The following is a 72,089-nucleotide window of genomic DNA, read 5'->3' as shown; positions in this document are numbered from 1 at the left end:
TGGATAAGCTGCTGCTGAAAAGAGTTCACACATCACACAGACAACTGATTACTGAGAAATATCTATCTCACGTACTATAAAAAGAAGCACAATGCTTCATATAGGGGATTAACATTGCTTTTGGGAGTATTACAAAGCGAGCGCTTGTGTTCAGGCCACCACATAAACACAACACCCACGTACCGGTGACCGAACCACCGGAGTGACTGGAATTAGTAAGGGGGCTGATGCGAATTTAATTTGCTCCGAATGTCAGTTGAAGATCATTTAATTGTCGCGGGTGAAGCAACCCATCAGCACCTTTTATCCCTCAGTGCTAAACCAGTAGCATCATGTGTTGGTTGTGTTAGGACAACACAGGATTGTGACTATGAAATAATCATCAAGCTTCAGAATAATGCATCCAGAAATTGCATTATTAAAGCTACAGCAAAGAACTTTTATTAAGTGTTGGTTTTGGCGGCCCCTCTGGACAAATGCAGTAGTGCTTCCTCGCACCAGATTCCCTCCATAAAACCTCTTATTTTAGTCTCACAGTCTCCTGGTTCTGGTTCTCCCGTTGCCCCCCTTCCCCTCCAGCAGGCCCAGCAATACGGCCTGGGTCTCCGGCAGCGTGGGGTCGGTGTGGGGTCGGCTCCTGCACCCGAGGAGAAACCACCGCTGCCGGTTTGCGAAGCTCTCCACCTCCGAGTCAGAGCTCCAACCGGCCCGGGGCGGACGGACCCACATCGGGTTCGTTGCCGGATCTGGGTCTGACCCCCGCAGGCCGGCTGGAGTCTGAGCTGAAGGAGAGTCTGATAAACATGTGTGCCGCGGATCGTTTCACAGGAAATGGACCAAAAGACCGGCATTGAGAGAAGAAATAGAAAATATAAAGAGACCGCTTTCTCGCTGGTGGTGTTGTTTACTCATGTAGGTCTTATAGAAGCATCAAGCAGGGTGTAGACCAGCAGTCCTCAACCTTTTTGTGCACGAAAATATTTCCACGGATCGGCCTTCACATTGTGCGCGATGAATATGACGTAATAAAATGATACGACCGGCATAAAGACAATCATAAAGTGCATAAAAATACAACTCACCATTACGCCTAATTAGTGGGAGGCCGGTCCCATCTCGGGGTGACGGGAGACAACGACACCTGACGTTTGTTGTCCAGTGAGTCTCCTCCGTAACTTAGACCTCTATGTCCAGTCTATTTGGGGACATAACCCTCCCGATGTCTTCGGGTCAAAATGACCCGTGTACGAGTGTATATGTATGTGTGTTGATGGGTCATTTTGACCCGAAGACAACGGGAGGAACCTGCATATAAAGACAGGGTGTTGAAATGGAAGCCGGGTTTTCAGAGCTTTTTTTGCGATCTCAGGATATTCTGCCTTGATTTTAATCCAGAACACCGGCAGTTAAAAAGTAAAATTGTGTTAAGAGGTTCAGACGCATAATCAACCTAGATAATCAATCAGGATTTATTTTTTTCATTCATTCCTTCCACGTGGCTTGGTACCAAGGGACCCACGGACCGGTACCGCTGGTTGGGGACCGCTGGTGTAGACGGCAACACAAACCTCACAAACTGTACTTTTCAATACACTGATTGCTCATCCTGTAATGAATCATGCAGTAGATGTCGGGAAAAGAATGAGGGAGAATAATCTGAATGGATATCTTCATTATGTGTATTTTGAACCTTGCCTCTCTCCTTACGTTCCCTTCTTGTGGGCGCCTGCAGCTTCCTGTGTACCTGCGACACCGTGCACATCCAAGTGTGATGCTTCTCATGTCACACATATAATGAAAGTCGCGTACACATCACGGGCGTCTTATTTAGGAGTTATAATGTACGTGCTTTGATGCTTTGGAGGTTGATTTAGCCGTGACCGTCGGGCAGAGTCCATCAATGGAATCATGCTCTGATGCAGCCGGGAAATCATTCATCCAACCGATGTGGGAAACGTTGAACATGTGTGATGAAAAAGAGCATGTATGAACAATGTACTCAAACCTGTGATTGCACATGCTGGCTCACTGTCACGCTCACTAATTAGCCATTTCACCGTTTGCTTCATCGGCAGAAAATCAATTTTGCTATTTTTTCTTTTCTTTTTGCAATGAAGTTAATTAAAGTTTCTTCTTTTCTTCTTCTTGTATTTATTCCTTATTTTTTGACAGTAGCATAGATTACAAAACATACATCCGCCCGGGGGGCAATATTCTTTTTTCCAAATCTGGTAACTTTGTACATTTTGAGAGCGGTAGTGTAAAAAAAGAAGATGTGTCGATGAGGCTTATTAAGCTAAAGCAACGTTACAGGGTCGTTCATTCAATAGCTCCACAAAACCAGGTAATTTTCACTTTTAAAAAGCAAAAATAGCAGAAATCTATTAATTCAATCTATTCATTGTGAATGTTTCTGGAGTCATTTATGAAAGTAGACTACATGTTTCAGAGTTTTTAACAAATTGTGCTGTGTTGAGCAAATAATTGTTAAAATAAACTTTTCCTGCGGAAAGTATATGTATATATCCATCTACCCATATATATATATATATATATATATATATATATATATATATATGGATGGATGGATACAGTAAATGGAGAGAGATAGCTAGATAGTTAGATAGACAGGTTTAATAAGGGCTGGAGCGCTGCAATGTTGTATATTTGATATTTATTAAGAGTGCCAGTACTCTTCCTATCCCGGCTGGATATGGATAGCATGAACTTAACACTTTAAAACCACCCTGACATTGTCTACTGTACCGCATGTGTTGTGTCTCGGTAATTGAACAAATAATTGGAAGGAGTCGGCTGCTGTGTGCTGACGTGCGTGGACGGAGGTAAACATCAGCGGCGGGGACAACAGCAGCAGCGAGAGTGCTTTGACAAGGATCTGACAGCGGATGGATAAAACATCGCAGTGCTCCAGCCCTTCATTATTAAACCTGTCAGCTGATGCCTCTATGCACTGTTATGTATGTTGATAGCCGGCACATTACGTCGCCGGCTGCGTGCCGCCTCTGAAAGAAAAAAAAGTAAAGCGTTTCCTCTCTCATCTGCTTTGCTCACCGTCATTTAATTAGCGGGGATGCGGCGGCAGCCCCCCTAACCCATTACCTCTCCCGTCCCACAACCGGCCATCATTTGTAACAACAGCAAAATATTATTGCCGTGCACAGAACTGGAGCCAAATATATCTGCACAGGGACACAGGAACAATGGCACGGCGGATGGCAAGCAGCCAGCGCGCCTCGTGAGCACTTCGGGCAGGAAGCTATTATTCATCCGCTATTGGAGCCGTTTGCATTATTACACTGTAGCAACACCAGGTAGTCACTTATGCAGGTATACTTAAAAGGAAAAGCATTTAACCTGTTCCACATGCATCTTTTATGAGCTCCTGTATTACAGGATGAGAGGAATGTTTACTTAGAACTTTGTTCATCTTACATTTAATTCATGCAATTTTTAAAGCATCCATCAAATGATCCCCCCTCCGCAGGGAGGACGGCTGTGGTGTCAGGCGGCAAAACCTCTTTTAAACATCTCCGGGTGATGTCTGGAATAGGGTTTCATGACAATACCGCTCTCACTTCGGGGACGCGAGTGAAAGAAGGTCAGGTGGCGGCACTGCTCTGTTTCCTCCGATAATCTAAACCGATCCTCTGAAAGGCTAATGCATGGCATCTGATTTGCATGTAAATTATCGTGAAGTCTCTGGTGATCCTGGATTCTCCATCTGATTTAGTAGCGATGGAGCGGCAGGGGAGGAGCTGGATGTACAGTGTGTGTGTGTGTGTGTGTGTGTGTGTGTGTGTGTGTGTGTGTTTGTGTGTGTGTCGGCGGGGGTCGATTTTTTTCTTTTCTTTTTTTTCCACTTTGGCAACTAGATAAGCGTTTTAATCATGTATCAGATTTCTTGGCCCTCTCTACCTCCACTCGTGGAGCGAGAGCCTCCCATTCGATCAGGATTCTTTTCATTTTCCTTTCTTTGGCTCAGCTCTCTCTCTCTCAACAACAATAATACAATTCAGGTTAGATACAAAAAAAGATAACCTGTACCGGCTTTGCAGGAGCGTGACTCATAAATGCAGGTTGTGTTTAGCTTTTAGCAGAACACACACACACACACACACACACACGGACGTTGGCAAATTGTTGTTGTTTTCTTTTGTTTGAGGCCACATTAATGCATCATATTTTCTACTGTTCATATGTTTTGAATGTCAGATTTCAATCTGCAAAGAAACCAGTAAGTATAGTTTTCTGATACATATTATGAGGAAGTCAAAAGTATGTAATTGAGAAAAATAAAAATAAAGCAGAAGTTTAACCTAAAATGTACAGTACTTGAATAAATGTACTGGTTAGTTTCCGTCACTGCATTAGTTACTTCTGCATATATATTGTTAGCATTTCTTGATATTGATCAATAACATTGATATTAAGTCTGTGTAAATGAACCTGGCTTATTTAATAATTCATAAGGGTCAAGATTTAGTAGGATCCATATATTTTGGAAGATGGTGCAGATGCCTGTTGCTGTTGTTGACCCATGTACAAATTATCATAATGCAATTTTTTGAGATATTCCCCCCAAAATATGTTTTCGCTCGTTTCCGCACGGCTCACTCGAGGAGTGCATCCTAGTCGGTGTAATAAGAGGTACGATGGAGCCGGTCCTGGGGAAATGATGAGTAAGATTGCATGAATCATTGTGCAATTGGCTGCCACACTGGTTGTAATCAACTGGGAGACGCTGAGTTGTTCACTGCAGAACTGGGAGAAGGAACTGGAAGCTCTTATGCAAATGATCTACTTCTATTTCCGTTTTGAGGTCCAGTAATTGCAGAACGATTCCTGTTTGGAAAAACATTTTCTCACTACTCATGTTCATTTATGAGGCAGAGAGTATTCACATCCCTCCACTTTTACCCAGATTTCTGATGTGTTGTATAAGTTTGACACGCCGAAGACGCTGTCAGCTATTTCATAAAGCTTCCCTTTACACAGATGCTCTGAGTGGATTTGGCTTTCTATATTTCTTGGGCTTTTATTGTGAAAGGTAAGCATGGAAGGGGAGATCTGCTGCTTTCTTGGTTTGGATTTTTTTGGAGCTTCGCTGTTTTGGATACGTCCGTTCGGCACAACGTGATTGGTCGATGCTTTTATGGTGCAAAATATGTCGCTTTCTCACAGCTTTATAAAAAACATATGAAAAAATTGCCTTCTAAAGACACACACAGATATACGTATATTTGATGGTGAGCTGTTTTTGCAACTTCAAGTAGCACGTTTTCCTTCATAAACGTGTCTGAGAACAAATTAAATGCCACTTATATCTCAAACATTGGCATTTCTGACAATCTATAATTACACTTTAAGGAAGAAAAAAAAAATACATTGAGCCAGCGACCACCTTCTTTAGGGTTTGGTCGGAAAATGTCAGCATCATGAAACACAGCCGTTCAAAGCGAGAAACGGGGATACATCTACACAACTACCGGGCTGCACATTAACGCGGTCAATGGCGTTGTGAAAGTTCATCCTAAAAGTTACCTTTTGCCTCTTTTTCAAATACAAAACCCCCCCCCAATAATACACTTCCTTATACACCAAAATGTTGCATCAATTCGTGAGATATTAAAAGCTTCACAGTCCTAATGAACATCAGGCCATGTGAGACGTGACGAAGCCATAAGCCTGTGAATAAAGAACGCAGAGCAGAGACAGATGGATAGATAGAAGGGATATTTCATACCATTGGGGTCCATAGCACAAGGACACAGGGATAACTTTATGAATGCACATGCATTCTGTGCATAAACATCCATATGGTTAATGCTCTTTCACCGATGCCATGAAAAACACTGTGTTCTACCCGTGGCACGTGTAGTTCAGTCATTAAAGCGACACCTTACTATCCTTTAATGGGCCGCGGACCCGGGGCAACCTGACACATATCCAAATGATAATGAATAGAGAGGGCCATCCATCTCCTGCAGGAGCAGCAGTTACATCTCCAAAAGTGCTGATCGGCTTGTTTCTCAAATGATGCACGGTTAATGGACGCCACATAATGGCTTTCTTAGCGCGTCCATTCATTCCGGTAAGTAGTTTAATATATCACCGCGTTTGCTTTCGATTTCCTGTTAGCGGAGCCTCGTTTATGTTTATTTAAATATTGAGGATCTTTCAACCAGAGGGATACATAAGTGGAGGACGTTGGGACGGCGAGAGCACGTCGACAATTTGGTCCGCTGGCTTTCATTAACTGACGAGATCAATTATTTTCTATTTTAATCATACATGCCTAACACACTAGTCCGACTGCAACGGCAGAGTGAAATATAAACTGTGTTTTCATGAAGAGAATGAAGTTTAAATTCAAATCAAAATCACAGCCAACGAGTAATACGTAAATACAGAGAACTTAAATGTTTACCATGGCTGATTTGTTCGTTAGCTGCCAGTAGCTTGGTCGTATTAGCCGTGTATTAATCCTGTAATTAATCGCCGTATTCTTCCCCATGCAATGTGCTTCGTGTTAAACAAAAAGTTCCTCTGGTCCCTTGAGAGCCGCATGAACTAATGTTTTATTTTTGTCCCGTGGACTCTTCAGACCATTGATTTATGCAATTTATTTTGTAATGAGTCAATTAAATGTAGATTACAAAAGGGCTATCTAGTTTAATTAATCTATAATGGATAGTTGTCCCACGTCATTTGAAACTTTGTCCCCCCCCCCCCGACTGTATTGAATGGACTCAGACGTCACGGACACCTTGCTGTAAAAGTGTTTCCTTGGGAACAAAAGATCACCACCGAGGGGAACATTTAACCCAAAAAACAGGACAGTTCTGCTCATTAAAAGTAACTGAAGCACATGCTCGATTATTCATTTGATATCTTGTCTCAATGCTGACACCAATTAACACGAGAGCGACTGTAACACAAGCCAGCGCGATATATTGTAATATATTTATCTTAAAGGGACAGTACCAGGTTTTTTTGAAAAGGGGTTTATGTGAGGTACTTATCCATAGTCAGTGTATTTGATATAGTAGACCGCCATCAATAGTACGTAATACACTCTGCTGTTTTGTTGTATATATGGAGCATCTTTCATTCCTGTTATTTGTGTGTCTTGCTACTGTGACAAACACATTTCCCCTTGGGGATGAATAAAGTATATCTATCTATCTATCTATCTATCTATCTATATATCTATCTACACTGACTGTATAGTACCTCATAGAACCATCCCTTTAAGATAGGGATTTGTAGTTTTGACCTGCCTACTTACGGGTCTACACAACAATACACACTTCAGATGACGTTAAGCATTGTGATGCACTCCAGTAGAGAAAACGTGACAATAAGCAGCAGTAGCACCACTTCATGTGATATACAATCTGAAAGTTTGACAATTTAGTTTGACAATTTAGCACAACTTAACATCCTCTTCAAGTCTCTTTTCTGCAGAGTTGAATGCCTCCACATTGTTTGCACGGTCAGGCTGTGTGGAGAGGAATATTTCAGCATGAACCACAACCTCACAAGGAGGGGGAAGCTGCAGCGTAATTGGCAGAAAAGTCACATCGTTTCGCTTGCTTTTCTTTTTTCGTTGTCAAGTGTCGGCATTTGTTAATGTTACTGCTCAGAAAAGAAGTTACTCCATTTTGCTGCAGCTGAACAGTTCAAGGCCGGTTGCACAGGAGTAAACAGAGAAATAAACATTGCGCGCACGAACCTAGTCTCATTGAATAAAACACAAATAAAAGACAGAATAAAAGCAAGTAGCATTGATTGTGTTCAAATCCATATTTTCTTTTTCTCCCAACAAATACTTTTCCATGAGTTGTGTGTATTTGGAAATGTCTTAACTTTGATTTTACAGTCTTTAAAAGTGCTTTATTTAACGTTCAGTCATATTCATCCATAATGTCATTCATTGGTAGGAAACCAGGCATTAGCTGCATTTGCACTCTCATGAAAACATTTCACAATTAGCTGGGTTGACGTGACCCTGAGCATCACTTAAAGATTCAACAATTCAAAATAACCAGGAGTACTCTGTGCTTCCTGCCAGCTCTCCATTATCTTGCTCTCTAAAAATGGAAATGGAGAGCTACTGCTGACTGTATTATTATTTTTTTGACGGATGCCCTTTTAGTTTATTGAAGTTTTCCATGACAGGAAACACACGGGGTGGTCAGCAATCACTACCTCTTTCTTGGGTCAGTTCCCTTCTAGATTCAATACTCTGACAGAATGTGGATGCACGCAAAAAGGAGACGGGTGCTCTTGACGAGGCCCCCCTCCTGCGTTATTACCATGTCAATACTCGTGCTCTTTGTTAAACAAAAACCCTCTTTGGTAATAAATATTGAGGCATAGTGCTTGCTTTTTACTAGTAGTTTGTACAGATGTATTTATTTATTTATATAAATAAATATATATATATATATATATATATATATATATAACATATTTATATAAAGACGTCTACATAAATATATATATTTATTTAAAAATATATATATGTTTTATAAAGCTACAAATTGGAGGAAAAACACATTTTTTTCCTTTTTTGTGGTTTTGTGTCTCTTTAACTTCCTTTGCCTGCTCATCTGATGTAGAACCTCATTTTTAAGGCAATTGCTAAGTAAAAGAAAGAGATATTTCCCTCTTGATTAGCGATTGGGTTGGTTGGCAAATCAGCTGAGTTAAAGAAAATAAAACATCTAAATGAACTGTGTAGACTAGCTTGTTATTGACAGTGACGCCATGAAGAGTCCCAGGATGTTGATATCATTGGTCACATGACGCCATGAAGAGTCCCAGGATGTTGATATCATTGGTCACATGGCGCCATGAAGAGTCCCAGGATGTTGACATCATTGGTCACATGGCACTATGAAGAGTCCCAGGATGTTGATATCATTGGTCACATGGCGCCATGAAGAGTCCCAAGATGTTGATATCATTGGTCACATGGCGCTATGAAGAGTCCCAGGATGTTTATCATTGGTCACATGGTGCCATGAAGAGTCCCAAGATGTTGATATCATTGGTCACATGGCGCCATGAAGAGTCCCAGGATGTTGACATCATTGGTCACATGGCGCCATGAAGAGTCCCAGGATGTTGATATCATTGGTCACATGGCGCCGTGAAGAGTCCCAGGATGTTGATACCATTGGTCACATGGCGCCGTGAAGAGTCCCAGGATGTTGATATCATTGGTCACATGGCGCCATGAAGAGTCCCAGGATGTTGACATTGTTGGTCACATGGCGCCATGAAGAGTCCCAGGATGTTGATATCATTGGTCACATGGCGCCGTGAAGAGTCCCAGGATGTTGATATCATTGGTTACATGGCGCCATGAAGAGTCCCAGGATGTTGACATCCTTGGTCACATGGCGCCATGAAGAGTCCCAAGATGTTGATACCATTGGTCACATGGCGCCGTGAAGAGTCCCAGGATGTTGATATCATTGGTCACATGGCGCCATGAAGAGTCCCAGGATGTTAACATCATTGGTCACATGGCGCCATGAAGAGTCCCAGGATGTTGACATTGTTGGTCACATGGCGCCATGAAGAGTCCCAGGATGTTGATATCATTGGTCACATGGCGCCGTGAAGAGTCCCAGTATGTTGATATCATTGGTTACATGGCGCCATGAAGAGTCCCAGGATGTTGACATCCTTGGTCACATGGCGCCATGAAGAGTCCCAAGATGTTGATATCATTGGTCACATGGCGCCATGAAGAGTCCCAGGATGTTGATATCATTGGTCACATGGCGCCATGAAGAGTCCCAGGATGTTGACATCATTGGTCACATGGCGCCATGAAGAGTCCCAGGATGTTGATATCATTGGTCACATGGCGCCATGAAGAGTCCCAGGATGTTGACATCATTGGTCACATGGCGCCATGAAGAGTCCCAGGATGTTGATATCATTGGTCACATGGCACTATGAAGAGTCCCAGGATGTTTATCCTTGGTCACATGGCGCCATGAAGAGTCCCAGGATGTTGACATCATTGGTCACATGGTGATATATAAGATGCATACAGCGGGCTGAACCCAAACCCTCTGCAGACACACAAGATGATTGGCAAGGGCAACGGGAAAGAGAACCCCCGCTCCTCATGTAAAATGACCAATCATTCATAATGCATAAACCCTTGACAAGCTATTTTATTTTTAGACACTCCTGAAATCTCTGAAGTGTGAGCTTTTTTACTGTACCGAGCAAACAGTGAGCGCCACGTGCCATTTATTACACTCCTAACTCACGAGGATGTGACAACTGAGCCAATAAACACCTGTGCATTCATTTGTCAGCGAGTCGTTGTGTTGACTTAATGCGGCTGTAATTATATTCTAACTGCAATGTTTCACTGCTGTAAAATATGTCTTGTCAGATTAATACATGAATGGTTATATATTTGGGTTTTTATGCAATGGGAATTTGTTGTTTCCTGTTCCTTACTTTTGCTATTGCAATGATCCAGCGTTGTTTTAAAATGTGAGAGCAAATACATGTATCAATCATTAATGAGCATCTGTGAAGGTTTTACTGCGCATGAGGAGACGTTCTCCAACTCCGCCTTTTTACATCATCCATCATCCAATCATTAAACGGCATTGAACCTCCGTCTTCCCTGACCTCTCGCCGCCGGTTGTAAATCTGTGCTGATGATGATGATGATGATGATAATGATGATGAGGGTCCACCAGGAGTCAAGGACCTGCAGATCAGAGACCGACAATTAAATCATTAATAAAGTCAGATGGCGCGCTAGTGTGTGGGCAATGTTCAGTTATATATATATACATACATATATATATGTATACTGTATGTACAAAAACATATCCGCCAATATAGTATTTTCTATTTGGGATGTTCCCCTTCAATGTTGTCTGTATGCATTAATGCAATATTATTTCTGATTCTAATATCCTAATTCAACAACATGTTAAACTTTGCGACAATATTAAAAGGCAATCTGGAAAAAAAAACATTTGATATAGGGCGCTTTGAAACCTCAGTACGCTTGTGGTTGAATTAAAGGAAGGATTATGGGTTTGGTTTGAAATATTTGGCCCAAGACAACCATCTTTAACCGTATTCGAGTGCTTTAATCGCCCAAACATTCACATTAATATATGCATCGTGTCTTAAAAACAACTGTTTTTTGCAAAGGTGACTAAAAACTAATGATTTTGGTTTTCAGGGAACATGTTGCTGAAACGTTCAACATCAATATGTTGGTACGTTCAATAAATAATGTCATTATATTGAATACAATTGGCATTGTGCTTCTTCCATAACGTACTTATAGTACACTTCTACTTCTGTAGCCGAGGGTTCGCCGATACTTTATAATAGTAATCAAATAATAACACGAGGCTTCCTAGTCTGCACAAGAGGACAACCACTTTATTTATTTGTACACACTCCTAAAACATTTCTTCCTTTTTATCCTTCACAATAAAAGCCCCAGACACGTACACCCAGAACACTGCTTCCTAGAGAGCTGTTAAAGTAATATAATAGCTTACACTTCTTTCGGAGCAGCTGCTATTTATTGTGTATTTATTATGTATTTTCCTGAGCAGTATGTTCATACACATAATGTATGTCTACAATCTAGCGTCGGCTTCATCTTTCACTATTGCACATTGCAATGGTGCGTATGGTAATTAGCCAAAAAACTTGCTTCAACTCCACTCCTTGAAAAAGTCGTCAGGATCGGAGTAGACCTTTTCCAGCGTCTCTCCCTGTGAGATTGGACTCCGTCTGACTGCCCCGTCTCCTCGGCCTCTGGAGGGCCGGCGCCAGAGAATCCGTGGAAAAAGAAGCGCTTTAGTTTCCATTAGTTTGAAATCCCCCCCTGATGATATCACCGGCAGGTAAGTTTAGGAACGGCTCACGGCTCACCTCTTGCGACATAGACAGAGAAACTATTCTTTCAAGAGAATTAGTGAAGGCTGATACGTGGAGATTAAATATACAACGCCTGACGGCATCTGCTGTTAAGCCGTTATCGACAGTTAAGGTTTAACCCAAGAGCAGCTTAATAGCGGAGGAAATAGAATAATCACCTATAAACACATTAGTGCCCCCGTATATTCCTCTCTCTAATGGATCCAGACAGCTTGGATGAGGATAGATACGCCAATCAACCCCGACTGACTCAGTGATTGATGACTGTCATTTTTCTTTCCTCACGGGTGAATCTACCTGAGGGGTCTCACCAAGTCACCGCTTCATACTACAAGAGTCGAGTCTATAGCATTGCTTTTACTTTCGTCATTTTTAGATATTTACTGTGAGGATCAGACTACAACTGTGTTTTTCCCCTCTCTAAAATACCAAAGAAAAACATTTATTAAAATGTTTTTTCCTGACCAAATATACAAAAACAAATAGGGCACACTCGACTATGATTTATCAGAGCTTTTATTTTTAGCCACAGGGTTTTGCACAGCAAGTAATCATTAAAAGCCGAATTGTGTTTGCTTCGTTTGCTAATCAGGACTTCATATAAAACCGAAATATTTTCGGAGCAGACATAAGTGTGTCTGTAGTTTAGTCAGTTTGTATATCATCACATTTCTATATAGTTGTTTTCCAATCCTGTATTGTAAATAGCTCTGGTGCAGCCTGAAAATGCTTGATCAGGTATTTATTTCTTCCATTTTTCATCCCTTATTGGAGAACATAAATCAAGGGAAGTATTTGTATTCTATCTTTTACTTTATATATTGACAACGAGACATGAATCAATACCGTATTGACATTGCATACCCTTCTTGGAATAAGAAAAAAAATAATGACATCTTTGGCCACCTGCTTTACGAGGCTCTCCAGCTGAGGAAATAGGTCGATGTTGGAGTTCGAATAAGCCCCTCCCACCATTTTACCTCGAAAATGCCATTTCCTAGAATGCATATTAATGAGGCCAAAAGGGGTAAAAATCCATCAGTCACCGGCGCCGACCTGGATTCAATGCACTTGTGCATAGAGGTTGATGGAGCAGCAGATATAGTCGCCACTTCCGATGCAAAATGATGACATTTACAAACGATTTAAGAGCTTTTATTCTTTGTTGGGCAGTTTTCTCTCGCTGCATATGCGGTTAACGAATCACATCGCACTCAGGTTTGATCATTCCGTGCAGATGGAGGAGGAGATGCATCAAACTTTAGCTGATCAAGGTCCATCGCTCTAGAAATAAGGACGAGGTGGCCGTCCGTGCACGCGTCTGTTTCAGAGAACGACACACTGGACACGGTCATCTGGACAACTAGGACATGCAAGGGACTTTTTTTTTTTCAGCCAAGGTCATGTGTGATAAGCCGTATATGATGGATTGCACTAGTTAGAAGAACAACTCCTCTGCAATTCCCCCCCGTCAGTAGGCCTGTGCAGAGTCTCCACTGCGAGGCAGAGCTTATGGGATTACAGTCAGAGTTCAGTGGCAGCTAATCAGAAACAACCAACAGATACTCTTAATATCCCACTGTGCTCGTTAAAACATTGTTGGGAACTGCCACCGCAAACGTGGATTAAGCAGTGAGTGGGTTCAAAGTTCGGAGACAATGCCTTCAAATAGTTTTCTTTTTTTTGGTTCATCTTTTCATTTGAATATTTTGACTGTGATCAAACTGACAGACAATTCGAACATTTACGGGAAAAGAGCGGAGAGAGGAAAATTGTAGTAATAATACTTTGTGTCACAGTCTTCAAATGAGACTTCCCGTGACCCCCCCTGACAACGACTGCACTGACAAGGGAATAAACCGGCATGCTGTTTGAAACAATGCGGCCCCAGTCCCTTCGTGCCCCGAAACAAAGCACTGATTTGTTTATTTTGCAGCAAACTATGAGGAAAAAAAAAAACAGTGCTTATTGTGTGCAGTGCAGCTTGTGACAGACTGATAATTGCAGGTTGTTGGCCGATGGAGGACAAATTATTATTATCAATATTCTGATGAACAAACTGAATGCATTGCAAAGCAAGGCATTCTTAGCAATTGAACAGTTGTATATGTGTTGCGCAATATCAACCTCCAGTTGCAGCAAATAGCAATTGTTGGACATTTAAAGAAAGAGAAGGTGAAAAAGAAAAGTGTGCAAAACACAAAAGCATGTTGTTGCACTCGTCTTGACTCAGTGTTATGCAATGCAGGGTTTGACATCGAACTAAACAATGCCGAACAAAGCTGTGGGTGTCAGTGGGTTCAGCAGGGCGAGCAACACTTTCACATTAGCACTCAGAAATTGAGTTATAAAGAAAGAGAACTATAGTGTTCTCCTGCAGCGTGTCGAAACTCTGACTAAACACCGAGTTGATACCGCAGTCAATGAAGACAAGAGTCGTAGTAAGTATCACCATTTACTGCCACTCTGTTCCCCTCAATCATGCTGGGGAAAACAGCAAACAAAGACAATAAAAACATTCAGTCTACATTCTTAAACATTGCATTTCACAAAGTAGTAAATATGAAGTGCAAATATGTACATGCTAGAACTCACGGCGTTGCCTCTAAGATGCTTCCTAGTGGATGTGAATGGGTTGCTTTCTGGAGCGTGCGGTCCTCTGTTGCTTTACTACCACTGACAAATGTTATTGAACCGGAAGTACTGCGGACACGATTTCACTGGAAGTACCGGAAATGATTAAACCGCAAATGATTGCAGCGGAAGTCCCACCCGGAAGTGATTCAACTTGAAGTAATCTCATAACATGGCACGAACTATGTCTTGAAATAAACAACCATTAATTAAACAAAAACTAAATAGAAAATGCCGTAAAGCTAACACAAGAATAATTAGCCATGATGACCATTTTTGACCCCGGTCCCCCAAGAAGAAATCACAAGTTCTAGCATCTAAAATGTGGGTTTTAGGAAACAAAAAACTATTAAGATAAAATAATCCTTTATTAGTCCCGCAGTGGGGAAACAAGGTTGAGTTTAGGACTCTTGCCCAAAAATCTTCTTATTTCTTTCCTATTTTATGAACAAAATATGAATCAATTGTTTGGGAAACTAATAAGGGAATATATATATACATATATATATGTATATATATATATATATATATACATATATATATACATATATATGTATATATATATATATATATATATGTGTATATATATATATATGTATGTATATATATACATAAAGGGCACTTATTTGTAACTGAAAAATAGAAAAGGATAATTGTGAATGGAACCCGCTGCATGCAGGGTATGTGGGAATTGAACCAACGACTAAAAAATTACTGGTTGCTCTGTTTTCCACCTGTGCCATGTCGCCCACTGATTATTTTTTTTTTCATAATTATAGATTTTTGATGGTGTAGCAGATTATGTAACATGGTGATAGCTGTTCACTGTTAGCGTGAGAGTATATCACGCGGCCTATGACTCCCAAGGGGTTGGGTAGCTTGTTGTTGATTTATGCATCAGTATATTCATATATAAATATATAAAAACCTGGTTCTGCCCCCTTATTAATCTGTGCACTTAAATATGTTAAAAAGAAGAAAAAAAACCAAGGAGGTGATTGCTGGCAGGTCACTCGACAGTCACATAAATTGTCCCTGCTCTCTTTCCCAAAAGGTCTACAAAAGGTCCACGCTGAATTATTGAAAAGAGCTCAGCGGTCTGCACGGTACAGAACCCGGGCGGAGAAGAACAAAATAATCATTAGTGCTCTCGCATTAGTAATTTGTCCCCTCAATTTAAAAAAACGTGTGCCCTTGATTTAATAGCATATTGTGTTTGCCGCTGGACCGCCGCTTTCAAGCTCAGCCTCTCACTCCCTCGCAGTCCAAACAAAGCCGCGACACCATCCCCGTAATTAGAGAATAATATATACAGTAGCCACACCGTTAGCTAGGCGGCCTCCGCACGCGGGGAAGCGCCCGAAACGTCCACATTCAAGCTCCGAGACAAAAGCGACAATCGCCGTGGCTTCAGCTGGCCGAGGCACACGCAGACCTCTCCGAATTGCAAAGCGACATTTCCCGTAGCTTATACATAAACAGTTTTTTTTACCGCCACTGAATGAGGGACGCCGGCAAATAATAGCCCAGGGTTCAACGTAATGTTACATCGGACGGTGCGGCCTGATGGGACAATGGATATGTGACTGTTTAGTTCAACACAATTAGGGTCCAGGTATGAATGCGTACTACGAGGTGATATTAAAAACCTTTTGTCTTGACGCAATGCATGACTGTCTCTTTGTCTAGCCGACAGTCGGGCACATGAGCCACGGTCTGATATCCACACGGGGATCAGGAACTTTTTTGCAAAACTTTCTAAAATAATACCGATTTAAAAAAAGACAAATCCTGCCCAGACCCCAAGACCACATCCCCGATGAGTACCAACGGGAACCCGAATGATCCGAGTGGCCGGCGGCCTCCCCGAGGGTCCCAGGATCAGCCCCTTTTTGATCATCACCCACCTGTACAACAGGAGGCAGCGATGACTGCTGATCTATTGATCGTCTTTCGCCTTCATCCAAACTGATCATTACAAAACTTCAGCGAAAGCTTTCGGTTCATCGTAGGCGTGTTACCCAGAAGCCTGCAGGCAACCTGAGATGGGAAATAAAAAAACAGACACAGTGGACCTAAGTGGGTCAATATCGTCTTGAAAACAGAACACAGTTCTCAAACTATCCGTCAGCAGACATTTGTTTCCTTTCTTTTTCTATTTCCTGGAAAAAATTTAAATATATTTTTCACAGATGCTCTGTCTGATATGTAGGATAGGACGATGATGGCCACAACGATTTAATATTCAATAATTAAAATATAGAAACTGATAATGGTGATGTGAACATATTTGTAAGATTTGGTAATGGAAAGTGAAAGGGGCTAAACTCAACATAGGAAATATGTGTTTATATATGTATGTATTTATTTAAAGATCAAAAGGAGCACCAATTGTTCATTTATTTTTTTCACAATGAAACATTCTCGACTCTTTAGCATGAAGCTCATTAAAATAATATTACAGAAAGATACATTTATCAGACAATTTAGAGCTTTTGATTAGTTGAAACAGACTTTTCTATGTATTATTATTATTCATGAACATTTTAAGAATTCCCTTAATCTACTGATGGATTAGTTAGTTTATCATTGAAGAAATAACCAGTAAAAAAAAGAAAAGAGGCTTAAATTAATTTATAATGAAGGGAAATGAAGTCTCTTAAAACATTATCATTTGTCTCAGGAATTGCAAAACAGTTAACAAGACATAACAAAGTAATGATGACAAATTCATACACCTTGGCATCCGCTTCAGGTGCATGGCCTCTACTTCTTTGATGTGTTTTGTATTGTGTAGAATGTAATTGTTTTTGAGATGTTCAATTTTTCACTATGCAGCCGCTATCACCTACATTCTGCAGCACCACGGAAACTGCGACACAAGTTTTAAATTTTTTCTCTGGACTAGAATAACCTCTCATGTATAATGCAAAGTTGTCACTGCAGATGCAAAAAAGTTGTATAATTCATCAACTATGCTGAATTAAAATGTGAGTCCCAAGTAGTTATTCTCCAGCACTGAAAAAAATAAAAAATGATAATTATTTATCTGCAAAAGTGTCAGACATGATGTCAGTTGCTTGGGCGCAGTGTGACAAACATGTCTGCACAACAGAAGAGTTTTACTTTATTTTCTGGAGATGGTGAAAAACCTTCACCTTTATGTTTGTTTCGGAAGAAAATAAACTGTCCAGAACAGTGAGGTGCAATATGCTGTTGGCTATAATGTTATGTTCTTATTCACAGCAATACACAGAGATGTGGCTGTGGTCTAATATAATGCTATGCATATACTGCACAAGGCAGACATCTTGGCTGACACGAATGAAGACCAACGGTAGTGAATGCACATATAAATGTAAAATACCACAGGGGTAAATAAGGTAAAGCGGTGTACACTATGAAGCTTTTCATATCCAGTCTTTACATGTTGGTATGTCCTTGTGCAGTAAACATCACTCAAACTAAAGAACTGGGACTTGAGCTCACCGTCGGTTCTACCAAAGTACTCCAACCTGCATCGATTTCATAGTTGACTCAACTGTGTATATTTGTCCTCTGCAAAAATGCAAAGAAAAGCCAGTAGCCATCAATGGCCTCCATGAATGAGGCATGAATGTGACACAACGGACAAGTGGCTTGGATTTTTGTATCACCATTTCCAGTTGCAGGATCAAAGGTAAACTAGATCAGTGTTACACCGGGCTGTCACCTGCAAACACACTCATTGGATTAATTTTATATTTGGCATATGTCTAATTATTTCTGTCACTTTGATTTAAAGTGTAAGTAAGCTAATTCATGCTCAGGCTCTAGAAACTCTTTGACAATCATTTTTTATGTTTTTGTTGCATGTTTTTAGCCTTAAGCTAAATATGATGCTAGATATGATGCTTTTATTTTGAAGGCGGCTCGCCAACTTCAAAAGGAAGTTTCATTTCGCACAGATTTAATGTAAAAGGTAGGGAAAATATGGTCGTTTAAAAGCAACTAGAGACGGTAAAGGTATTAGCAACCCGCCACACACACACACACACACGCACACACACACACACACACATGGTTAGTTAATGTGGTAACAACTGTGTATATTTTAAGGGAATTAGCTCAAGCGTTGACTCAATGTGTGTATGCTACATTAATGCTAACGATAAAACACATCATTGTCGTTGTGTGCCTTTGTATATAACTCTTAAGTTGGTTTTATAATTCAGCAATACACGTATAATCACCAGTCAAGTGCAGACCATCTTTTAGAGGTATATGCTACATCAAGTAGCTCAGTAATGTAGCAAATGTGAAATTCTTACATCGTTAGTTGCACAGCCCAGGTGTGACATGGGATGTACCTGATTTTGCTCACCCTATTTTTCAGTGAGTCATCAACAGCATTAGAGTGCAACCCACCCCTTTGGGAGTGTGCTTTTTGCTTGCTCACTCTGATTTCTGGCGCTTGTACATAACAGACAATGGGCTTCACCACTCAAGCCAATATTCCACATTTGTATCAGCTATTGAAGGCAGTTCACAACATTTCAAAAACGTATTTCATCAGCCAGTGCACTGCATGTTCACACATAACTCAAAGGTGTGGAGATGCCAATCGGACTTTCTTTTCTCCATCTGGTGCTGTGCTGAGTGCTGTGGAACAACCTGTACTGCAACTCGAATTAATTTGATCTGCAAGTTCTGCACGTTTTCCTCAACCAACCAATGCAGCAATTCCAGGTAGGTCGTGCCCCTTTGTCTTGCATCTGCAGCTGTCTGTGCTCCCCTTAAGACACAAGTGTTTATTAAACCTCGTCAGTAGTTCCGGTGTGATGAAAGCATACAATGAAAGCTTTGAAGGATTAGCATATAGTTTATTTTCTTTAGATAAATGTTGCTACTAGAGAAAGATTTCAAAAATTGTCATTTGTCATAATAGTTCGAACACAAAGTAGATTTATGCCGAAAAGAGGACTGCCAGTTTTAAATTGTAAGAAAGATGAAGCATTTTTTAATGTCCTTGACAGAATGACAGAATCCGAAATTAATGCATTTACTTGTTTAGAATTGACTTAACATTGCAAATAAGTTACACCTTTCCTGAGAGTGTAACGTGGCTGCCTATTTCAACAAGATTCCTGGTCATCTTCAAGTTTATGCAACTGAAAATAGCAATGCAAATGTCTTGGTTTGACTCGTCACTTTATGTTGTCTCAACTAAGATTTAGGTTTGTATAACTGAAATGTCTTGGTATCACTAAAACAATGTGTTGGTTCAACTTAAAATAATAAGTTGGGGTGACGAAAGTGAAGCTGACAAAATGGTCAATCATCCTTATATATTAAGTGGAAGGAACTAAGATGTATGTTCAAACAACTGAAGGTTATTAGCTGGCGTAACTCAACATTTTGATGCCGTTAAACCAGCTTGTAGGTAAATAAGATAAAGCCTCACTTTCCCTTTGTGAGGAGGAATGGTTTCATCTGCTCTGGAAAGTTTTGTTCATCTCAGTTTTAACAGCCTCATCCATACTGATTCCAATTGCGCAGCATATCAATTGACGAATGGTGTGCTTTTAAAGAACATTTCCTTGAGCCACTTTTCCGCATAATTTAACGGTGTCTATTCATTTGAATCAATGTTATACCTGTTGCAATAATGCATCCTTATTGTAAGTCAATGCTTGACTTTCACGTGTGAGCTAACGTTGGATCAAGATAGATTTGTCTGTTTCACTGTCGGGTAAACACTTTTTTTCAAACTACATGGCAGTGAACTTTACAGTGTGATTGTGAAGGTTTGTGAGAACATCATCAGCTGATTACTGCTCGTAATCAGAGCACGGTGCATGTGAATGTTCTCCTTGTATTACTGATCCATTCCTTGTGGAAGATATTGAAACGCTAACATCCCAGTTCTCATCTTAATTACACTTCCGTGTAACGTCTACGCATCAGCCGTCGTCTAATGACATGTTTTTTCAATTTATGCCCGATTTTGGCAGCAATGCTTTTTTTTGGGTTGTCATTTTCGCATCGGATGTAAATTAATTTCAGTCCTCCTCTGATGTCTGCTACAGTTCTGCCTTTGTAATCATCGAGTTCTCAAGGGTTTGTTTTTAACTCCACGTTACGATGACACGAATACATTTTCGAAAATAACTTTCCCAGACTGTGCATCATTATGACGATCCCGTGCTCACACAGCAGGCACAATACCACCACCAAATTGCCCCTGAGTATTGGCTGTTCTGTCAAATATCCTGCAACGAAGAAGAAGTAAAAAAAAAGGAGTCACGTAGCACAGGCTTAAACCCATTGCCTAAAGAGTATCCTCACTCGGAATACCCCTGAGCCAACAAAGCATCTGGTGGAGGAGCGAAATCCTTCCAGCAGGCACTGTCAGTGCAGGTCCCTGTGGGCCATGTGGGAACCAGTGATAGACGTCCACACCTTTAAAGCACCTGGGTACTTTCTGTCGTTAATCACAAAGTCACCCACAATTCCCAAAACAAAACCGCCAAAAAATGGAAACAAACTCAGCAAAGTAAAACAACTGGACTCCAGCATTCTGTGATTTCAGTTAAATATGGTGTGCCCGTGGAGAGAAACAGTATTAATACCCGCGGAGAAAGTACAAAATAGAAATGAAGTACTTTTGTTGAGTCAAAGCTATTATGGTTTTCTTTTCTTTTTGGTTAAATTTAGTAAAAAGATTCGATTCAGTTCCTAAGATCTTCCGCAATTCAGAGATGACGCAACCGCACGTCGACAACGTCACTCTGATACAGTGCATTATATACGTATTTAAATGAAATACATCTTCTGCCGTCTTCTACAGTATCTGCCGCCTTGAATGTCCCTGAAAATGCTGGAAGATTAAAAAGATTAAAAACCAGACAGATGTCTCTTTTGTCAGCATTTGTTTTAAAACTTTATCAGCGGTGGCCACGAATCTAAAAGCAGTGTCGAGGTTTGAATATATTTTTACACATGAGCAGTCACTACAATGATCTTTTTTTTTCTTCTTCTCTGCTAGATAACAGCCAGCCACCGCAGCAGGTAACAATACACCCAAACTTGTCTCCGGCGTTGTCAGAGGAGCCCACTGTATGAGAACAGCAATGTTCGATACGTCACAATTTGATTTCTCTGAGTATGGCAAGTTTCAAAGAGAAATACAGAGACAGAGAAGAATGTTGGCAGCCTGCAGCAGAGAAATGTGAAACCTCCTCCTTAATGGGGGAGGAAAGATCGACAGTTACTGTGTCACCACTTGTCAGAAAGAGGAGTGGAGATATACTGTGGAGCTTGAGTTGCTCTGAAAGTAGTTTTACATGGTACCTTCTGCTAGCTGTCGGAGGAATGCTTGGGGGGGAAAGGGTGAGTTCAATAAAGGATGCAGACTGTCGGCCACAGCGACTGATAAAGTGAAGAAACCGAGCTGCAGTGGGTGTCAGACCAAATTAATTATTTCTCAGCAGGACTTCTTTTTTTTCAGCGACAGTACAGATTATGGACCAGAGTCACAATTATACATGATCCAAAGGCGTTGAGGTATTTCAAGTGAGCTACATGTAACAGTAGTATCAAGACAGGTGAAGTGACCAATTCCCTATTTGCTCAAATGTATTGAAAAGTTGATTTTAAATGTAAAAAAATAAACATAGTAACAGTGCTTGATAACCCTGCTGATTTTAAAGAAGTATTCTTAAATTTAAAATGTATTTGTTGTTGTTATTCAGCCTTTCTATTGGCCCACAAATGTGGATATTTCAGCTCTACATGGTGGTTTATTCACGCATGCTCAGGAGATCGATTGATGTTGTGTTTGCTGCTTGTTTGCGCGTCCTCAAAGCAGTTATTGCATGTTTAACATGTATTTTATTATTATTATTGCCTCACAATGGAAATGCACAACTGTTTAATATCACTACAAACCACAAGCATCTTTTATACATTTAGTCCACTCTGGGTTTGATTGATACCGCAGCATCTCTTCTCAATACACTTGACAGGAGACACTACTTGCACATAGAAAACATTCTACTTGACTTCTATGATGACAGCAAATGTGAATGTGGGGGGAAAGGGATGTGTGTGCAAAGCCAAAATAAAACTGTGAAGAAAAACAATGTCACAGCATGACAATCTGTTCAACATTCCATCTGTAGCTACGTTTTCTTTTGCATTGTGTTGCATCAGTGTCGCCGCTGTAGCAAGCTAGCTAGCGCTGCTGCCTACTAGCGCTGCTGCTGCTACCGGTCGCTGCTGCCCGCGTCCCCTCTGCCCAAGTCGGGTGTCAAGCCTGGTCCCGCTACCCACGGTGGTTTTCAGGGAGCTAGCGGAAGTTAGCGGGGAGGGCAAGCAGGAGCCCCAGCTGGCTACAACGGGGAGCTAACGGGGACACTGACCGAAGTTAGTAGCTGCTCGTAACCCGACTTTAACGGTATATTCATAATCCATGTTTAGTGTTGGCTTATACAGGATATCTCCTATGAGGCGAATGGTATCTTCTCAAAAGACTGTTTGTCACCATGCACCAATGGTTTGCATTTGAAGACACAACTATTAGCATTTGGGATTGTTTAACAGTGAAACGCCGTAATTATATAACACACACAACCATGTTTTTTTTGGACATTTCCATTGCTGTATCATACTGTAGTAATTTATGAAAGCAACTGTGGTGATGAGATAATCATCTGTGTGCTTCCTCTGGCAGAGGGGTCAAAGTTGTCAGGGAAGAAAAAGTGGAGATTTTAGAGGTTGGACTGAAGGTCATTGTCATTGAAATGCCTCGCTTTGTGTCCCCTTTAAAAGAATACTCCACATCGAAAATCGTCCTTTGTATATCAATGACTCACTCCTGTTACCTTGACATTGTTAATAATAATACAAAAAAATGTCCCCTCACATGCCTCCACTGTGAGCTAGGAATAAAATACACATTTGTATAAAAAATTTAAGCTACTACAAAAGTACCTTTCATGCGAAATTGAATTAAGGTGTCAGTGAAAATGCATATATCTGGGACGTATTGAGCATACGACTGGATAAATGAGCGCCTCGGTTTATACTACATGGTTTGTAAATGGACGTCTTAATGCAGCCTTGTTGTTGCTAAACACGGCCTCCGTTTACTTCCATTCATTTTCTCCGTCTTTGAATTTCTTTGTTAACCGTGGAGGCGTGCATGAAAAAAAAGAATCTCCTAATAATTCAAGGTAACACGAGGCGAGTAATTGATATTCAAATGATCATTTTGTGGGTGAAGTATTCATTTAAGTAATGGTAGGTTATCAAGGTTTATTCAGTTGAAAAGCTGCCGTCCTTCAGGCAACACGGCTTGTGGAGAATGAGTTTATTTAGAAAATAATTACTTGTAAAACAGGACTGAGAGTTGTGATTTGCAGTCCAAATAGGTTTTTCCACCTATGAATGGTGTGAATTGTTAAGAGACAAAAACAAATCTACATGTCAACATTTCAGAAGCAAATGAGTCTCTGCAGATTTGTTTCTTTTCTTCGAAAGCCAGGTGGTAAAATAGGATATGCCACTACTTCTTTTAACCCCGTGCTTGTCTTTGTTTTCCACAAAATACCACAGCAATAGGCCACAGAATCCATAATCATTTCATTTCATGTACTGTAACTTCTACAAATTGCGCCATGGCAACAGTTTCCATGTAATCCTCAAGGGAAAACATGGAGCAAAAAAATAAAGAATACAAGCAGGTTGGATACTATACAATGTCAGACTGAGGATTGTTGTCATAATGCCATTTGGGATGTAGAGTAACTGAATGCATTAACCCCCCGTATCGCCGTTTATGTGTGGTTAGTGGTGGACAATCAGCACATTGGTTGTGGAGGAATACAGAATTAATTAGAAAATGAATAACCTGGTGAGGGGAAAAAATGTCACACGTCAGGTCTGGCTCTTAAATTCTAGAGTCTTTTAAGATAATTGTTGCGTCGTCAAAACGAAAGGAATCAGCCCACAGTGACGCACACCCACTTCTGTAAAACAAATAATTGTTCGCTGGAAAAGAAAGAATAAGATGAATGGTTTTATTTATAATAGCCGCCCACCACATATGCTGCATGCAGCCTGTCCATGTGAACAGTGCAGTTCTCCACAAAGAGAAGTTACGTAACGCAAAAATCCACTAGATGAATAATAACAAATCAAATGATATGTGGGTCACTCAATGCAGAAAGCAAAAGAAAGGGGAGAACGCCAGTGTCCTCCATATTATTTATTCATACACGGACAAGCGAGGACACGAAGCAGACACAATAATAGACAGAAGCACGGCACACATCTATTTACTAACTTATTTAAGTTGGATGAGGATATTAGCATTATTAATCAACCCTCGAGCAACGGAGACAGATGTTTTCTGTTGATTTATGAAAAAGAACCGAACTAAACTTTGTCAGCCTGTTGACTCGACGGTGCCGTTGATCCATATTGTACATATGTTGACATTTAAGGTTCAACCTGAGCCTGGAGGGAAACTGAAATGCACTATCGTGTATATTTAGTAAGAAAACACATGCCGAGTCGCTGGCTGGGAGTCGAGAGTGAGAACATTTCCTTTGGGCACTTTCCAAGAAGAGCAGAGTTTCATTCATTTGCATGGACGGTTCCCACTCAGCTGGTTAAGTTTTCCTTTTACATTAAATATTATTCAAGAAATGGAAAGTTTCTTCAAAACCCAACAACATGTTGAATGATGAAGTATTTTTGCGTTTTAACAATGACTTTTTCTAAAAAAAAACGAGAAAAAGACCAAGGCAATGATTGTAGTTAAAAAGCTGTGGTTACGGTTTGGTGAAGGCCACAAAAACACTTGGTTATGGTTGGAGTTTACCTTTTACATTAAGTATTATTCAAGACAAGGAAAGTCAATTTGTATTCTGCAAAACCAAACATTATGTTGCATGATCAAGTATTTAGCATTTTTGCGTTTTAACAATGACTTTTTCTAAAAAACAAAGAAAAGACCAAGGCAAAGATTGTGGTAAAAAAAAATGCTGTGGTTAAGGTTTGGTGAAGGCCACATAAAGAATTGGTTATGGTTGGAGCAAGATTGTGTTCAAGGTTCAATAATTGCAGGTCTGTGACGAGCTACAATACTGTCGTCTATAATAAAACCGTATTCGTTACCCGCCAATTGACCATCTCTCAACACACGCTTGAATACTGCCGTTTTTCTGAAATACGCTCTGTATTGGCAATGAAAATTGGCTATGGATGTGAATCGTGATGTGCAGAATCATCCGATATTAAGTCAATTCCTGCAAATGTGCAAAACTACTGATAGTAGTGTCAGAATCTTATTGGCAACAACAAAAACATGCTATTGATCCGGTCAATCCATTCACTTTCCAGAGCTTATCCAGGACCGTGGTCCGCCTTCTCCACCTCATCGGAGCCCTTCTTGGTTTACAATAATATACGTTGAGTGTGCTCTGGGCTTTTTACAGCTCCTCTTCCCGTTTGGACACTCTGGGTTCCTCCCAGCAGAGAATGGATGCCCGAGAACCATCTCAACCGATTCCTTCAAAGCGATAGCGATTATGAATTGATTCAGCTCAGTCGTTGCCTAAGTACCTCTAATATTGATTTGTTACATACTAAATACATATTACAGTAAAACAAAGCATCTGGCTTTACAGGCTCCATGGTGGCTTTATTTTAGGGAATATTGCAGATACATTGCACTACCTAGTATTACACATATGCATGCTGCCTTGTGAAATATGCATACATTAAAATTCTTTGAGTTTCAAGTGAAAAGGAAAAAGGTTTTGACATTTAAATTATGGAAAGTACCACAAATCCCATAGATAAGATAATAAAAACAATGATTTCATAACAACCTAAAATGGTAATTACAGATTCCCCAATTGCAGATCTATTAGTAGGAATTTAAAAAGGTCATAATTCCATCTTTAATATTTATGTATGTTATTGCTGCAAAAAACATCTCATCAGCAAACAACTGTATTTATTCAAGTTTCTTGCCAACAAAATTACATTTTCAAGATTACATTTGAACATTTCATTATAGTGTTATCACTATACTATTTTGAGCTGGGGAATATGTTCACCTTTAAGCCATGAATATTGCCCAATAACGCCCAGAAGCCGATCCATCAGGGCATTCCTACTGCGTATTGAAAAGTATTCTTAGAACCTCGTGTGCTCATGGCAGAGAAGAAATACAGAAAATCAAAGAGTTATAATAAACGGTTTAATTAAAGTTCAAATGGTGATACAGTGTGCATATACTCAGCTGAGGGTTTCCGAGCTTCCGCTCCACAGACCGTTCCTGTCTCGCTTCAGCTCAAAGACCTCAAACAGGAATCTACAATCTGGTTTTAACATCCCAGCTCATTGGCTAAAAGTCCCACAGGGGCGGAGTCTCTCTTTGGTGCAGGTTCTGACGATGGCTCCATAACATTCATGTTTTCCGGTACCTGAAGTCCTCACTCCGCCCTCCTGTGTTTACTAACAAACTATTTTACCTAGAAGGAATTGTTATTCAGTTCTATATGTTACAGCTGATGAGAATCTTACTACAGCTTACAGTCATCCTCCCACAGACCCTCTTCACCTCTGCTGGCTGAAATGCAAATCGAATCCCCCCACTGTGCCTGATAAGAACAGTCGAGATTCCCCAGACCACAGGTGGTCCAGTCCCCTTTGTTCTTAAAACCAAATGCTCCCTTGAAAAACCCCCAACCACTGTCTGTGTGTACATGACCTCTGCACTCTCCAGTACAGAGACCATGTGACCCCCAGCCAGCTAGTGACTCTGTGAAACAATAATCCATCTTAAGCATTGCAATGTACACATGGACATCATTATACAGTAATAAAAATGACCTTAATATGCATACAATTACAAATCATTCATAATAATATCCCTTATTAATTATCATATTTCATGCTTTGTCATTTACACATAAACAATTTCTTTATATAGATGTGCAAGTCCAAATCTGACAAACTAAATGATTAAAACCCTTCAGTATTCAAACAGTTAAAGCACGTCAAATAATAATTGGTTTGAAACCTTGATGAAGGTTGAAGGAAATGGTGAAAGTGGTGAACTTCAACTTTGACTTTTGTGGGAATCAAACCGTCACCAGACCCATTTTAAAATGCATATTTAGTGATATTTATTTACGCAATTGTTGGTGTGCAGTAAACAATAGAACAAACTATTCATACATCATGAACGTTAACTATATGTATTGCAGCACTTTGCACTATTCATGGTGATTGGAGATTGTGACAGTTACTCGAATGCACCATTTGAAGATGCTCAGATAACGCTCCGGAGTGTAAGTCATCCCATTTTACCACCAACTGATTAGTGAAAAAAAACAAAACTTTAGGGGGACCTGGGGCTCTCCACTGGGAAAGTTACAGCTGCATTTCTTTCCGAGTTCGCCCTTTAGGGCTACATGTTCCATTAGAGTTGGCAGCATTTATATTGTTGGTATCTCTGTCTGGTAGCTCACAACAATATAATCTGACGTGGAAAAGAGCAGGAAAATATTGTTGGGAGTTGGGACTTCCAACACGGACTGAATCAACATACATATTTACAATAAACTCAGATTATTCGGCTTTATTCCACTTCACAACATTTTTTAACAAACGTGAAAAACAGCACAAGTGAATATATTATATACCTATAAGAACATTTGGTTTTCTTGCCATTCGTCAGTTTTGGATGTGGTTTTGTTTTTGCAAAGGAAACCTGTGTAGGTGCAGATTTCCGGAGCAACAGGCCAACCAACAGCAGGTCAGTGCAACATCATTATCAAGATTGAGACAATTTTACTTCATGATGGAGTCTTCAGGCTCTTATTTTCAAGAATCAAAGTGCGGTCAAGAGGTGTGTTGGTGTAACAGAGTTGGAAACGGTGAGGAGGAATACATTACTAGTGGGCAGTGAAGAGGTTATTATCAATCTCGACCAGGTGAATCACCTCTTTCCCGCCGCCCCCCCTTTAAAAGCAGCAATTAGAGCTCCAACAACGAGAGAACGGTCAGAAAACAAAACCGTCTTCCAAGATGAAAACACCGTCCGTGGTGGGAGGTGTAAAACCACCAGAACGACCATTTTAGTTGAACACAATTCTTTCTTTATTATTTTTCACCATTGGTCCCAGGAGCAACAGAGCAATACAATCATGGAACTGGTTGGATAACCAATAAAGAACTTGAGACGGTGCGACTGGAGGAGAGCTGGCGTCCGGTAGCATTCGCCAGTCCCTCACATCTATATATGATGAGACCGCCTCCGTAATTCACACTGTCCCTGACCCACAAAAACAACTATAACGGCAACACCATAATTAATCCTTCACACACTGTAGACGCTGCTTAGTCGTTGTTTTGATCAGCCTATAAATATATGGGAATGGGATGGACGCCACACCTTGAAAAGTGATCTTGACCTCTTTGCTTGTTTTAAGCACTTGGACTGATATAGTTTAATTGGGAACTTTTCTCAAGAGCTTCACATGGTGGAACCACACATACTACACTGTACGGCTGCTTTGATAATGAATTAATCTGCCCATTAATAGATAATTAATTGGATAAAAAAGAGATCATTTTATTATTTCCAGCGTTTTATTCAGAAAACAAAACGTCTTTCTTGTACAATGTTCTTTAACTACAATCAAACAATAATAAGATTGAATGGACGTTGGGGAAACAGCCATGTGTTAAGATTAAAAGGAAACTTGTGTTTGATCAGATATTGCGCAAGTTTCTGTTGTGAAGAAATACAAGGATATGCCTTCAGTCTCTCTTGTGATGGCGATATCTTTAAAGTAGCTTCATCAGGGACATTGATCCATCACTAAAAGAAGATACAAAAAAAAAAGATTTGGAGGATTATTTGGAGATGGGGATTATTTCCATACGTTATGTTGTTTAAAAAAAAAAAAATCTGAATCTGCATTAGTCCAGAGACTGAGGAGGGAAAGTCATTCCCTGTAATTATTGGCGTGACCTACACAAGGAGCTCCATTGGCGGGCTCGCTGCCCCCACATGGCGCTGCTGCAGCGTGTGCCACGCATGATAACGCACGCCCAACGAAGAGATGATGAAATTCATTGCCAGCCATTTTTATAATTCATTTTAATGCCATGACACAAGTGCAAAACCAGTAACCCTTGACATTAAAACTGCACTGTTTCCATCATTGCTATTGACATAACCCATACTGTTTCTCCCACTTCACTTTGGTTAATATATATTAAAAAGAATACAGTATATTTATGTATATTATACATCATATATATATGTATATATAAGTATATAATATCCCATATTTGGTGCAAACAATCAGAATGTCCCCACATTCTGTAACAGGAACTCAAGCTTCACTCTCCAACAGTTCTCATTCTCCTTCTGTTGCTGCAGTACGGAACACATGTATTTTTCCAATATAAACTTTATTGATGACCTTGGGAAAAAATATCAGATTTCAAAGGGAGCCATTCATGACATAGTCGGCATATAGAAAGGAATGTTATATAAGTGTGAGCTTTTAAGCGTGGGGCAGCTGCCGTGAACTAGTTGCATCATTGGTTGTCACAGTTTCAATGACATTATTACACACAATACCGGACATATTTCTAGTTATGTGTTCGCTGTAAGTTCCTTGCCAACTATGTGAGAACTATGTATTGATTTCTGCTTACCTGCAGCAGAAAATACAGAGACAATGCCAACTCGGCATCCTTTTTTTTTCACCTAAAAAATGAATTATTACCCCAGTTGAGCGCTGCACTACAAAATCTGTTAAATGCCCACGAGGAGGGACTGTACTGTGACTTTTTTTTTTGTCATGATAGTGTATATTCAGTCAATAAAAGCAGATGTGCCGCCTGCTGAGCGCCGCCAATAAGAACGTGTTCACGGACTGAGTGAAGTGTCACCACTTTGGACCACTGGGACAGGAGCCTCCTCGGGGCTTTTACTTGTGAACCCATCATTGCACACTTCTTCCCACACACCACCTCGCTCCACACCAATGTCACTGTACATTAGTGCGGATTTGTGTCCACCGGTGATGGAGCTTTTCCTCCAAAGTAACATGCGACAGATAAATTGCCGGGAGTTATACGATACAGTTAGTTGGTAGTTTTTACGAGCCCTCAGATGCACTCTGCCTGTAAAGACCTGGATCACACATTGACTGAAATGTCCTCAATTATTATTTCTATGAGAGTAGAGAAAAGGAAAATATTTATTTATATATGGTCTACAGCTAACCTTGAATGAAAAGAAATGCAATATAGATAACTTTGCAAATTAGACAGCAAAGTCGCGAGTAAAATGTATCGATGATGTGACTCACTTATTGAAAACTGGCACCCTAACAAATCAATTCAACAAACCATTCTTAATGCTAAACCGTGATTTTGTGATTTATCGAATTGGAGCAAATTTAATGTATTTGTATTTATTTTTCATCAGAGCCTAGGTGCATAGTGGTAAATGGACCTGTATATCTCTTTTCTAGTCTTCATCACTCAAAGCGCTTTAACACGACATGTCATCATTCACACACATTCATAGGCTAAGGTGCCACCTGCCCATCAGGAGGATCTAACATTCATACAAACATTCATACAAGAAGCAATTTGGGGTTAAGTGTCTTGCCCAAGGACACATATAGCGGAGCCGGGGGATCGAACCGCCTATCTTCTGATTGAAGGACGAAGTCTTCAATTCAAGTCTCTGATTGAAGTCGCCCTGTAATGAAATACGTACGAGGGGAAAAAACTAGTACGATGCCTTCTGAATAGCATTCGATTTAGAAACTATAAATATAAAAACAACAGCAGGAGTCATAGAGCCAAGTTGGCGGCAGGCGCTTCCTCCGTAAAAGCTGACGTGAGTCCTTGAAAAAGTGTCCTTGAGCGAGGACCTGAACCTTCCCGTACCCAATCCGCTGCTACTTGGTCTGAGTAAGAGCTGCAGCTGCAGTAAATCTGCGAAATGTATGTAAATGAAACTAATTCATTACGGAGCCGACTCGGCCCTCTGATTCTGCCAACCTCGTGAGTGTAATTACTTCAGGGAAGTCGTCTGATGGGAAGGCGACATTGATGTTGACGCTGACGCATTGGGCAACTACTTGCAATTCCAGCTGAAGATCAGATGTGCATAGAAGTACTGTTCAATTATTATGAATCTTAAGAGTTTCCCTGTTTTCTTCATTGGGAACAGGTGAGCGTAAACTAAAGGGACAGTGTTTACATGCTTCACAGTTGGGAATCAGAGGGAATGGGCCTGACAGTCGCTATAATAACTCGGCGCCTCTTGCCAATCTTCTAGAAGCGATGGCGCGCTATCAAACACTCTGCATCATTATTAATTTACTGATGTGCTTTCTACTGAAGCAACGCTTTCGTTAAAGTATCCCTGCAGTTTATTAAGCGGGAGAAATTGAAAATAAATAGAAAAAAAAGCAAATGTCACTTAATAAGATGTTCCTGCTTGTTTGCGGAAGGTTGACCAATGTTACCTGGATTTTAGAAAGCAAATGTTATTTGCCCACTTAGTTCTGGACTTGGAATAAAAAAAACACAACCCAATGGTCTGCTGACGGTCAATATTTCAGCTCTTCCACCAACATTCAGTTTCCACTGCAAACAGTGCTGTCAGAGATGAAGCCAACCCCAAAACCCCAAAAGGGAACAGACACCTTTGAGCTGAATATTTCAGGAAAGGAATACTCGCTCACGCTGGACTGATTCTCTTTCATTTCGCAAATTGAATGACGGACATCTTTTCACCGTGTGATCTCTACCCCCTCATTGAAGCAGAAGCCACTTGGCTCAGGCGGTGGAGAGGCAGGTGGATGTTGTGACGGACCGATGTCCAACACGCTGCTGCCAAACAACCGAGTTGATCATCACAGAGCTTCCTGTTGCTCTACATTGCCCACAAATGTATTTGTTGTGGAAAGAATTTGGATACAGTTTTTTTTTTTTTTTTTTAATGAGGAAAATAATTGCATTTTCATTTTTAACAAATTCACCCTGCTTCAGATAAGACCAGAATCATTTGTGGAATTCATTTAATTATAAAAATAGATTTGATTTTGCATATAAGTGCAAATGTCATAGTGTCCAAGGTCAATGTTAAATGTTTAATGGTTGGCGAAGAGGATCAGAAATATGAGTGATTACTTCATTAAATAGTACCATAACTAACTCAAATTGGAAGACTTAAGAAAAAAAAAAATTATATATAATGTCTTATATCTATATATATTTATGTATATACTGTATATGTACAGATTGTATATATAGTATATAAAATCCTATTATTTTTTATCCTATTACAATTTGTATTGTATTATTTATATATACATATTTATTTATTTTATTCAATTTATTTTATTTTGAAGGCTTATGGCGTTGGAACTATAAATGTAGCACTTCTTTGTAAATGTTGAAAAGAACCCTTCATCCTACACCGTTAGCTCTGTTTGTAACGGCTCTCCATGCGGCCACTAAACGCATCACCAGGAGTCGGGCTTTGAGCTTTTCTTTCCGTCTAATGCGGCCCTGTCACGGCCACACAGAGAGCCGTATCAATAACCTATCGGCGGCTTGCCGTTGCGATGCTAGCGCGGCAAAAACAGTGGGGAGACATCCGCACTTGAGCGATCCTTCGGGGAAGGCGAGGGAAATCAGAGAGCTAATCAGCGGCAGTCAGGACTGTGGAGGTGAATGCAAGTGCAACGGGGAAGTGATGCTGATGGGAGCTGACACTGAGAATTGGGAGAGGATCAGGAGACACCCTTACTTAAGGAAGCTGTTTCCTCAGTCTGGAAAACTTTGATTTAATGTAATGGAGTCCTCATCAGGAGGGTGAGAGAGGGAGAAAAAAACACGGGAATGTGGATATTGTTTGCCTGCGAGGCCTGTGAAATTAAGCGGAGAAGATTGGAATTTTCTTTTGCGGGGAGAAAAAGACGGGAGAACTTTGGCTCTGAAAACACGTTTCTATATTTCCCAAAAGAGTCGGGTACAATGCTGGTTTTTTGTTCTCTGATGTTTGCACAGAGTTGTTTGTGCTTGCGTAACAACAGCGTTATTAACGTCCCGGGGGCGTAGATAGCAGGTAAATTAATACTAATGCTATGCAGAGATGTACAAATTAGCCTGTTTTTTTTCCCAGTGGCTTGTTAGCGAGCAGCAAACACACACACACACATGGAAACACACTCAGAGACGCACACATTTGCATCCATCACCGTATGCACACTTGGGTATAAGCAAACATGACAAACCTCCCCTCCCCCCCTCAGTCATACATGCAACAAGCCAACATGTGCACACATGAACAAACACACACACACACACACACCTACTTCTTAATCTCCCAGCACCACAAACACAACGAGGGAGTGCATTATGAAGTGTGAGGGCTTGGCGCGGTATCAGAGGGAGGCTACCTCGCCGCTTGTTCGGCTGTTAATTAGTTTGGCCTGTTTGCATTTTTATTTATGTGGCGCGGGGAGCTTGAGCTGATAATCTATTCACGCTGATATCGGGAGATAAAAACTTGGCCGGTGAAGAAAAAAAAAAAGGTTGGGGAGGGGGGGGGGGGGGGGGCTCCTCTTTTCTTAAATTATTCACCAGCGGCGCAGCTCTTGAGTGGCATCCCGTGCATTTCAAAGTCCCTTCAAACCGACCGTTTATCCGCTCGAAGGTGCATGCATCGGTATCTAATAAACGCGGCGCTCTCCGTCTCGAACCTCGGCATCAAACACCTTCACCATGCATCACCCTCCGTTCCCTTCATCTGAATGAAAATGCCACATCGCCCCCCCCCTCCCTCCTACTCCCACCCCTCAATAGGCACATATACGGAGACGCATCGACGTGGAGCGTCGTTCATGAGAGGCGGTGACAGAGTGCCTCTGGACTGCCTGCGCACCTGCCGAAAAACACTGCCGGGCCAAGTCAGCGGGACCGAAACACGGAGGAGATGAAGATGAACTGAGCGAAAAAGAAGAAAAAAAGACGCTGCCTCTTCTCCTCTTCCCGCAGCCGTGTGGCTGATTTACAAGTTATGGCCTTTTTCTCCTTCATCCCACTGTCATTGAAAGAAGATTAGATGGGGCAGATTACTTTAGACATCAAACATCACACGGTCGATCCGTCATAGCGGTCGCTCTCGGCGCAGCCTCTCATGTGGAGGGCTTGCTGGATGCATTCACAGTATGAAGAGAGAGAGAGACAGAGAGAGAGAGAGAGAGAGAGAGAGAGAGAGAGAGGGGGAGAGGAGAGAGAGAGAGAAAAAGGAAGAAAGAAAAACACTCTGTGCCTTCCTGGCGTCCAGCCTCTTCTTCAGCCTCTAACCTCCCCTGTTTCTCCATCCCACAGTCAAATGATGCCCCCACCCCCATCCTCTTTTTTCCCCTACTGCCTTTGCCTTTCTTCCCACTTGCTCTCCCTCTCCCTCTCTCCCTCTCTCTCTCTCCCTTTTCTTTATCGCTAACTTGTGAATGGCAGCCAATCAGGGGCAGAGTCGCCTCAGCTTCAGCCTCGGTGACATCCACCGCCAGAAGTGATGCACTGCTAGAGAAAGAGAGAGGAGGGGATAGAGCGAGGGGAGGGGGGGAGAGAGAGAGAGAGAGAGAGAGACAGAGGAGATGATAGAAAGAAAGTGTAGAGGAGGAAAGGGAGAGAAGCCAGAGAGCGGGGAGGAGAAATGGAGCGAGGGAGGGCAGAGAGAATGAGACGAGCATAGAGTGAGGGAGGGGAAGAAGGCAGGAGACTCTCTCTCTCTCTCTCTCTCTCTCTCTATCTCACTCGCTCACACACACACACTGCCATACACATTCGCACCAGCTGTGCTGTTGTCAGTCTTGGAATGTAAGCACTGCCGTGAGGAGTCAGATTCTCCGGCGCTAAGCACTGCTCAGGAGTAGGAACACAGTGCAGTGCCCTCAGTGACACAGATGGATGCTAAGCTGTGAGAATCAGAAAGGTAAGGGCTTTGCTTTTTTTCTCATTAATGTTTAGGGATATCTTTTTTTATTTGGTCTGCCTCCAAGACTCCGAGAGGATGATCTGCGGAGGGCTTTTTCTCTTCTTCTTCTTCTTCTTGTGCAGCAGCGTGGAAATCTCACGAAAAAGAAGTGTCGCAACTTCAAAGAGGTTGATAACGGCTAAATCCTCCCGAACCGGGGAACGATTGGATTTGCTGTTCGACACTTTGATCTTGAGATTTTGTCTTTAGAATGTATTTATGTGCAAGTGTTGCTGGGAAATAAAAAATAAAACAAAATCTGTATGTTGCAGCACCACTGTAGATTCAAATTTCAACTTTAAACTCATTAATGATGCCTGATAAGAAACAACCTAAACATTAATACAAGTAAGTCATTTTATCATGTGTTCATTGCCTATTTAATTACATTAAAGATCAATAATCTCCTGACACCTGTCACATATGCATATGTAACTTCAGTAGTGTAATGCTCGGGGTCATACTGTGTGTGTGTTTTTTAAAGATCAGCATTAACTTAGTCACTCAATCCAAAGAAGTGGTCTTATGTACACATGCAGATGCATTTACGCAATATATACCAATGTATGTTAGTAACTGTGTGCGTGTGTGTGCATCTGCTCTTGTGTGTGCACCTGTTCAAGTGTCGATGCCAAGCTCTGTGTGTGTGTGTGTGTGTGTGTGTGTGTATTCGCCTGTCTGCTGAGATGCACTGAGGGCGAATCATCCTTGTGATGTGCTCCGGGCAGATTTGATGGAGAGGCGCTGTAGCATCCCTATCTCCAAAGAAAACGCACGGAGGTGTTTATCGGGGTGCCGGAGCAGAGCAGCCCACGGTGCCTGCCGAGCATGTACATGTGCATGTCCTCCGCAGCGCAAACTTAATCCACCCCTTCCTCTCTCTCTCTCTCTCCCTCTCTCTCTCTCTCTCTGGTTCCCTGGAAGCCGCCTACGGTAGTCCTCGGGTATGTGTGTCACCGGCATCACCATCACCAAAGTGATATATTAAGGGTGTAGCCGTGTGCACCGGGTCACCCGTGTAACACCATTACTGTTTAGTGCAAATTAGCCACTAACACGCGCCCTGAATTATTGTCAGATATGGAGTGACCTTTCGCTGTTGAAATGAAAAGTGGTGCAAATCCATTCTCCCACACAAGGCACAGAGGCTCTCATGAGCCTTCACACAGCTGGTTTTAAAGGATTAAACATGAGGATAAATCCCCCCAAAAAAGCGTGCTGTGGATATTCGTGGGGAAACAGTGAACTGGGAAGAGGATTGGGCTTTTTTCTCTACCAAATAATGGCATTGATACGGAAGTTTCAGTCATTTGTAATTAAATCGCAGCATCTTTATATTCGAATAGTATCTTTTGCCAGAGTGTATTTTTCTATGAAACACGTCCCTTGACTGAGTTGGATCTACAACGAGACAGATGTTTAGGTTATTAGGTTATTATTACCTTGTTAAAATGCATACCCACGACTAAAAGCCATCCCAATACAATGCAATGCATTGTTTTGTTAAAATATCACTATGAACAAATCAATATCAAGAAAAGGAGGCCCTCCCTCCCTTTTTTAAAGTAGCTTTTCAACAAGGAAGTGTGCACTGTATCACAAAATTGCTTAGAGGATTTCAAAAACATGAGTAAAGCTCGCTGAGGTTTGCCAAAGACTGCAGCCGGCGGAGGGAGGCAGCCTTGGGAAGGTCTAGGGCTCCACCAAGTGGAGGTTTGAACGGGTGCCGGCGTCGCGGTACATCGCCGCCGCCCCTCGTGCCAGATTTACACTCTGCCTGTGCTTCTCAATCAATAGCAGAAAGCAATCACTGGAGCCACTCAAACTGCCAATCACAAAACACCGGTTCCTCTGCACTCACATGTACGGAGAGTGTTTGCCGCTGCACAACATGCTGCGTTCACTGGCCGTAAATCCGGCTTCCTGGTCCAAATGATCAAGACTAATCATGGCAACCGGTTTTTATGACCTTGCAGACCCTCCTTTTGCCCTCTCTCTCTCTCTCTCTCTCCATCTTTGTGTTTTCCTTTGTCTGTGTTTGTTGATGCTTTTCATGCAATATAATCACTTGTTGAATTCCTCAATCGAATGACACGACTATGATCAGAATGGGGTTCAGATGCCGGTTGCGATGCCTTGAATGTGATTGATATTTGTGCAGTATTTGGTGGTTGAGATGGTTGATGCTGAATGCAACGCTGCATCTTTCAGTTTTAGTAGCTTCTATGATTATGTGGACATTCATAAAAAACAATGTCTATTAAAATATGACATATTATGATTTAAATCCACTGACTACTTGCTTCTGGGTTAAAGTGTGCTGGGAAGCTGAAGCCATGCAAACAGACTGGGGTGCTATCGGTACTCTCTCAGCGGCAACATGAAGCACAGATGGTCAGTTTAGGTGTTTATATTCTCCTGCGTATAGAGGATTATATATTTAGTATGCAAGACCTCTTGAAAAAAAAGGGGTTTGCCAACCAGACTTCTGCAGCACATAATCATTGGCCTACTAAAGTCAGAGAAGCCATAAAAGTGCTTAGTTGCACTGCTCGGTTTAACGTTGGTGGGAGAGCTTGCGTGTGAATTTTTTTTGGGATGCACGTGCATACAAATTTATACAGACTAATGTGCAAGGCTGTGCTTTTTCAAGGAAGAATATCCTGATGAACAGCTAGTTTATATCTGATCAAAGATATTCTTATTCAGCAAAACAAGAATGTATAATTTTGTGGATTACCCACAAAAAAAAAATGGAGCAGAGCGGAGCCCCTGCCAGAAAATGTCTTAGCCAAGATTAAGAATAACAGCCCTCGACAACACTTTAAAAGCACATTTAACTATTTGGTCCCTTCACATCTCTGGTGTTAATGCCAAGCCATATAAGCTGTCTGCAACTTAATCTAATCATAAACAACTTTTTTAATAAACCTCCACGATTTAATAGGCTGAATGAGTTGAGATCATTCAGCCCGGGTCTATAGGCTCTGGCATTGATTCAGCATGCTCACTCATCCTTTAATGGAGTGTTTGGAAGAATTCTGAAAAGACACACTGGCCCTAATGCTTAATAGGCACACCACATCAAAGATTAATATCCAGAATGCTATTAAAACTCAAGGACAGGCTGGAATGATAATTAGAAAATGCAATCACAAGCATCAGACTAGATTAATTGCAAGGCGGCGTTTCCTGATTTTCGGGAACACACTTGTCACACTGGCGCCACATTATGTGGCATGCACAGAGAAAATAAGCACACAAGCGCCGCACGTATCAACACCATCTATATTTTATCTCCTATAATACTGGAGCGGTACTTTGACGAAGTAGAAACATTCGTCAGCTGAGGCGTCAGAGAACAGCGCGGCGTTGTAATTCATATTTACGTTATCTAGTTTAACATGTTTATTATAGATTGTATATAGATTATGGAACGGTTTGGACGGTTTAACCATGCTGCTGTCGCTGGGGCCAAGACGTATGATATGGTTCTGCATGCTTTACTCTTTCTATCGTCCTAATGGGAATGTGCATCCATTAAAAAAATGTGATCAACTCCGTGGAAAAGTATTCTGAATACTTGAAAATCATTACTGATTAGATTCAATTGAGTGAAACTGTCTGAGAGACGAAGACACAAGCAATGTTTTCGGTTGCGATCTCATTAGCTCACTTATTGGATTTTCTAAAGAATTGCATCAATTTACATGCCATACTTCACTTCCATCAATGGTACCATAGTACTGATTTCATAGACAGTAACAGGCCGCTTTGTCCTTGTGAATACTTCCACTTGACAATGTGGTTGTTATTTAAGAGATCTGACTAAAAAGCAGTAAGAATTGCTGAAGTGGCGTGAGCCTCGGCACGGCGTTCCCTGAGGTACCCGGATGCCCGTCAGGAGGACGCCGGTGCTGTGGCCGTAGTAAATGGGGCCTTTTTTAGAACGAGGGGCAAGATTTATTAGGATTAACTTCCAAAAGACCATGAATTATGCATGAACACCCAAATGACCTTTCAGAGAGGGGGGGCACGGCCGAAGTGGAGTATCAGGAAAAGACGACCACAACACACAAAACACCTGCTCACAGGCCCAGAGCCTGATAGAGAACAGGCGTTCATTTGGGAAGTATATACAGTTTTATATACAGTTTTCTTTTTTTAGTAGCAAAAGTTTAGTATCAAAACATACACTCTTAGAAATGAAGGTGCAAGTTAAATCATGCAGGTTTTTTTTGGTTCCTGGTAGAACTTTTTCTAAAGGTTCCACTTGCAATGTTATTATACTTATACTTATAGAGAACCTTTCTATTGTGTAACGGTTCCACCCAGAACCCATATGATGGCTTATAGAGAACCTTTCTATGGTATAATGGTTCCACCCAGAACCCATATAATAGCTTTTAGAGGACATTTCTATTGTATGATGGCTCCACCCAGAACCAATGTGTTAGCTCATAGAGAACCTTTCTATTGTCTAATGGTTCCACCTTTGCACCTTTTTTAATGGTGTGAATCCTTTTGTATTCCCTTTTACATCCCATAAATGTTCCTTAACCCTCGATAGTGTAACGGGTGGTTCTTGGGTCATGGGGTCCGCATCCAGCAGCCAGGCAAGAGGCTTCTATTGAAACCAACAACAATCATGGCTCTTATAACAGTTGTTGAGACGGTGCTGGGAAGATCTTTTAACACTTGAAGAACTCTTCTGTCCAAAAGGGGTTATTTGAATGAAAATGCTTCTTAATGTAACCCCTGGTCTTACAAAACCTAGTCTTGGTAAAACTCTTTATTCAAAAAGGTTAAGAGTAGCACTTCAGACCTACAGAAAGAACCTTCGTGGATCCTATATTTCCAATAGTTGATTGGGAGTAATATACAAATCTATGAAAGTAGCCATCAGTGTTGAAACGTTGTAGAAAAGGAGTCAGGGGGTTGAAACTATTCATCCCCACACACGGTGGTGGAGGTTTGCTCCGTGACCTTGCTGTGACCGAACGAGCGTAAAGAAGGACACGGAAACAAAAACTCTGTTCCAGTCTAAGTGCGTCACAGTGGTGCCTTTTTGCTCTCGTCAGAAGCGTTCTGCGCCGAGAGACGCCGGCGCTCTGCTGTTCAAATACACTCACCGGCTGTGAAAGCACTGTTTGCGAATCATCGGCAATGCGCCTTATAATTAGTGAAGTGCTGCTCACTCTTTCGCTCCTCAAATACAAGAAAGCCAGGAGACGTGCCAGGGAGTTGTAGCTACCAGCGAGTCAACTTCATTTGACAAATGCACTGTGGTGATTGCAGCCTTTTGTTGATACATTTACATTGCAGTGTCTTTCAGTCATGAATCACTCCTTTAGAAGTATATCTCATGACTCCTACCGATTGGGAGTACACCTGTGTGTGTTTTTAAATTGAGGACGAATAGAATCCTGTGTCTTTAATTTGGCAAATGCTAAAGTTTGATTCATTTTTTTTAAAGACAAATCCAATCACTGACAACACTGAATTACGACGTTTAAGCTCTCCGACACTCTCACGGTGCACATTTGCTGATTGCGTAATTATCTGCTGCCCCCGGTGAAGCACATATTGAAAGAGAGACGCGGCACACGGAGGTTTTGTGTACATAAGTGTTGCCCTATTGTCCTCCGCATGCTCCCTAAGTGGTCCTTCTACCGTGCTAGGATTTCAAGCCCATTGTAAAGGTGATACAAAAGTGCTTCTCCACTAATGTTTCTCTCTTTTCACAGGGACCCAAAGGACATCAAAGAGAGGAATACAATGTCTGTTCTGTTGACACGACCTTCCAGTGTTCATCCTCTCAGAAGTTCATTACCATAACTCCGAAGTTGTCCAGAAGACATTTCCCAGCTGATTGGATACCATGATAGCCAATCAGGTCGTGCTCCTGCTGATGCTCTCTGTCCTGTGGCCCAGCGCTGCCCTGCCTTTCACGCCTGGGAATATTGGGAATCTGTTTGGGATGCCAGAGAGCGATGGGAGGATTCTCCAGCGGTCCAAACGTGGATGGATGTGGAATCAATTCTTTCTGCTGGAGGAGTACGCAGGAAACGACCATCAATATGTCGGCAAGGTAACGTGCCCGAACGCATTGTGTGCAGACTAATTATAGAAGGTTTGGCTTGTTGGAGTTGTGTTTGATGTAATTGGCTGAAGACGGATGGGCTGCCAGAGATCTGGCTGTTACAGGCACAGTTAACTGGAGCTATCAGATACACAGCGAGTGCACATAAAACGCTCTCTTCCCCTCCGTTCTCCAGGCCTTTTGTTCGCTGCTTTTCTTTATCACGTGGTCGGCTCAGTGAAAAACAAACTCATCAGAATCAGAATCCTTTATCGGCCAAGTACGTTGCACATGCAAGGAATTTGACTCAGTGAAAGAAGGTGAATAACAAAAAACATAGACGGAAAATATAATTAAAAAAATAAACATGCGCGTAATAGATAAATAAACTAATATATCTTGAATCCAAATCACAGTAATTTATTGTTTTGCAGATGCCATTAATGTAAAAATACATCTAATTTTCACCCCAAGACAACAACATCTATGATATTAAACATTAAATTGTTTTTGTCTGACAAGCATCATAATCACCGCTCAGATCAGTCAATAACACAAAAAGGTACATGAGTCATGAGCCAATTGAGCTGAGACTTCCTGCTGGATATGAAAGTCACTTTTCTTTACTTCAAAATGACTCCTTCAGGAGGTGTATGGGCGTCACGGGTAAAATACAGAGCAATGGAATAAGTGGCAGGGCTCAACACTAACTAACAAAGGGTATTTTTGACAGCAACATTTAAATATCACTAATCCAATTTTGGGGTGGCCGTTTTCTACTTTTTGCAACACCTATTTTTTCGTAATTATTGTTAAAAACAGTGGCAAGGCACTGTAAAAAGCTAAAAAAAAAATAGAATAAAAGTTGCAGTGCAGAAATGGATTACAGTATTAAAATGCATAAATTGATTAACATCCTTGAATCTGATTTCAAGTAAAGGCAACAGCAAAAAGTGCGCAATAATTGGTCGCCAAATTCCTCAAAATGGTTACCAATAACCAACCATCAATGTGGAGCCTTGAGGAGAGGGAAACGCCTTCTGCTCAGCTATTTAGAGGAAACTCTGACACTCTACTAATATGTACTATCATCATGTTTTATAGGGTAACCCAATAAACACAATGAATGAATAGTTAAATTAAATGCATCCAGTATAAGTTTGACAAAGACTGCAATTCAATGATCATTTCAGAAACACAGACAGTAGTTAAGGTTCACATTTGATAATAAATATCAGTTTAAGGGCCGTACAAGTCCAATTTAAAAGCATGCAACAAGACTAAAGCCAGTCTCAGATAACCGTGAAGTGGTTTGAGACTACGTTTAAAAAACTGCAGCTCTTGCGAGACATTTTTCTCCCAAAAACCCCACAAAAGAAGAAGAGAGTTTGGGGACAATGCTGCCCCCTCCGCACCCACCCAGATCAGAGAGGTTCTTGTCAGCTCACCCATGCTAGCACCATAAAGACAGGTGTGATGGGGAACGCTCCAGTTATCAACCCCAGGGAGGGAAATGAGGTGACTTGTCGACAGCCAATTTTCTCAGAGGAAGCTGGCTTTCATCACACACCTCATTCTCCGGAGTAAACAAGTGTCTTGTGCAAGGTTGAGTAGGGGGATATGACAACTTCTTTTGCAGAAACCATCATTCTGATGTGGTGAAGAGAAAGGAACAGCAAAATTTAATGGAATATGGAGAAAAAGGAGGAGGAAGAAGAAAACATATCAATCAGCGAGGCCAATGAAATTCACCTCGTTGTGTGATGTGACGAAGCAGCAAAGCAATTGCTAACTATAAATGGGGCCATCCATTGATATGTCAGCGACTGCTGCAACGTGGCTTTCTTCTCGACTCTTTGATGCTCTCTGGCACCCAACTTCTGTGGCATGACAGCAATCACATCCACCAGCTCCCTGCTCCTCCTGTGTCCAATATCATTCACCATTAAACTGTCAGAGAAACATGAGGCTGTAATAAATTACGGCGGGAGAAAAAATCGGGCCGACGTAGTGCCATTCGGCTTACGGAAGACGCTGCGGCGATGCGTATCACTAATTCAATCAGTTTAACGTCGGCGGCCTGGAGATATAGAGGCAGGCAGCGATGGTGACGGAGACGCGGATGTACAGAGGAAAAACAAGTTATGGGAGAGATAGAAGAAAAGTTATTTGAGGGAGATAAAAATGTGCGAAATTGCAAAGAATATGTTTATCGAGCAACATTATCGGTGAACCGTTTCAGGCCATATCTTAACCTGTTGAGCCCTAGGGTTCAACAGGTTAACCCCAATCGGGGGACCCTTTTTTATCAGGAAAATCAAGAAAAAATCATGGTATAAATCCCTCCCCCCCAAAAAACAAACATGTTAGGTATCAAATTAAACATAAAAATCACAGCTACAATAATATATAATCCCGATGTACAACCTCTAAACACAACTCAAATAATAAATAGGATTAGGGGTTAGGGTTATTAGGGTTAGGGTTATTAGGGTTCGGGTTAGGGCTTAAAGGGCTACAGTTTTCTAACTATGTGACCTATGGAAACAAGAACATTTAAAACATTATCGTGGGCTCTGAGAAACTGCTTTTCACTATTTATTAAATTAATCCAGAAAAAAGAGTGGGCGAATTAATCAATAATGAAAATAACCGTTAGTTGCAGACCCCGTAGAAAACAAGCAATCAAGGTGAATAGACAGAGAGAAAACAAGATGATGGATAGATATCGGAGATGCAACGATTAGTCAAGTCATCGATAAATCCATCCGCGGGAAAACTAATCTCCCATGTTGACAACTGATTAATAGTTTGGGTCATTTTTCAAGAAAAAAAAAGGCCAAACCTCCATCTTGTTTCAGCTTCAAGGATATAAAGATATGCTGCCCGCCTTCAGTTTATATCATTGTTACTTCAGTGTCCGTGGGTTGGGAAATATATATTTTTTTCAACTAATCACCACAGGCTCTGGAAGACTACTATTGTTGTATTAGTTGCAACTGTGCTGGATAGACAGAACAATGGCTGGGTACTGACAGTGCAGACAAACAAAGAAGAAGAGATATAGAACCAACACCAGATGCATAAAACCCTTTCATGTCCAGCACAAAGCCATCAAAGCCTTGATGGCCGTCCCCCTTAAAGATAATTCAATGCACATTTTGCAGTGCACTGTGGGAGGTATTATTTCCTGATTACCACAATCAAGTCGGATGTAAAGACGCGCTCCGGTACGGCTCGCCTAAAAAAGGGGAAGCCACTGCGACGACGGCGGCGGCGGCGTATAATAATAATAATAATAAATGCAGCTCATATTGCTTATCAAGGTGCTCAAGAAGAAGACACGCCGCTTTGAAGCTCGCTCACCGAGCGGGATGCTGACGGGCACCTCGCGGAACGATGAGAAAAGAAATAACCACGTTCGTTAAAAGTACGGGGTTTTTTTTAGCCCTTACTCAGCAGGTTATTGTCAACGCAGAGAGCGAGAGAGAGCGTAGTCTACTCCACGACTGCAAACACGGCCGTGCAGCGGCTATGTTGTGTACGGGATCCGGCGCCAAATTCCTCCGCGGGGGCCATTAATGAGTGCGAGCGCTCGCTGTGTGCAGCTGCGGTGCCCTACTTCCTAAGCAGGCCTGTGAAGTGGGAGCACTCGCAATGCCGAGCAATACGGCCGCAAACTTTTGGATTCTGCAGCATCTGAGTGGCGTGTTTGAAGTGAACTAAATCCCATTAAGCTCCCCCGCTACACCGCATTGTCTCGTCGCCTTGTAAAGAAACGTGCGCGCCGCTCGCAAATTAGAATATGCAAGTTAGCATCACTTTGTTGTGTTCATTTTTTTTTTGCCAAATGAGTATCCGCGAGGGTTTTTTTTTGCCTACAAGGCCTCGTCCGACACGTTTCTGCATGGATTTTGCAGAACTTTCTCTGAAAATGAGCTTAAACTTTCACCTGCATGATATACATTATAGTACAGTGTGTCACTACTATGGGATTCTTGTCTATGTCTTAAGAGACGGAGGGGAAGAGGGAGGAAGACTAATTCTGTATCCATCCTGCACTCTATTTTGCTATCTCCTCTTTGCAGCAGCGAGCAATGCTTAGCGGGGACCTGAACAGAATTGCCAATGATTTTGCCGCTTTACTGACAATTCCTCAGTGTTTGTGCAAAGGCGATTTACCTCATCAAGGCTCTCTTCTGTGCTTCTGTTGTAAGGGCCTTGAAAAGGCTGTGTTTGTGCTGAAAGGAGAGCCACTAAATCTCCGCAAATATAGTGTGGCGGTGCGAACATTTGATTCTGTTAAGGCTGTGTGAGAAACACTTTGTGCCGCAATCTGTCAAGTGTATCAACGCTAGTTTGTTTTTCTTTTTCTGGATGTACTCGATGTAATAGATTTACAACACACTCTCTGAGTTTAGTTTCCGTTCAACTCTCGCTTTTGGTGGGTTTCAGTAAAAAACAAATCGATTTGGCTCGGTTTTCACCTTTGACGATTATATAACAAGATCCCTCACTGACTTGGAAACATCATGCATTTAGAAGAAACAAAATACTGCATCAATCTGGTGCATTGTGCTGGATAAATGAAGAACCTTCTGGTTTTGTAAAACTTTTAAAAGGGCGAGGTCCTAACGAGGGTTGCTGTTATCACTTTCCAGGCCGATCTAGAGCACGTCACCGCGGAGGAAAGGTTCCCACTCGGTGGATCCTCGGGAACCAAAGGGCTCACCCCCTCGCCCATTGGCTTCCCCATATCGGCTATTGGGCGATAGCGCACTGCAGCAAAAGAAATTCATCCCCAAATTCATGGAAATTGGATCAATTGCACAGACCCTGAACTATCATTTCCATTTCCAGTGCACATCCCTGAAGTAATCAAAGCAGGAACCTCCATGTTGCTGACTTTTAACATCTATGTTGGTATATTGTCTCATAATAATTTATTTCTTCCCTCTCCCAAAACCCCCCCCTATTTGCACTACAACCCAGTAATAACTATGTGCTCTGTATATAAGCTCTGTTTACCCATATGATTAGGAAGCTGACTTTATGTTGACCTCCAATAATTAGCCAAAGTACAGAGATAAAGGTTTGCATCTCCCTCTCGTAGACGAGGGGAAGTATGTAAAATCCATACCGCGAGGTTCTGCCAACGCGGTAAAGATTCCCATCATTTCGGCGGCTCGGCTGCACGGGGCGCCGGCTCCTTTGATGGCTCCTTGTTTGTTGTTTTTCCTGTGGTCTGACTCGGTCTGAAATTGTAATGGTCTAATTATTACGCTGGGAGCAGGGAGATGTGTTAGAATGGTAACAGCTCTGAGAATCGGTAATGATGTATGCTCCTCCATTGCTTTGTGAGCGTGCTCCTGCGCTTAATACAGCCAGTATACATGAATTTCAAAGTAGACCAAAGGTGACTTTAAAACTATTCAAGATGTTTGATTTTGATTTGTAAATGTGCGTATAGAACAGATATGAAGCCGCTTCCAATGCAACACAAATCCTACACTGTCCTGCAAACTAAAATTAGCAGCATCTATCATAGTCAATAGTAGCAGCCTACACACACACACACACACACACACACACACACGTCGTAAATCCTCGGCTCAGCCTTGGGTTCAGCTCGGGAGTGAATTCATATTCACAAACAATGAACAGACCGTCCCAGAACACAAATATATGTACAAAATTCAAGCTGACTGATATTCCCTTTTTTAATAGACGTTGGATAATAATGGAGTTCACCGGCATGAGAATATTTTCAAACGCAGCGCCCGATGCTGCGCGCATTGTTAATTTGAACTTGACAGCATCTTGTTTTCATGTGCATCCCAGTTTTTATTTTTTATTTTATTTATTGAGAATAGCTGGCAATACATCTCAAGATTTCCCCATTCAAAGTTGTAGCTGTTGACATCAGTCTTTCCAACTGCGGGTAAGAAATAATTAGTTCCCTCACAGCGTGCAGACATTAATATTAATACGCGGCTGACGCACATTCCGCGTGTCCCTAACTACTCGTCGTTTCAAATGTGAACCCGTGAGATGGTACTCTAAATATATCTGCTGACAGATCCAGTGCGGTAATGAGCTTGAATCAAGTGTCCGTCACAGCGAGCCGCCTCGAGGTGACGGATAGGTCAGAGGTGACTAATTTGAGCAATTGTTGGTCAGATTTTCATCATTTTTCACACAATTTTAGAAGACTAATTTGATCTGGACTAATAGGAGAGGGTCACACATGTTCTGTTCTGAGACGGGGACGGATCGGCCCCTCGGTGGGCTCACAGCATGTTTTCACTCCCAAGGAAGTGTGTGTAGCATGCACTGTTCATGTTCTGCGTGTTCAGGAAATGAACTTGGTGAACTATGAAGAGTACAAACTTTAGTGTCGTTTTAGAGATGCAGCTAGAGGGAGAAATGTCCCAAAGAATAGATAAAAAATTGCAAAACTGGCCAAACTAAGAGGCGTTAGTGTGCGGAGACGGGGGGTCAGAAGTTCACGGAAGTTACCTGAAACTGATGCCTGCGATATGTAATAGTTTTCAATTAAAAATGAAAGAGAGAACAGGGGAGAATTTGCGACTAGGGCATCGAGCCTAATTTGGAGATATGCAGAGAAAGCACATTTTCTCAGTATTTTTATTTTTTAATTTAATTTTTTTATGTATGCACGTTCACATTTTAGACCACACTAAAAAAAAAAAGCACCCGGTGTTGCGAAGAGACTTTTTTTTTGTTGCAACAACGAAGGTGCTTATGACGTGGAGAGGCGATATTCAGCATAACTATCACGACTGTTTTAACTTTATGCAGCGATGCAATGTCGCCATTGTTTTTTTTTCAGCTGCACTCCAACATGGACCGAGGCGAAGGCAACGTGAAGTACGTTCTGACCGGGGACGGGGCGGGCAGCCTGTTCCTGATCGACGAGAAGTCCGGGGACATCCACGCCACCAAGCGGCTGGACCGGGAGGAGAAGGCCATGTACACGCTCAACGCCAAGGTGCTGGACCGCAGGACCAACACGCAGCTGGAGCCCGACACCGAATTCAACATCAAAATTCACGACATCAACGACAACGAGCCAAAGTTCGCCAAGGAGATCTACTTCGCCAGTGTCCCCGAAATGTCTGAAGTTGGTAAGTTATGGCTTGTATTATTTTTCGAGCTCTAAACTATGTACATTTAAGAAGACGCTTGACAAATATTATATTGGACTTTTCTCCCGTTTTTTTGTTCCAGTTGTTATTCCGAAGGCTTGAAGAAGTGAGCGAGAACATATGAATAAGAGTATAAACCTATGAATTGGTTTATTAATTCAAAAAACATATATATATATATATATATATAATTAATAGTTTGCTAGAAGGCAATTAAGGAAAACCAAGACACTGGACAATGGCGTTCATCAGTCAGATGGACCGGCCCATTGTGACGCTGCATTCACTCCTTCAAAGTCATTTGCTTTTTTTTTTGTTTTTGATTATTTGTTTGGCCAGGCTCATTGGGCATTCATAACAAGCAATGCCATTTGCTGTTTTTTTTTTAATAGGCAGTAGAAATATTGAAAGTTTAGATTGTCAGCCTTTCCAATTAAGGATTCGCTTCATCGCGCTTCGCTTCATTCCATTCAAGTCGTATAAATAAACCAATCGGCATGAATATAAACAAAGCTTATGAAAATAATGCGCACAGCATGAAATCAATCCGCAATTACGCAACCAAAAATTAATACACGGGAGCAATCAGGGGGTATATCAAAAAGCCAATTGTCTGTATGAGACATAACAACGGTCCTCATTTGGAATTCATAACGCACCGTCCTTGGATTCCTCAGCTGCATGGATTCTGGCACAGGGTGGGGGTCAGAGGTCACCGCTGCTCGTCTCCGGACCGGCCGCGTGTGTTCAGACCTGAACAAACCGGTTAATAAAGGCAACCGGCCATGAAAAACCAGCAGCTCCCTTTTATGCCATCAGTGCTGCTGCTAAGTGGGACAGATGTTCAAGGGTTCATTAGTATGCACGGAGACAGGCGGGGACCCAAACAGGACACGGCAGAGGTCTCCTGAATGCCAAGGACAGCGTTTGCAACGTGGTGTTATTGAAACGCTCGGGCGGATCACGCAGGACTTCACGGGGAAGTGACTCCATGACAGGCTATGTGGGAGAAACGGAGCTCTTTCTATCCTACGTGATATGCAGGATGGTCAAAGTGCAGAACCTCCTATCTGCAAAATGATCCAGGGAAAGTGAAGAAAACCCTCCTATCTGCACTTTAATTGTTTTAATGTAATGCATTTTGTATTATGTATCCTTAACGAATAACATTCTGCAAGAAAACAGAATGTTTTCTTGCAGAATGAATGAGGCCAACCGAAAGTCCTTCTCCAAAATGGAGAAGGACTTTCGGTTGGCCTCAAGGAGGTTCTGGCAAACCATCCGGCGGCTCAGGAAGGGAAAGCAGGGCCTACCCCAGGCTGTTCTTAGCGGGGGGGGGGGACTGCTGACCCGGACTGTGGACATCGTCGGGCGGTGGAAAGAGCACTTTGAGGAACTCCTAAACCCGGCCAACATGTCCCCTGGAGAGGGGGCAGTGCCTGAAGTCCTTGGGGTTTTGCAGCCGAGTGTGAAGCGGCAGGGATGAGAGTTAGCACCTCCAAATCTGAGGCCATGGTGCTCTGCCGGAAACCGGTGGATTGCTCCCTCCAGGTGGGGACAAACTGCCTACCCCAAGCGAAGGAGTTCAAGTATCTCGGGGTCTTGTTCACGAGTGAGGGTAAGGTGGAGCGGGAGATCGACAGGCGGATCGGTGCGGCTGCAGCAATAAAACAGGCGCTGTACCGGTCCGTCCTGGTGAAGAGGGAGCTGAGCCGGAAGGCGAAGCTCTCCATTTACTGGTCGGTCTACGTCCCAACCCTCACCTATGGTCACGAACTCTGGGTCGTGACCGAAAGAACGAGGTCTCGGATACAAGCGGCCGAAATGAGCTTCCTCCGTAGGGTGGCCGGGCTCACCCTTAGAGATAGGGTAAGGAGCTCGGACATCAGGGGGGAGCTTGGAGTCGAGTCCCTGCTCCTTCGTGTCGAAAGGAGTCAGCTGAGGTGGTTCAGCATCTAGTCAGGATGCCTCCTGGACGCCTCCCATTAGAGGTTTTCCAGGCACGTCCAACTGGTAGGAGACCCCGGGGAAGACCAAGGACACGCTGGAGGGATTATATCTCCCGGCTGGCCTTGGAACGCCTCGGGGTCCCCCAGAATGAGCTGGAAAATGTTGCGGGTGAGAGAGAAGTCTGGGTCGGTCTGCTGAACCTGCTGCTACCGCGACCCGACCCCGGATAAGCGGTTGAAAATGGATGGATGGAAGAAAACAACAAGTTTATTTCTTTGTATTCACAAAAAAGTGCATTTTTCAGGAGGTTTTGCTCTTCGGCCATTGGTGTATATATATATTCATTTTATATATATATATATATATATATATATATATGTGTTTTATTAGCACCTGGCTATTTTAGTATTGTGTGTATTGTGTGTGAGGCCCGAGTGGTTGGCGTTTTAGTGGCAGTGGGAGGGATACTAAGTTTCATATTGCCCTATAACGCTCCCAGCACCGGGTGTAAAGGCAGCGTCCCTGAGCACAGTGATTATATTCCAGCTCCTCGGTGGAAGCTTGTCAGTATGTATTTAATGCTGCCACACCTCCGCCTCCGACAACAGAGGTCAATGCATCAGTAACACGACCTCGATAAGCTAAAAGCAGCAACGGTTGCATGCAAAGTTAGCAATAACTCAATCTCTGAACAGGATCCTGCAAAGATAGATAATGTACCTTCCAAGTTGAACTCTAACTATAACATTTACTCTAAAATAAAAGTACAACAAAATAGTGTCACACTGTTTATTTAATCAACACATGTGATATTGTTTGGTGAAATAAAAGACGTGTTAGACTCATCAGCTGCATCCCAATGGATCCCAAAACCCACAGTTCGGATCTGAGAAAATCCTGCCATTAGTAGTTTTAATTATGTATTATAAGCCGCTTAGAGGTAGTTGTAGGAAGTTAACCAGCTCATAATTCCCTCTATAATATAAATGTTGTATTGCTGTGGAAACATCTCCTTCAAACAACTGTTCATTGAGGTTTCTAGCCAAAAACTACATTTCACAAGATTACATTTAAACACATCATGATAATGTTAGAATTGACTTAATGGAGCTTGAACGCGCCGTAACGTAACTCAATGTAATCTCCGCACATTCGCTGTCAGCGCCGGTGCTGTCACGTCGTATATATAATAACCTCGGGAGAGAGAGGGAGGGAGGGAGAGAGAGAGAGAGAGAGACCTTCAATTCCAGTCTCCATGACATTTCGGAGATCCGTCTTCGAGGACAACGGGGATTAATCAAAGCAATCACTTTCATTGAGGTGACGGAATAGACGTCGCTATAGTCTGCAAGCTTATCACCATTGATCCACAGTTCCACCGGCTGACGCAACTACCTTGTTGCTTCTTTAAAGAGGGAAGAAGTCAGTGTCTTCCTTTGGCAAACTAATTAGATTTCCACCAGAGCCCTGTTATTAGACGTGGAATTAAAGATTAGTCAGTTTAGCTTATTGCTTTGCTAAAAAGGGTATTCACGGGGTGTTGACAGGACACTCTCTCCACACAGTAAATAAAACACACGTCCAGTCAGTTACTCGGTCATGTGTGTTACTGCCTCGGCGTTAAAGCTGACTCCGCGTGTTCTCTTTTGCAGGTACGTCTGTCGCCACGGTAACCGCCAACGACGCCGACGATGAAACGTACGGGAACAGCGCCAAGCTCGTCTACAGCATTCTTCAGGGACAACCGTATTTCTCTGTGGATTCTGAAAACGGTGAGCCAAGCAGGATCTCCTCCTGGATGCCGTTTCTAATAGTTGTAGTGAAATATTCATATCTGGACTGGGAACCAGCTGTTCAAAAAATGCTTCTCTAAATGTGTGCATGACGTCCGTCATAGGAAGTAGCTGGTTTCAAACTACTCAATCAAGTTGAACCAGTGTCTCCAATCAGAAAGCATGAAATAACCTCAACAAGGAAGTCAACTGCAGCGTCAAGTTTCAGCAAAAGATCCCTCGTAATGTTCGAAAAATATGTTTAAAAAGTAAAAAATTAAATGCATGTGTTAATGCATTAACTTGCAAATTAATCTTAAAGGTAAGTGTTGTCATGCTTTGTTTAGAAATGGTAAAGATTCATGGATATATTTATTCATTTCATTGTTACATTGTTTCAAATCGGCCGATCTATTGCAACAAAATCCTACAAACTGGACATTTAAGCCACTATTTAGATTAACTATTTACAGCATCTCTTAAGTAATTAGTTTTAAGGTAATAAGAACAAGTGTTTACTTTCTCTCTAACCGAGAGGTGGACGACCAAGACAGTTGGCGTAACATTGTTATCGCAGCAAAGGGAAACATGGAGCCCATGTCATAGGGAAACCGGCCTAAATACACACTGCATGTGTTTATTTAACATCAACACAAAAGAACAGTGTTGTTTAGCAGGCAGAGGCTCAGCTGGGCTCCATCTACATGCAGCACCGCAGACGTCGTCTTTGACCAACGCGCCTTTGTTGTTTGCCATCAACGTCCCGCGTGTGGTTCGGTTCCCCGGTCTGATCTCTGCAGGCTCATCCAGCCAGACCGCCTCCTGCGACTTGACTTCTGTACATAAACGTAGCGCTTCTGACAGCAGGACAGTGTTGCCTGGGAACAGAATCCAGGCGGCAATTACATTTCCCCTTTTAAAACATAATTGGCAAACCAAATTATTGGTATATAGATGCAATTTCCTAGGAGACATGGTTGAGCACAGGGATGAAATTGATCTTAATCTGAAAATCTCATTTTCAGTAAGGCAGAAGATACACTTTTTCCGAAATGAAGTTTTTTCCATTAAATGGGCAAAAGAGGTGGGAATAATGTTGTTGTCCTCCCCTCCCCCTCCCCACTCCTCTCCCTCCAGGCACCATCAAGACAGCCCTGCCCGGCATGGACAGAGAAGTCAAGGAAAACTACCAGGTGGTGATCCAGGCTAAAGACATGGCCGGTCAGATGGGCGGGCTCTCCGGCACCACCACGGTCAGCATCACCCTCTCCGACGTCAACGACAGCCCGCCGCGCTTTGCTAACCGTAAGAGTCCATCGATGCTGTAGCAGACTTTTAACATGAGTCCACGAAAACGATTGTTTAGGTAACAATGTAATATATGCAGAGCAACGGCCTATAGCTGACTTTCTTACATAGTGATACATAACAAGAGTAGATTAAATGTTTCTTTTTTGGTTTCACGTGGGAAAAGGACTGAGGTCTCCTTGGTGAAGGTCCTGTGTTTGTTTCACCCATCCTCCTTTTACTTTCTTGCTCGTTAAACTCATTATTGTTCCACATAACTTTGGATGATGGTGGCTCGAGATACAACGTGACTTACTCTTGCTCTCTTGCTCCGACCAAAAACGCAGAAATGTTGAGATTCCATGTATTATTTTGGAGATAAGCTTGATTTAATGAGTAACAGCTGAACTGGCATTTGTCATAGTATCACCTTCTGGCACACAACTCTGCCAATGGCGTCACTGAGCTAGATCCAACTGCAGTGTGGCAATGCGTTTAAGAAAATGTTGTCACTCAGATTCCTTCCGCGTGACCGCCGTGGAGTCTGCGGAGATCGGCGGTGCCATCGGACGCATCAAGGCCGACGATCCAGATGTTGGCCGTAACGCTGAGATGGAGTACAGCATCGTCGGGGGTCATGACACGTTCAACATCATCACTGACCAAACCACGCAGGAGGGCGTCATCATCATCAAAAAGGTCATTTATTCCTGTTTCTTATTTCTAATTTCCTTTCTTTGGTGCATTGGAGTCTCCCATTAAACACTTTACTGCTTCATGCAATGTAGTCATCGCAGCTGCTCTGAGCGGTCATGTGACTGCGACTTGATTGATAACGGCTGTGCAATCAGACAAAACACTTGCGACAAGTGACATGTTTTCATACAGCTGCGATGAATGGCCTTCAATAAATGGTGAAGGGCTCCACAGATTTTAACTAATGCATCAAATAACCCCACGTGTGTCTTTTAAAATGACATTTATTTAGTTTAATTATTGAGTTTCTCTTCATGCTTTTAGTACATGCATCTAAATTTAAGATGTCCTCGTCTCAATATATACGTTTAACCCCAATGGAAGGACAGAATAGCACAGTCTCAGATAACAAAAAGCCCCGTGATAACGTTTATTCGTGTAAGAACGACATGTGACGGGATATATTTTTGAACTGTAGTGTAAAATCAGATACGCTAAGCCTGTGAAATGAATAATATAAAGCAGTCTTTTGAAAAACTCCTTTTAGATTCCTCCTGAGATCTGCGAGATATTCCTCACACGGATTTGTAACTTAGAATTGAGAGTGTGAATAAGATAAAGGCAGACAAAATGGAATGTAATGAATTGCCTATCAAAAAATCCTGGAGGCGGGCAGAATTTTCATGGAAAAGTCCACAGCTTGACTCCTGGTGCTCTTTCATCTCCAGGCACTGGATTACGAAAGCAAGAGGGACTTTGAGTTCAGAGTGGAGGTGAAAAACACCTACTTAGACGCCAGGTTCATCCACGGCCTGCAATTCAAAGACTACGCCACGGTCAAGGTGACCGTGGAGGACGTGGACGAGCCCCCGGGCTTCACCAGGAACCCGTACATCATCGAGGTGCACGAGGACACGGCCGCCGGCAGCTTCGTCGGCCTGGTGTCGGCCAGGGACCCCGACGCCGACAACAAGCCAGTCAAGTATGTGCTCAGACGCCGAGGAGGAGACGTGCCAAAATCACAATAATTCTCCTCGGGAATGAAGTTCTCGCTATTTAGTAAACTTAGAAAATGAATCAATGACCTGTTAAGGAAAGATTTCCCCCACCAAGCCAAAGCGGAGTATTGCAGTAATGTGATTGTTTTAAAACTCATTATCCCAGCTTTAATTATACTTGTATAAAATCAATAAGAGAATAAGCAGCCCGTGGTAGAAATACAAAGTCTCCTCTTATCAGTCTTTTTAGCAGGGATATGAAAATGTGCCCACTTGGCTATATCTAATCCATCAGCCTAACCACTTGTCACTGTGGAGGGGTGGAGGGGTGGAGGGGGGGGCATATTATTCATGGTTCCCTCCTGGTTATTTTCCAAGATGGCGGAGGCCGTGTGAAGTGAATACAGACACTGTTTATTTCCCCACAATTATGCAAGCCTTCCATGGCACAAAGTCAAAGTAAAAGAGCCTAATTTAATGTATCGATTCACGAGGCTCCGCGCAGCCGCTCCGCACATATGGCGCCCGCGCCGTCTCCGACACGAGGAGATACGCCGCCCTCGGCCCGCGCCACATGGCGCATCGTGTGCTGCAAATTCAAATTTCAGTGGAATGCGAAAGTTGACGGTGACAAATGAGCAGGCAGGAGGAAAGATGCATCACGCCTTCGACTGTGAGCGTGGAATATATTGTCTTTTCTGGGCGACGAGTGACGCTACTGTGCAGAACACAGTTCTATAAAGTAAAGAGCTGCTTCAGTGTGTGTTTGCCTTGTGAAGACAGAGTAGATCTTACATCGTATGAGTGAGATAACACGTATGCAAACATCACAGAGAAGCACAATGTGGATTACATTTGGCGTTAACGGCGCGGCTGTGTGTTTTTCTTCCAGATACTCCATCGACCGGCACACGGATCTGGAGAGGCTGTTCAACATCGACTCTGTAAACGGCACCATCACGACGCTGAAGGCACTGGACAGAGAAATGTCCAAATGGCACAACATCTCTGTGGTGGCCACCGAAATAAGTAATTACAATTTATAAAAAATAGTTCTGTATTTACCGTAAAAGTCGGGTTACAAGCCGCTACTACCTTTGGTCAGTGTCCCCGTTAGCTCCCTGCTGTAGCCAGCTAGCGCTCCGCTAGCTCCCCGACAACCACCGAAGGTAGCGGGACCAGCCCCGGCTCGACACCCGACTCGGGCAGAGGGGACGCGGGCAGTAGTAGCAGCGGTAGCGGCCGGTAGCAGCAGCAGCGGGGAGCTAGCAGTAGCGCTAGTTTGCGCTGCTGCTAGCTCGCACTGCTGCTAGCTCGCACTGCTGCTAGCTTGCTACAGCGGGGACACCCACTGGAGGTAGAAGCGGCTTGTAACCCACTTTTACGGTACTGACTAAAAAATGTATTCTGGTTCTTCAAAAACACGCTGATGTTATTTTTTCGTTTCATTATTATTTCAGATAACCCGCGGCAGACGACTCGAGTGCCCGTGTTCATCAAGGTTTTGGACGTCAACGACAACGCCCCCGAGTTTGCGATGTCCTACGACACGTTCGTCTGCGAGAATGTCAAAGCAGGACAGGTGATTCAAAACATTTCTATCTTCTCTATGAATAAAGGATGTGACGCTGCAAAGAACCCAGGGTTTGGTTCTTTCTCACAGATTATTATTTTATTTTTTAATTTGATACAACAAAAATAAAGAGACAATTTCATGTGTTTGGCTGCGTCCTTGGAGTGTTGTATCGTGAGGTTGAGGGTCCTGCAGGAGAACCATTTCTTACATGAGGAAGCAGTTTTCAGTTGTTTTGGGCAAAGAGCCAAACAGAAGTTGGCAGTGATTATCCATCAGTCACTTCCTAACATTTGCAGAGGAAATGTCACACTCCATGTGCACGCTGGATGCTGACGGATCCGTGTCGGGGAAACAGCCATTCACACGACAGCCACACGTGTTTACGATTCGGGTGTTTCGAGAGTCTGCAAATCCTTTAATTATCCAAAGCACTTCTCACTAATTGCAGATGTATCTACAATGTATCTGATTGGCCCCAGTTTAGTCTCACGTTGTTTTTTTTTACAATTGTGAGCATGCAAATAGAAATAGAAAAAAAAGAAAAAAGAAAGGCTTTTCTCTGCATCATGTGTTTATGATTAGCGTTTGGATCGGATTCCTCCCTAAACATACGCATTACAAGCTTCCATGTGTTTTCTCATGCTTTTGCAGCTGATTCAGACGATAAGTGCCGTCGACACGGACGAACCCCTCGTTGGACACAAGTTCGTCTTCAGCATAAGTGCCACCAATCCAAACTTCACCATTGTTGACAGGGAAGGTAAGAAAAATAAAAAAAATGTTGGCATTATTAAAAAAAAAAAAATATGTAAGTGCTTCTGGATGTATGTCACAATGAGAAAAGATTTTGTGGCGAACAGGGACATGGAGTTTGTTGTGAGGACGCTAACTTTAAAAAGGTGGCAATTTGAAAAGTCAGAGCATATTCATTGCTTCCATACGGCTCTCAACATGGCGACATCTGAGCCGGCGGCTAGCAGCCAACGGCGCTAATAGCGCTAACAGTTCGAACAACGGAATTTGCTGCTATATTAATGGTCCGAATATCAAATAGAGAAACTTCCAATATGGTGAAGACAATCATGAATTACAACAGAATACAAACAACAGTATATTTCAAAAGAAAGAACAAATATAATACATTGATTTTAGGTTGTTTTTTTATGTATATATGCTGCGTTGTTCCGGAGAAAAAAAGAAAGTATTTTCATGAAAAAAGTGGTACAGGCTATATTGGTCACAGCCCGTCTTCGGGAGAGAGAGAAATATGGAGCGTTTTCAGAAAGGCTTGCAGGAAGTGATTGAAAAAAACTTAAAATCCTGAATCTGTATGTTCACTCTATATTTTGCATAGTCATAGTTCTAGAATTGAATGACGGTAAATATGAACTGAAGCTCATCAACGACTGGAATGTGTTTCACCAGACAAAATGAAAAGACGGTCGTAAAAAAAACATAGCACAGGTTGTAAGTAATATGCCTGTTGATTGTTTTAATTACTACTCAGACATCTTTACTCAAGGCCTGCAGATGTATTTTGGGCTGTCCCTTAGTGAGGCTTCTCGTTACCGACACAGATAACACCGCCAACATCCTGACGCGGAGGGGCGGCTTCAGCCGGCGCGAGATGAGCCTGTACTTCCTGCAAGTGGTGATCTCGGACAACGACTACCCGATCCAGAGCAGCACCAGCACGCTGATCGTGCGCGTGTGCGCCTGCGACAGCCGCGGGAACATGCAGACCTGCAACCCGGAGGTGCTGCCCTTCTCGGACGGCCTCACAACCGGCGCCCTGGTGGCCATCTTGCTCTGTGTCGTCATCCTCCTCAGTAAGTCGTCGTTCCCAACCCCCCTTTACTCTTGTCTGTCTTGTGATGTTGTTACTTCTTTAAAGATGAGGTTGCAAATTGCTGCTTGTGGCAACAAACTCAATCAAAGTCTATTTCAATTTTCTGTATATCGCCCAGAACCCAAGAAGAAATCACAAATTGGCCTCAAAAGGCTTTGCTGTATTACTAAATCACTTCCTTCTTTATGATGCTCCTTTACTACTTCCTTTCCCCTCTTAGTTACTATTGCTATGCATGCCTAGCTTTCATTTTGGCATTGCATAGATGCAATTCACAGCGATAACAGAGGCCGATTTTTGAAATGTGAAGTTGTTTTTTTTAACAATGGGTCTGTGAATTCTCACAGACGTTAACAAAAGCGTGTAATTTCCAGACAGCAGCCTCAAATGACAGCTGACTCTTTTTTTTTTAAAACAAGACCCTGTAAAACGGTCTAAAGAGCCCACTTGACTCGTGGAGACCGTCGTGTCCCGGGGCCAAAGAGTCAGAGTCGTCACCAGCTGGTCTAGTCAGACCTGGAATGATGCAGGAATCTGCACCAATGAGAAATAAGCAAACAAAGGTTTAAGGGCAAAAGGGTGAAATGCCAAGAAAACAGCATCTCTGTGCTCCTGTGCTCTCTGCATGTATTTCATTTAGGTAATATGCAGACATTTATCGCAAAAAGGTCTGAATTACAAAGACCAGTGTAGTGTAACGCCCCGAATCCCAAATCCCTAGTTGCAATCCGATGCAAAGGAGGGCAAATTGTAATCAGTCACGGGGAAGATGGCGATGGCGAGACATTCACAATTCAAGGTGCTATCAGCAGATCCGCAACCCATTATCTGCAAATTTGCCCATTGGGGGTGAATTAGAATAGAACAAGACATGATTGGAGAATCACTGTTCGGGGGCGGGCTTTAGCGAACGGTCAATTCTACCAGCTCCTAAGATGTTGCCTCTTGTCAAACATGTCACTTTCATATCAACAAGCAGACATGTTTCTGACCTTAAACTCACATTAATGTCAGCGGCATGTCAATACCAGGGAAGCATATATCCGTCAAAATCCTCTATTGCCACCATTACTTTTCTTTCATTACAGCTCCTGAGCTCTTGATAGGACCAAATATCTTAATGACCTTGACAGCATACAGTGTTTCTTTTGATATTTTTATTTAATGTTGGTGTTCTTTGGTCACCGGCATTGACATGACACGCAGAGCATTAGCACTCCAGGCAGGACTCTCATATGATTCATGCTGCAGCCAATTCCAGGTGCAGAAGTCGATAACATGGCGCAGAGTGAGTTGCTTTGCTCAAGCGCATGCTGCTGAGTGTCCACATGGAGGGTGGGGGGTGTCTGCTCCAACAGCTTCTATCATTACAAACTGGACATCGATTGAAAGCTTTCCCAACTCGCTGCGATCAATACAATGTTACTGAAAATATGCATTTCTGCCGTCAGTCCCCACTGGCTGGCACCAGCTTCGAATCTCAAAAGTATTAAAACCGCTACTGTGACATTTAATACTTACAATGGTTGATGCGACGAGGCGCTGCCCCTTAAATAGTGCTATGGTAAAGTATTCCATTAGTCAGTGTCGGCATCACAACACATCGTGTGTGTGAATGGCAAAGTCAATAGTTTGCCTTTTAAAACAACCTGTGTGGCCAATAGAATAACTAATTGGGACACTCAAACTAATTGGATACAAAGTGAGAGGTCTTAATCATGCTTAAAATAAAACTGATCTCCTTTTTCTTGAAGCGTGGGCCCGCCCCCTGTGTCGAATCGTGTAGATGACCTCTAAGCTTTTTTTTTTTGTTCAGAGAAATGAAGAAATATGTAGTCTTGAACTCATTGGTTGTATCTGAATACTGATGACAAGGCAAATACAAAAATAGTCAAAACCAATTATGTACACATGTACGTGCCAAAGGTTCCCCATCAGCAAATAGCGCCCTGCTTCTATGCTCCAGTCATTACTGCTTTGTCTACTTTCGGTCTGTGTATTTCCCCGGTAGGTTGCGTGTAAATATCTTTGCATGCAACGAGAGAAAAAAGCAGCACTTCAGCCCTCCTGGTGATCTAATGCGGTGTGTAACGGCACACGGGCCACAACAGCAGAAGAGCCGATCATTTTACCCAGCAAAAAGCAGAAAATGCGCAGTGCTTATAGTCAAGGGCGTATCAATAAGTAATGGGCTTCAACTGTCATTGAGCTTCACCTCGCTCAGCCAAGCACAGTGCTTGATAGGAGCGTTTATGACTGACTAGACATTGTGAGTGTAGAGATGCTTGCGTACTCTTTAACTGTTCAATGAAACAGTCCTCGTGTACTGTCCTGAGCCTCAAACTCTTTTTTTGTGGGTTGACTTTTAACCGACCAAAAGTAGGGATGCAACGAAATAAGTATTGACCACGTTTTCTTCCATCTGCCTGTTTCTTTTTACCTCTAAATCTGAAATTCTGTGTCTGGCGTCGGGCAGATCTTCTCTGCCGAAGGTTAAACTCCACGCTCTCTCTCCTCCTGAGCAGAAATATCGTGACATCTGCTCATTATCTGACACTTTTTCGCGCTTCAACCCCCCTGACAGACCGTCGCAATCACCTCCGCTTGACTCCGACGACCCGGCGCTGAGTTGGAACGGCTCTTCCCAGCCAGGTCCCAGTCATCGCAGCCCTCTGCGCTGTCGAAAGCCGTGGCACCGGTTGGTCACAAATGTCCATAAAGAACCGTTATAAACAGACACCTCCACCACCGTACGAACCCACATTGAAGGTGTTGTAATTAACACCCAGGTGGGAGGCAAGTAGACCACTTCAGCTCCCACGGTACCCGCTGGTAGGAGACGGGAAGGAGTAGAGGTGAAGCAGGATTTGTGCTCGCCCTAAGTGAGATATTGCTTCCTCTTTTTTCTGAAGAAATATGGGTTTATTTAGAATTTGCGAACACACAGTGCCACTCTCTGGAAATGTGCTCACTCTGCAATCTCCGATTGTCTTTCACTGCTGAAAGAGAATGAAGGAGATGAGATACAAGGCTGCAGAGAGAGAGAGAGAGAGAGAAGGATCATCGAACCGCTGTGCATTTTATACAGTGAATGTGCCGTTCAAGGGGAAAAAGAAAGAGAAAGCTTTTTCACTGAATCTTTAATAATAGGAGGTGAATGCCTGAGGCAGTGTTGGGGATTTATCACTGGTAGCAAATGTGTCTCCCCTCTGCACTCCTGCTCCCCTGCGCTCTTTAATGCATGACACATGTTAGGAGGCACACATCTTATGCTGAGCTTTCCCTCTCCGTCTCTCCCACTATTTTTTGTGCAGTGATCGTGGTGCTGTTCGCTGCCCTGAGGAGACAGAGGAAGAAGGAGCCTCTGATCATCTCCAAAGAGGATGTCAGAGACAACGTCGTCAGCTACAACGATGAAGGGGGCGGAGAGGAGGACACGCAGGCCTTTGATATCGGCACGCTGCGCAACCCGGAGGTGATGGACGCTAACAAGCTGCGGCGGGACATCATTCCCGAAATGCTGTTCCCCTTTCGGAGGACGTCGCCCATAAAGGATAACGCCGACGTCAGAGACTTCATTCACGGGCGGCTCCAGGAGAACGACACGGATCCAACGGCGCCCCCCTACGACTCCCTGGCCACGTACGCCTACGAGGGCAGCGGGTCGCTGGCGGAGTCCCTCAGCTCGCTGGAGTCCACCGCCACCGAGGGGGACCACGACTACGATTACCTCGGCAACTGGGGGCCGCAGTTCAAGAAGCTGGCCGAGATGTACATAGGGAAGAGTCCCGACAGGGAGACCTAGACGGAGCATTTTTTTCCAAGCCCATATTTTACGTCTGTTCATGTAGCTAGCTAGCTAGCCAGACAGCTTGTCTCGTTAGCTAGCTCGTTAGCTAGTTGACCGTCCGTCCATCTATCTATCCAGCTATCTATCTGTTTATCTGTCTAGTTTGCTAGCTAGCGCGCTAGTTAACTAGTCGTCTATTTGATTCACTCACATCAAAATCGCTGCAATCCACTCGTGGAAAGCTGAAACGGAAATCAAAGACTTGAACTGAGTGGAATTTTTCTCATTAATGGGGATGCAGTATAAATTCTCAAAAGTCGTACTGTTTTTTGATCATAATCAGTAAAGATGCCTTTGAATTTTAGGATTCTTTGTGAACAATGGTGTGGACAATGTGTTTTGTAATTGACCTGAGAGATAGTAGTCTCGTATGCTATCGATGTTTATTGGCACTGGACTGGTTTTGGGGCGGTAGAGAAGGAGTCAAGTGGTTTTTCCAGCCACCTCCATTAAATACTGTAAATGTACAAAGTGTTTTTAATGATGGACATCCTATATACTATTTGCTATCTTTGTTTTGACGAGCAATGTTCATGTGGGTGGTTGGTGCAGTTTATTTGTCAAACTGTGAATTCATTTCATCATTTAGGTGTAACATGTAATGGAAAGTGTATGTTGTAGGAAAGCTGTCATACACTGGCAATTCATGCTGTTCGAATGCTGAGTCATACTGTTTTATATTTATATTTTTATACTTATTTTCTTAATAAAATGATGTAAAAAAGAAGCGAATGCAGTTTCAGTCCATTGCCTGATTGTGGGTTACTGAGAGGATGTTGCTCTTATTTTTGTAGGGAAACATTGTTTTTTCAAAAGTTTAATCAGTTGTTGTTCGGATCACAAATCAGGTTATTGATGATCCATAAGGACATACACACTGACACTATCCTGAAGAAATGTCCAAATGTCCTGCAGTTTCTATGCTGGGAATATTATTACCCCAACTTTAGATATCAATAGAAAAGTAAAGCATTAAAACATTCAAACTGTCTGTAAGCAATAGCGAAACTAGCCATTTTGAGATTAATTGAAAATATTAGGCGCAGGTCAGTGTACTGCATTTTAAGTTGTTTACCCTTTAATGTCAGTTAGTATTCTTACAATTTAAAACAACACAGAGGGATAACATGGATAGGAGTCAGAAAAGTAAAATAATATACCAAAACAAAAGTAAAGATTGTCTTACATTCTTTAAAAACTGACATACTTGAAGAGCACTCATTTTTGGCGGGAAAATGCAATATTTGCAAAAAGATAAAATGAGATAAAATAAGATAATCCTTTATTAGTCCCGCAGTGGGGACATTACAGGATTACAGCAGCATTGCTCACAAGTGAATAAAAGATAAAAAATCAAGTAACATAAATAAACAGTAATAGAAAACAATAAAAAACAGTAAAGAAGAATATTAAATATACAGACTGAATTAAAAAAAAAAGTATAGAAAAGTACTTAAACGTGTTGGATATTGCACCAGGTGAATGGTTAAAGTGTAATAATCTGCATATTGAACAAAACCACCAACCAGAAGATAATAATTACATTTCAAAACTTCCAAACATTTCTGTTTTTCCCCCCAGAACACTCGCTGATCAGTGGGCATCTGTGGAGATGACAATACCTCCGATCACTTCCCTCCTCACGCCGTTGCACTTGCTTTCCAAAGTGAGCAGCTGCCGGCTCGCCGCCGCGCCGCTACACATGCAGCGGCTGTCCTAGTCTGTGATGAACGCTTCCTGAAGTGCTTCCACCGTGTGCGCCACACCCAGAAGAATTAGTTGCAAAGTTAAATTCTTGTTCTGTTGTTAAATGTATGTCTGTCTACTCAGACGTTAATGATTTTTATTTGCTGACTGCATGAAAGCTTCTGTTAAGCTGTTTTTTTATTGGATCGTTAATTGCTCCGATAGTTGTCACATAAAGTAGAATAACAGAAATGAGCATCTTGACAACAAGCTGCTGAATAAAGAACTGAAAGGACGGCGTTAAAAACTTTAAAACTGAACTATTTCTTTTTATTGTTTATATTGTATTTATGTAGTCACAATATGACATGATTCATGGTCGTTCAATAAATAAATATATAAATAGCCATATGGTAAAGTCGGTTTTCGAATACAAAGTAGATAAATATTTTGATTTTCTCAATTAATTAAGTTAAATTATGATGAAACAAATGACTAAATATGTGTATATGCATGTACACACATACAGAGTAATCAGATTTAGACAGCAGTATGATTTAACCATACTTGAGAGAAATTTGATTATGTGCTGGTTATTATCAATTAACACAAACACATATCTCGACATATGATTTAATCTCGATATGATTACATTGCAAACATGTACAAATATATTGCCCACTCTACTCCGCATTATAATGCCAACTAATGTAACACGGAAGCAATAAGTCGTGACTAGAACCACCCGGTCCAACACAACCACAATCACCAATGCCGACTCAAAAATAAAACAAAATCGTTCAAATGAATCAGTGACGTTCCTCTGACGTGTGTTTGCACACGATCCGACTCACAGAGACAGTTTTTGCAGGTTTGCAGTGCATCGTATTTCCCAGGTGTGCGGGAGCCATCTTTGTTGTGTGTTTAACGTGCGGTCCGACGCCGGCGCCGACACCGGGGAGCAGCGGCCGCCGTCCACAGTGGTGATTATTCTGGAAGTGAGAGCCGTCAGGAAAAAGCCTGGATATTGACTGTCCTGCTCTCTGTCACCTGCCACGGCTCGCAGAGTCCACAGAGCGCACCTGCTGAACACCAGGGAGACTATTGCGCTTCCCATATTGATCATCCCTCTGCTACTAATGATGATGTATGTTCCCAAAATACTTCGACGTGATGCCGTCTCAAGGCGAAACAGCTCGGTAGTGAATGCACCTGATAAAGGACGTTATGAGGGTCCTGTGCTGTAAAATGGATGATTAAAGAGGAGACTCTTTTTGGAAAGGTTTTTTTTTTCCCCACATCTGGCCTATTGTATAGCAACAGCATTCTCTTACAGATGTATATTAAAAGTGGACACATTATGCTCATTTTCAGATACATACATGTGTTTGGGGTTTCTATTAGAACATGTTGACATGCGTTAATGTACAATAAACACATCATTGTTGTCTGAATATACCTGTATTCACCCTCTGTGTGAAACGCTCTGTTTTAGCGCCTGTCTCTTTAAGGCCCGCCTCTTTGAAGGAACCCAGCGGCTCCGATTGGCTTTTGAGAGTAAATACGGCGCACCTTTTGCAAAGGTAATTCTCAAGGTGTGGGTGGAGATACTCAGATGGGTTGGTTTATTCTAATGAGACAATATCTGAATGGCTTCATGAATCACATGTTTCCTTATTTCCCAGTTTATTGGCTGGTTGGTACTATAGGGCTGTAATCCACCAAATAAATGTGCAGTCATATACCTCTCATGGGATTTAGTTGACTAATTGATTCATTTATGAATTGACAGATCTGTAAAACTGAGTTTAACCACAACAAATCACACAAAAGCAACACTTCAAATCTTGTGTTTACCAGAGATGTGCTCATGAGTTTCTCGGAAATAAGTAATTCAGCACGAAACAACTAATCCTCGTCCACTAAAACCAAAATGACCAGTTAGTCGACTAATTGCTGATTATTAAGAGGTTAACAGCCCTTTGATGTTTGGTTTGCTTGGTTTAAAATAGATACATAGGGCCTCTATGTCTAGGAACCAGAGGATAACTTCCCAATATTGTGACACTCTTGCATTAGAATCAGTTCAGACTAACATGGGTACACGTGGATGAGTCATTTGTTTTGCGAAAACAATATTACAATGGTATATTACATAAAAGTGCGGTAGGGTCATATATTTTGATCATGTATACACCAATGTGGAACACTAATGGGAAATGTTTTGCTTGTCATAAAATAATTTGGTTTTCTGTCCAGTGAGACGAATCAAAGGAAATGTATTTTAAATTTGACCCGCTGTGCAGGGACACAAAGGGCCCAGCGAGAGGCGATTATTATTCCATCAGTTCATTAATGCCGTCCCCCCATTATGTTTCATGTCTTGCCACTAATTTGAACCACAGTGACCTGCGTGGAGTGCGGCCTCTGTTCTCGTCGGGCTCTCTGGGAAGAAAAAAGCGGGAACTCTTTCCCGCTCACACCGCTGAGTTGAGCTTAAACAGAACATAACGCGTTTGATGGGAAGAAAAGTCATTTGCATGCAACAAGGAATAAAACATGACGGACGACTCCTGATGGGAAAACGACTCTGTGGATTTATCCCGTGCGGTTCATAAAAGAAGGGAAAAAAGGAACTGCTGATAAATTGGTCTGATGGACAAACAGCAGGATGTGACTGAAGCCGCGATTATGATTGTAGATTGTTTCGATATTTCCCTTTGATGCCTGCCATGAGCAGAAGCCGAAGATATATTAAGTCTGAGGCAGAGACGGCACATTCAGTTCAGCTCCGACTTCCAACCATCTTTATCCCAGATTGTTTACGACGTGATCACAGGCAGACTTCAGTCGGCAGGTTGATGCCATAACTTGAAGACTTTCATTTTTTTGTGTGTGTTTTTTTTTTTTAAGGATGTTTGTGTGCCCCCTGCCATGCTCGTGAGAAACGGGCCTCCTGTCGGGATTCATAATGCATAACGTTTCGTACGGGTCTACTGTGGCTGAAAAAAAAAAGACTAACAGATGCCGAAGCGCCGCGATCAATAATGCAAGCTGAGATATCGGTGTGCAGACGAGACGTGACAGCCCGAGCGGGCCACCTGAGGCTCCGCAGCTTGTTCTGTGCCTACACTATTTAAAACACTCCTTTTATAGCGTCACGATTCCCCCAAAACAAGTCGCAAGCGGAAACCCGATATGCGAACATTCCCTGTACATCAACTTTAATGGGGCTAAAATGTAACTGAAAGGGCGTTATTTTTGTTAACGCATATTGATTGCATAACTATCCGTTTGGCCACTTGTAAACCCAGCTTGAGTGCAGAATAGATTTTTCCATTAACCGACCTTTAGACAGCCGATACCCCCCAAAACTCCATGTGCCAACAGGAAGACTTCAGAAATGTGCTGTAAAGTTAAATATGCTAAATTAAATCATGAAGCGTGTTTTCAAGCTGCTAGTGGAAAGCTACAGCTATCGCTACAGATACATGTCGACCATTTGGGAACACGTGACCCTCGACTCCTCGTATTTTCTGCTTTTATGATCTATTTCAGTCAATGTCGAAGAGCAAAACCTCCTATCTGAAAAAATCTCTTTTTTGAGAGGAACAAAATAAATTGTTGATTTCTTGCAGAATGCTATTTGTCAATGACACCCAATGCATAATAAAAAGAAGAAAAAAAATTAAATAATAATTTATTTTTAAACATACAAAGTGCAGATAGGATTTTTTTTCCCCACTTTTCCTGGATCATTTTTCAGATTGGAGGCTGCTTTAGGTCTGACGACGATGCATCTGCGGTCGGTCACAGCCGGGCAGCTCACCTGAGGAGAGACCGTCACCTGTCTGAGGGCCAGCCGGGTAGCTCACCTGAGGAGAGACCGTCACCTGTCTGAGGGCCAGCCGGGTAGCTCACCTGAGGAGAGCCCGTCCCCTGTCTGAGAGCCAGCCGGGCAGCTCACCTGAGGAGAGCCCGTCCCCTGTCTGAGAGCCAGCCGGGTAGCTCACCTGAGGAGAGACCGTCACCTGTCTGAGGGCCAGCCGGGTAGCTCACCTGAGGAGAAACCGTCACCTGTCTGAGGGCCAGCCGGGTAGCTCACCTGAGGAGAAACCGTCACCTGTCTGAGGGCCAGCCGGGTCGCAGCAGGGCCGGGCGACGAGCCGCTGAAGGAGGACAGAAGACCGAGGAGCTTAGTTTGAAATCCCGGCTCCTTGAAATGTGGCGACACCTGTTACGTCTCACACATCGATCACAGTGGTCAAATTACAAACAAAATATTCCATAATTGAAACACATTATAAAGAAAACCAAACCCTGTTTCCTTTAAAGTCATGGTCCCATACAACTCAACTGCACTCTCAATGCGGGGTTTTTATTCTCAAAGATAATTGTCGCAGTTTTTAACAGTTTGAAGCATTTTAATTAAAATGTAACTTGAAACAAAGCACCCTTCAAAACTATTTGATTGCCTTTCAGACACAAAAGTATTTGGTTCGACGTGACATTTTTTTGGGACGTAATTCACGACAAAGTACTTTTCCCTTGAAATCTAAGAAGAAAAACGTCAAGATTCAGCATTTGAGGTCATGATTACATTGTAAAAACACGTATCCAACTACAATAAAGCAATATGTTGCCGTGCATGAACTGATAACAACGTTGCGATAATGTGTCAATTCATCATTTCTTTTTTCATACAATATCTTATTGAAAGCACAACAAAACAAACTGGATTGAATACTTAAGAAAACAAGTTAAAAGCAATATATCCTTCAACATGAGCGTTTCAATCATTTCTGTGTGATGGAAGCAATTCCTTCACCTAAAAGACATTCCACTTTTCACAAAATGATTACACTTCATTTGCGATAGCAATCAGAACACCGTAGGGGATCTCGTGGCACAAAAAAAACACCTTGCTTTCACCAAATTTTGTGTGTGTGTGTGTTTTTTTGTGTAGCAGTCGCAATTTGGGAAGCACTCGTCCAGGTTTCAAGCGATTTCAGCGCTCTACTGGCGAGTAGTTATGGATGTGGGCTGAACATTAAAAAAAAACACACAAGGCAGCTTTTTCCCCTCAGGAAAAGAAAATGACTTGTGAGCACAAAGGGAATGCATCAGCGGCGTGGCACACTGCCTAGTTTGTTATAATTACAAGCAAAAGCAGTTCTGAATAGGCATCTTAATGACCAAACAAATTGTTGCATATTTCAAAACCATCTGGATAATTTTCTTAGGGGAAATGTAATTGCTCTTCAGACACGGTGAATGCTATCTTTGTTGTGGCGAGTGCGTGCAAACACAAAGAGCACCTGAGAAGATGCAGAGCGCCACTTTCCTTCGCTGCCAGCGGATTGTCATCCTGTCAGCTTTCATATCGCGCAAGTCCGTCAATTAGGCCCGAAGCGGCCTATTAACGCCCGAGAGATGATTTCACTTCTGTGTGTTTATTGCATATTTCACAGCAGACATGATGCCATTTCCATAATGAAAGAACAAAACCGGGACGGAGTCACAGAACGCATCAACGCAGGACAACATGGGTTCGACCTCGTGGCTTCGTCTACTGTGTACTTAAGAACGCGGCACCTTCTGTCTTTCATTGGTATGTGGCTCCATCTACTGGACGTCTTAAGCCATAGCACGCAGACGCTCTATTTAAGCCAGTATTAGTCATCGCTCTCACTGAATGTTTAGAAAACAAATAGATTAAAAGATTTCTGGATGATGAAATTATATTAAAAGAATTGTTCTTGACTGAAAACAGAACTATAAACATTACAGATGGCTGCTTTATTTGCAGGAAATACGTTTTTAATATAGGAAATAATCAAATATATATAGTAATCTGATTCGTACGTATGACAACTACACAGTATTAAAGTCTCTGTTTGATACATAAAGTGTTGACCGTAGTCACACTGTTTTAATGGGCTTTTGATTTGATGTCTTTGAATATTATACCACCACCAGAGGGCAGCAGAGATCTTTGAACAGGAAGTTGGGAGATGGACCAAATGATTTTGCTGCAACACTCAGACTCACATGCACTACCCTCCAGCACACATATCTACACTATTGATTAATACGTTATATTTCCATCCAAATGTGGTAGCCCGAAAAAACGCAGGAATAAAAAAACTCTGAAGAGGTGTTCGCATATGCAATCAGTTGGTAAAGATGTACATTATCATTTTCTTTTATATATATATATATATATATATATATATATATATATATATATATATATATATATGTATGCAGAACTCTTCAATCATCCGGAGAGAATTTAAAAGGTGAAAATCAGCACCTGAAAGGATTGAAATTGATTGCAGCCACCAGATCCGACTGTAAAGGTCCCGAGAGTTAGAGAGTTAGTATCTGCAGACGGAGATCACTCACTGAAACCGAGCACGTTTCTTTAGTTTTACAACCCTCAACTATTTCTTGGCGTGGAGCATTTCTCCAGCATCCAGAGGTGAATTGTTGCTTTCATATTTGGTAGGTTCAATTCAATTCAATTAATTTTGTATAGCCCAAAATCACAAATTACAAATTTGCCTCAGAGGGCTTTACAGTCTGAACACATACGACACGACACCCCTGTCCTGGGACCTCACAAAAGAATAGAGGTATGTATACTATAAACTATTTAAACAGATTTGATTGATCATGTTTATCCATGTTTCCTGTTGTCATGCTAAGCTAACGGCTGCCTGGATACAGAGAGTGCATTTGAATTTACAGCGATGTTCACATCTAAATTGGCGAGAAAGCGAATGTGCATAAAAAGTGTCTATCTATGAATTTGACGGATGACAGACAGCTTGACAGTTGAGGTAAATGATGCATACGTTGGGTTTGCAAGTGACCCAAAATGTGATGCAGTGGAATTTAGAACCTCAGCATTTATAAACCCATAACCTGCAGCGATCTCACCGATAAACGCACGCTCCATTAAGGAGACGCTTCAGTTAGCAAACAATGATAAAAAAAAAAGAAAAAGGAAACAACACCCTCCAATACAACATAAGGTGTTGACATTACCGCAACAGTTCCGGATGCTTTTTCATTAAGTGTTGCCATATGAGTCGCACCATTCCGCGTTTATGATCATGGTCATTGCATTCCCACGTTGCACAGATGAGATGCTGCAGAGCACCGTGCACGGATGATTACATTTCCTGATTCCGACTTGTCCTTGCTCTCACCCTGCTTACAATGAAAATAATCTAAGAAGGCACAGAGTTATCAAACAATATGTGCACGGGAACATTTCTGATGTAACTTTAATCTAACCTCGCTGACTGTGTCTAGAAAAGCAATCCAGAAACCAATCACAACTGCCCCGTATTTAACCCCTTACTAGCCAATTTAAATGAGCCCAAAAGTCTGTGCAAAAGAAAATCCATGACAAATACAGTGGTTCTGCAACGAACAAAGCATATCAGGAATGACCATTGTTGTTGTTGT

General features: G+C 42.2%; 1 protein-coding gene across 1 annotated transcript; it reads left to right on the top strand.

The window, feature by feature from the left end:
- Positions 1 to 41,576: 41,576 nt before the first annotated feature.
- LOC306750999 (cadherin-10-like) lies at positions 41,577 to 62,879 on the top strand (the record flags this gene model as incomplete). Its single annotated transcript, XM_079234496.1, has 11 exons — positions 41,577 to 41,786; positions 48,631 to 48,925; positions 52,549 to 52,668; positions 53,806 to 53,973; positions 54,473 to 54,654; positions 55,380 to 55,633; positions 56,542 to 56,678; positions 57,110 to 57,231; positions 57,877 to 57,985; positions 58,803 to 59,054; positions 62,389 to 62,879. The coding sequence occupies 11 exons, from the start codon at positions 41,577 to 41,579 to the stop codon at positions 62,877 to 62,879; spliced, it is 2,340 nt and encodes a 779-aa protein (XP_079090622.1).
- Positions 62,880 to 72,089: the final 9,210 nt, after the last annotated feature.

This window comes from Taurulus bubalis (genome assembly GCF_910589615.1).
Source record: "Taurulus bubalis genome assembly, chromosome: 18".
NCBI lineage: Eukaryota > Metazoa > Chordata > Actinopteri > Perciformes > Cottidae > Taurulus > Taurulus bubalis.
This window is presented reverse-complemented; position numbering and strand designations above follow the sequence as displayed.